This window comes from Henckelia pumila, chromosome 3, assembly GCF_033568475.1.
Source record: "Henckelia pumila isolate YLH828 chromosome 3, ASM3356847v2, whole genome shotgun sequence".
Classification (NCBI taxonomy): domain Eukaryota; kingdom Viridiplantae; phylum Streptophyta; class Magnoliopsida; order Lamiales; family Gesneriaceae; genus Henckelia; species Henckelia pumila.
The window spans coordinates 62,692,271-62,764,359 of record NC_133122.1 but is presented as its reverse complement, the minus strand read 5'-3'; the positions used below and the strand labels follow the sequence as shown (position 1 = coordinate 62,764,359).

The window sequence follows — 72,089 nt, the reverse complement described above, 5'->3', positions numbered from 1 at the left end:
AACACTGGAGCTCCCCATGGAGAAAAGCTAGGACGAACAAAGCCTTTCTCTAATAACTCCTGAATCTGTTCCTTCAACTCTTTCATCTCGATAGGAGCAAGTCGGTACGGTGCCTTTGAGATAGGCACGGTGTCTGGCGCTAAGTCGATACTGAAATCCATATCTCTCACTGGTGGAATTCCTGAAACATCCTCCGGAAAGACGTCCGAAAAGTCACAAACCACTTCTATCTCTGATAATGATATGCTAGATGGTTCTGAGGCCGTGACAATACTTGCTAGAAAACCTCAGCAACCCCATCTCAACAGCTTCCTCATCTGAATATAAGATATCACCTGAGGAATATCACTGATCTGAGATGCATGGAAAGTAAACGGGTCGCCTTCCGACGGTTTCACTGACACTGTTCTCCGACAAAAATCAATCGAAGCTCCATTGACTATCAACCAGTCCATACCCAATATCAAATCAAATCCGCTCAACGAAAAAACCACAACATCTGCACGAATGGAATGCCCCTGCAGCTCCAACTCCAGCTCTCGGATGACACTAGAGGTAGTAATAATCTGTCCTGACGGCATAGTGACATCATAACCATTGTCGGCAATATCAGGGGTAATGCCTATCCGTCTGATAAACTCCAGGGAGATAAACGAATGCGTAGCCCCTGAATCTAGCAACGCAAACGTGGAGTTGCCTCCAACTAGAATTCTCCCTGCACGCAGAAGAATCCCAACAATTTCATACCACTACTAAACTTTCCCCCAAAGATGAGTCACTAATAACCCTTAATTCTAATCACAAGTAAAACATGCTTCTTATTCTAACATGCAGATAGGTAACCCAAATATCAAATTATTCCACAACAAAAATCGAAAAAAATATTACCCAAAAGAAAAAATCATAAAATGCTAGGGGTAAGATATATCGGTGATCAAGGAGGTATCTGGGTCTGCCTCCTCAGCTTGCATCACGAACACTCTCCCTGTAGTGTTCTTCTTCCTCGGGCAATTGGCCATCTGGTGCCCTGGCTCTTTACAATGAAAATAGACGCCTGCTCCTAGAAGACATGGTCCCGGATGCATCTTTTGGCACTTCGGGCAAGTAGGATGTCCTCCAGTATTAGGGACCCCACCCTTAGGCTGCTGTCTCTGCTGCTGTGGCTTCTGCTGGTTCGGGCCCTTAGACGGCCCAGTAAACTGCTTCTTCGCAGGAGGCTGCGAAGATGGTCGCTGATACCCAGACTGAAACTGTCTCTTACTCTGCTGCTCCCTCTGGATCTCTCTCCTACCCTCCTCAGAATGCAAGGCTCTACTGACTGCAGCCTCATAAGTAGGGACGTCCTCCATGCGAACGTCATGCTTGATTTCTGCCCTGAGCCCCTCAATAAACTGTCTCATCTTCTCAGGTGCACTGTCAGCAATCAATGGCACCAGGTGACAGCCCCTCTCGAACTGTCGGATGTACTCCACAACGGTCTTGTCCCCATGTCGGAGACTCATGAACTCTCGGATCATGCGGCTGCACACGTCCTCAGTGAAATACTTGGAGTAAAACATCCTCCGAAAGTCTGCCCAAAGCATAGTAGTCAGATTCACTCCTCGTGATGCACTCTCCCACCATAAGTCTGCATCACCCTTCAGCATGTACACTGCGCACCTCACCTTGTCCGCATCAGTCAACCCCATATAAGCAAAGATGCTCTCCAAAGAACGGATCCACCCCTCTGCAACGAGTGGATCTGTGGCACCTGTGAACTCCTTCGGTCCCTTCTTCTGGAACCTCTCAGCCACGTCCTCATCATGGGAAAGTCTCGGACGCACCGCCTGCTGCTCCAACAGAGCAGTAATCCCAGCCATCATGTTTGCATTGGCTTGCTCCAATGCTGAAAGAGGGTTCTGCGGTGATGGGGATCCCTCACTCCTGTTAACTAGTCTCGAAGGCATTCTGCATCACCATATATTTCTTTACGTAAATCACCATGCATAACTAAGTACTTAAAAAAAAAAATTTCTGCTAACATAAATACTTAAGTCTTAAACATGCTACTACTAAATCATACTAAAAGCAATTAAAACTTACAGACCGGTAGCGTGGATTTCTGAGCTCGCATAGCAGTGATGACCCCACCAAGAACGCGTCTCTGATACCAATTGAAACGACCAAATTTTCTAAAATAACATATGCGGAAAATATATATATTTTTTTATATCCTAAGTGAAATAAATGTACATACATGCCCATACATATATGCACGACAATAAACAGATTTAAAAATAACTTAAATAAAATGCAACATTTTATACTTAAATATCTGAGTCAAACTTAAATAAAATACTGTCAAAACAATTAACTTAAAAGTTTGCATGCAATAAATTACTTAATAAAAATAGTATTAAAATTTGCCACTAAAAAGACTTAAAAGAAATAAATAAATAACAGAGTTTAAAATTCTTAAAAATATTCATAATGACTCAAACGACGGCTGCGGGGGATCACTGCCTGTCTGCTCATACGTCCTCGCCGCCGGTAGGTACTACATCTTCCTCTACGTACTCACCTGCACCATATAAGTGTAGTGAGCCTAGAGGCCCAACATGCTAACATAACAAGGATTTAAAATAATTTAAATCACTGAAGTACTAATACATAACATATACATAAATGAGCATGCTTAAAAAAAATTGTGAATCATAACTTAAAATCTTTCTTAAACTTGATCTTAAATATAATCATATAATACATACATAAACATTGTTGAGCATAACATTTTTCTAACATCGCATGGTCATATCCATAGTGTAACCTTAAACTTAAATGGTTCGACTGATCAGTCTATTAAAACCAACGTACGCGACGGTGACGAATCACCTCTTGCTGGTAGTAAACTACCCTTAAATTGACAGTAAACTGCCCTTAACATGTGGGGGCTTGCCCCCCCTTAAATTGTCACACTACTTCAAATTTCAACATAAAATTATTTTCTTGCTCAATCTTAAACATTAAATCATGCCATAAAATTATTTCATGAATGCATGTACTTAAATAAAAATGTGTGTCCTTCATATATATTTAATTTAATTTTTATACTAACATATAAATACTAAAATAACTTTCATGCATAAAATAATTAAATATATAATTAGGACACATGCAATTTCTCATGGTTTGTACTGAACTGCTGGCCCTAACACTCAAGCCCATTTTCTTAAATTCTGGCCCATTAACACTGAGACTGGCCCATTAACATACTTAAGCCCATTAACACATTTCTAAGCCCAATAAATCAATTAAAGCCCATTAGCACATACTTGGCCCAATAACAACTTAATCTGGCCCAATGGGCCCAATAACTCCCATGGGCTCCCAAGCCCATAAAATTATTGGCAAACTTAATTAAATTTAATTAAGCTAAAAAATGATTAAATTTAACCCAAAATAATTAAATGGAGCCCAATTAAATTTTGGGATTTAATTAGGCCCATTTAACATTTAATTAAACTTAAAACTTAAAAATAAAAATACCCGAGCCCGACTAACTTGATCCGGACCTGGATCCAACTAACATAACCCATGACCCACTGACTTGACCCGGACCACTAAACCCGACCCGGACCCATCACTGAAACCCTAACCCAAACCCTACTTCCCTTTTCATGCGGCCGCAAGCAGCAGCCCTTCTAGGGCTGCTGCCGCCCAGCTCCGGCCGCCCCTGGCCGGAGCTCTGCCGCCCAGATGTGGCCCACGTCTGGGCGGTCCTAACCTGACCAAGGCCCCGACCCCATGCAGCCCACGCACAGAGCACCGAACCCCCTTCCATCAAACCCTAAACCAGCGCCCCCAAGCCCGATCCTGCACCAGCACCTACCTGGGCTCGTTTGGCTTGAACCACTCGAGCCACTCGAGTCCAGACCACCCTCACACGACTTAGGGACCCCTGACCAGCAGCTATACTACCATGGAGGGAGAAAAACGTGAGCTTGAATGAAGAAAGCACATGAACGAGCATCAAGAACAAAACCGTCTAATTTTTCTGAAAATCTATGAACAAATCGATGCATACAAAACACACACATAATAATCACTGATATAGTGCGAAAAAGAGGAAGAAAACATGCCTTTCACCAATAAAAATAATAGAAGGGATAGACGGTGACGAATCCAGGACGATGACGACGACTAACTTTGAAGCTTCAAAACTTGGCTATGGATTCCTTGCTGCCGTGCGCCTATGGAGAGGTGAGGGAGAAGAGTGGAGGCGGCTAGGTTGAGAGAATTAGGGAGTGAGCGTGTGTTTGGGGGGTTTTGGGCGATGGATTGGGGAGTAGATTAGGTAGATAATGATCTCAATAATTAATTAGGAGATAAATACCAATATAAAAAGATTTCCTAACTTAATAAAATACTAGCTAATTAATAAAATAAATAAATCCCGAAATAATGGATTTAGGGAATTTTAAGGATAATAAAAAGTCATTAAAATGGCTTAATTTGGATAAAAACGGACTCCTTAAATTATTTAAAAATCAAATATTGATAATTTTGAGGAATAAAAACTCAAAATAATATTTTCGGGCTCCAAAAAGGCTCATAAAATAATTTGGGTAGAAATTGTCATCTCGTCCGTCCACGGTCCCGTCAACGCGATAAAATAATACAATTACCATAAATCATGAAAATCTCTAATTATGGGTTAAATGCTTGAAAATCATTTACATCATGCACAAATAATTCACATAAATATTTAAACCATAATCTAAAATTTTAAATAAATAAATTCCATAATTATGCATGCGAATTTACGTATTAAAAACACCGGGTGTTACAAAACGGATATACAGTGATGATGACGTCATGATGACATACAGACGATAAACTTAACCATAAACGCTTCAGAACACATTCAGTTTACCTTGCTAAACTGAACTCTTCAGTCCATCTTTACTCAACTGATCGTCTCAGAGATTCAAAGCAGTTTACCCTACTAAACTGAATTTATCAGTGCACCATTGCCCAACTGAGTGCGTCAATAAATTCACAAGTACTTTCGGATAAGATCGTCCATACTCTGACATATCTGCAGAACGTAGTGCCGCGATACTAAGGGAATGTCGGCGTCAGAAATCGTTGGTGATAGTGACAAATCCAACGGGAATAATTTGAATCTCATCTGAAGAATGCTTTTGAAATTCTGACCGTTGGAAAACCAAAGAGTATAAATAGGGATCTTGATCAAAGTTCACACACACGAAGTACTGATATCTCTGCTATTGCTCAAAAAATCATAAAGCATCCTACGCTCAAGATTTGATCAAGAAAACTCGAAAGCACAAAACATTCAAAGCATCATTCAGACCATTGAAGGGTCAATCTTTGTGTTAAAAGATTTCGAGTTGTATTGTATTCTACTGTAAGATCAGTCTAGAACTAAAATCAAAGTGTTATACTAGGAGTTCTTGTTTAGGCAGTGTTTAAGTCCTAAACTAGATTGGGTTTGTGCAAACTGTTTGTATAAATCAAAGTCTTCTAGTGAATCCTTCCAAGGCGGAAGAAGGGGTGACGTAGGAGTGTTTTGAAATCTCCGAATATCCATAAACAATCTCGTGTGTTATTTCAGTTTACCATTCAACGTCACACCTACCCCTAAACTGATTTACCCTAAGTGTTTTAAATCTGTAGCTTGGCATATTTCCGCACACATTTTGTTTGCCAAACTATATTGGACACTAAGATAAGCCTTGAACTCTTTATTAAATCGATCGAGTTCCATTTTTCTTAGCAAAACTGCTTGAAAGTATATTAAACCCCCCCCCCCCCTCTCGACTTTCAACCAATCCTAACATAATGCATTGTAAATGGAAAGAAATCGTGAAATAGATAAAAATTCAACATATAGAGGAAAAATATTTATTAATAATTTAAATTTAGGTTTAGAATGAATTTTATATGTTGTTGTTGTTGTTGTTGTTATTATTATTATTATTATTATTATTATTATTATTACATAAATCAATACTCGTAAAAATAATAATTAACACATAAATTATAACATTACAAAACAAATATTTTATTTAATTTGATTAACATAATTCACTTATTAGCAAATACATAATAAATCATATCGATTCAGAGCACACATACATAAAAAAAAAAAAAAAAACAAATGCATGATACCAAACATGTCATACTTGCTCAATATTAATCAACCAAATAATGAAAACTCGAGTTAATAATTGATTCTTTCACAGAGAAATAAAAAACGGATGGTAAATGAAAAAAAAAATTGAGAGAGAAAAATTCGAAATATAAAAGGAAAAAATAATTGCGCAGTAATTTAAATTAAGGTTTAGAATGCATTATCTATATTACATTTGTTTTCCATAAATCAATAATCACAAAATAAATAATCAAAACTAAAGATAAGAAATTACAAAATAAATATTTAATTTAATTAACTTATCTTACTTATTAACAAATACAGAGTAAATACTATTGTTTGAAAGCATACATACATGAGTTAGAAAATAAGACGAATTCAAGATACGAAACAAACCATAATTGCTTAAGAACTCAAGAAAACAATAGAAAACACTAACTGTAATAATTATATATGTTTCAATATTAACATTGTGACAAGGTAAAACTATATTAAATACTATATTTATAAAATTACATGAGTTATTGATAATGTATTATTCTAAACTGTTAATATAAATATAAAATAATGATGATCATAAATGATAAAAATATTGAAACTCGGGGGTTATATTATTCGAAAATATTGTAAATTTTTTTATTAGTTGCAATGTTAAATATTATATTGATTTCATAACTAAACATGTACTAATTTTTCTTTCAAATAGTATATATATTATCAATTATTACAAAATATACTTTATTTAAAGAATGACAACACTTCAATAAAAGGATGACAATGGACTGGTTCTAAACTTATCCTTGTATTAAATCTTTCTCGGAGAGACGAGTTTAGACTCGCCCAAACGTGTTCACAAACAGGTCCGGGTGGGTCTTCGCGTTTGTCCAGACCCACTATATAAATTGCTATTAATAAAGATGATAAGAATATTGACTTTTTGTAGAGAAAAAATAATGCATGATAAATAGAAAAAAAATCGTGAAAGAAATAAAAATTCAACATATAGAGTAAAAAAATATTTATTAATAATTTAAATTAAGGTTTAGAATACATTATATATATATGTTATTTTTATTTTTATTATTATTATTATTATTATTATTATTATTATTATTATTATTATTATTATTATTATTACATAAACCAATACTTGTAAAACAAGTAATTAACACATAAATTAGAACATTACAAAATGAATATTTTATTTAATTTGATTGATATATCTCACTTATTATAAAATACATAATAAATCATATCGATTCAGAGCATACATACATAAAAAAGAAAATAAAACAAATGCATGGTACCAAACATGTCATACTTGCTCAATATTAATCAACCAAATGATAGAAACTCGAGTTAATAATTGCATAAGAATCAATATCAATATTGTGAAAAAAAAAAACTACATTGAATATTATATCTATAGGCTAACATGAGTTATTGATAATATGTTATTTTAAACTGTTAATATATATATATAATTATAGAATAACGGTGACTGTAAGTGATTAACATTGAAACAGTAAGCTTTTGGTAAAGTGACAAGCGATCGGCCCTACAATTGGTATCAGAGCTAATGTCATGAGTTCGATCCTCATTGATTACAATGAGTGCAATGAAGATTTTTGAATGCAATAATTGTCCTTGCTGGGTAAAACAATTGAACCATGACGCTTGGCTGCTGCAAAGATCATATTACATTGAATTTAATATTTACTAAAATATCATGAACATTATTAACTAATTAACATGTTTATCTGTTCTCATCTCCACTCATTTATTTAACAACATTTATCGATGATAAAAAGTTGTTCCCACGTGCGTTTCCCACGTGCAACGCACGTGACTTTTACTAGTTTATCTAAAAGTATGAATAAAACTATAAAAGTGTAAAGTTTACAATTCTGAATTTACAACTTTGCCTTTTTATTCTACATTATTTTATGTCGAAGTAAATACATGTAAGGATATAAATATAAAAGTCAAATATTGGCTAAGATATCTATATCTATATCTATATTATATATAAAAGTGGAGTTTTTACTATATATAGTAAAATCCCGCCAAAAAACTTAAATTAAAAATTGTAATAATTTCTATTTACATAATTTGATTAAATGTATACTAAACATATGTAATTTTTAATTTACTATATATAGATAACACATTTAATTTGTACACTAAAAAAATTTCAAATTTTGAAACGTTATTGAATAAGATTTTCATAATTTGATTAAATGTATGCTAATAAAAATAGATAATAACTAATTTCACATATATATAAATAATATATCAATTTTTAGTTCACAAATTCGAATTTGATATCACAAATTCAAATTTGATATCACAAATTCGAATTTGATAATATATATTTATCTAGGGGAGTGTTATTTACACTCCACATTTTGTTAAATACATTTTATTTTAAATTTTATATTAAAAATTGACAATTGTAACCTTTGATTGATTTTATTTCTAGCAAACGCATTCATAGATTCAAACCTTCTATTCTTAAAATATGTTATCTATAAAATTAATTACTCAAAATAATATAGTTAAATTTTTTAATAAAAACACACAAAAATATCAAAAAATAATAATTATTAATTTTGCTTTCATCTAAATTTATATTTTCTTTTAATTTTTTGAAATGAATGATAGTTCATTTTTATGTTTTAGTTTTTTTTTATTGAGTATAACCTATCTCCTTAATTTTTTTACTATAACTTAAAATTTTAAAATTTTAAATTAATTATAATATCTTATAAAATATATATAACTTAATAATAAAATTTTATTTTAAAATAAAACATGTTTTTATAAATTTATAGTTAATTTAATTGTACATTAGCATAAACCGAAATAAACACAAATTAATTTTAATATTTAGTGTTTATTTACACTATAATAATTGAGTTTAAATAATATTTTATATTATAAAAATTATGTTTTTAATCACGAGAAAATATATTACAAATTAAAAAATATAAAATAACATAGAAATTTATATTTTAAAATATTTTTTATTTTATATTAAATTTTAATAAAATTTTAATAAATCATAATTTAATAAAATTTTTGTAAATAAAATTTTTTACATCAAATATTGTGTGTATATATATATATATATTTCGTTCTGAAAAAAATCCGATCACAATTCGTATGTCATTCTAAAATTTAAGATAAAATATAAATAATATTAAATTTTAATATCAAAATAAAATATTTTTATTATTTTATATTTTAATTATATCTGATAAAATTATGCCCCAAACTTTCTACAATATTAATATTTTAGTAGTTAAAACAAAAATGTTTATGATTTTTTAAGGTAAATCAAAATTCTATTAAGGAAATATATGATAAGGGTAATTTTGTCTAATATTAAATTAATTAGATAAGGTGGAGTGTTATTAAAAATTTTTGGAGTGTAAATAACATTCCTCATTTATCTAATTTAATTTTTATGACAATACATTTTATTTTATTTTATTAGGAAAATGCACGTAAAAGATTATAAATTTTAAAACTTTACAAGCATATAACATTTTCATGCACGATTAAAATTAAAAAATATTAATTAATAATTAATAACATTGAAAATACCATATAAATGTAAAAAAAACTCCACGTGATAATTTGCAAACCAATTTTGCAAGAAAATATTAATAAAAAATAATAACATTGAAAACACCATACAAATGTTAAAAAATTTATACGTGATAATATAATTTGGCAAGAAATTTTACATAACCTTTGTTTTCTAAACACATATCTCAAATCCAAACACATATTTTCAAAATCAATTACCACGTACTCACATAAAAGAAAATTTCAAGATCAACTTCAATGCTGCAACGGTGAAAGAGCAAGTATTCTAACATAGCAAATACTGCAGAATTTCGAATGCACCAAAAAACAATGAAGTGACTGACAAAATCTACAGTTATAACCCCAAAAGTCAAAAAAATACCATTCAGATAAAAGGTAATTCTTCTACTTATACTTTTGATTTAACTTTTGTGATTGAGTTGGTAACTATGCATACCTTATAATGTATCTTTGAAATACATGATTTGAAAACTGTCTTTACCATTTTTATTTACCTGTAATTCTGTAATTTAACACCTTTTGGTGGTATGCATCTGAAATTGATATAGATATATAAACGTTTGCGTAAGATGATATTTCGATGGTTATCAATAAATTTCAAATAAAAATGAATTATCTACTATAGACAACTTAACTCTGAGAAGATATTAGTAGTAATTCATACTATATTGATAATCTGCAAATAAACAAAACATTATTGAATAAATATTATAATTGTGCAGATTATGATATTAACTTATCCAAGTTAAAATTTCAACGTAGAAGGATATTTAAAACAACATATGATTTTAAGTACATGCATATATCGAATTCATCAATTATTTCATCCACACAATAATTATCCAAAATCATTTATAATTAATTGTTTATACATTATTTAAATATGGATTTAACTTACATATCAGGATTTAAATAAACATTAGAAATTATTAACAAGGAATTATTTGTTTTACGGAAAAAAATTTAAGAGTGAAACTTATTTTTGTTTCAGAATATTAAAAAATGATGGATAATCTTCCAATAACAAAATAATTTTTCCGTTTGGAAGATTGTACAAAGAACAACGTAAATATTGATCATACGAAATGATCTATGAAATATGTTCAGAGAATATGTATTCATAAGTGGAAACATGGAATTTGTTTCAAAATACCAAAAAATTATAATCCGATATAAAATAGATTTATATCACGGATCTTTAAGAATACTTAGTCATCAATAATTTAAATTTTTTTTAGATTTGTACCAGCGAATATACATAAATCATTCTCTCGGTTTAACTTGAAGGTCGGAACTCCGATTCTGTTGCTGCGGAACATAGATCATTCTCTTGGTTTATGCAATGACACTAGATTGATATTGACGAGACTCGAAAACCATGTTTTGGAAGGACAAATTCTGACTGAAAGTAACGCGGGTCACAAATTGTTTAGTACAAGAATGTATTTGACATCTTCTGATCCAAGATTTCCTTTTAAATTTCAAAGAAGACAGAATCCTTTGATTGTATCATATGCAATGGCAATCAACAAAAGTCAGAGTCAAGCATTGTTTAATGTAGGACTTTTTTTTTAGAAATCTCGTGTTTAGTCATGATCAGTTGTATGTCGCTGTACCTAGAGTTACCAATTCTAAGGGTCTCAAAATATTGATATGTGATGGAAAGACTAGGGGTGCAAACGAACCGAATCGAGCCGAATAATGGTAAAATTTTAAGGCTCGAATTCGGCTCGATAAGAGTCGAGTTCGAGCTCAATTCGAAGTTCGATAATTTCAAATATTTTGGCTCGAGTTCGGCTCGAAATGAAGTTCAAGTTCGAGTTCGGCTCGAAATATTCGAACCTATTCGTGAACTATTCGGATATTATGGTTCTAAAAGCTCGAAATGTTCGAAAAAAGTTCTAAATGTATATATATTTATTATATAACTATATTATATTAATTAAAAATTAAGGTTCACAAACTATTCGCGAACTATCGAACAGTATAATTTCGGCTCGAGCTCAGCTCAAAAAAAAGTTCGAACATGTTCGAATTTGGCTCGAGTTCGATAAGCTCGAATACGAATCAAATATTTATCGAGCGGGTTCGTAAAGCTCACGAACAGGTTCAGTTTGTTTGCACCCCTAGGCAAGACTAACCAGAAAAATTCAACAACAAATGTTGTTTTTAAGGAAGTTTACCAAAATTTATAAGATAATTTGTTTGTTTTCTAATTGTGTGATATATAATCCATTTAGCTAATTTGAATTTCAACTATTTGTTCAAATGTTCATTTTTACTATTTTTTATCATTACTTGTATAAAATAACATCACGTACAACACCACAACATTTGTTTTATTTAAAGATTGTCTTTTATAGTTTTAAAAAAAATTCACGTTATTCTTATTAGTCATTGAAAAAATAAAGTTTTTTATATTTTAATTTAAAACTCAAACTTTTTCACATCATCCACCAATTTAATTATACTACACGCGAGATATAATCCGTGCATCGCACGGATGAAATACTAGTAAAAGTAAATGTCTAAGTTTTTACATAAATAAATACAAAACGCATGGCTTAGGGCATCTCCAATGCAATTCTTCATTTTAGAGTACTCTATTCTTCAAAATAAACTATTGAATTCTCTATTTCAAAAATTTTCTCCAACCCATATTCTTTATTTTTAATAAAATTCTCTATTTTATTATTTTTAATTCAAAATTAATTAAAATAAGAAAAATAATAATTATATAAATAAATTAAATTAAATATGACTTGATTATTTTTTTAAAAATAATATAATTTAATTAGAATACATAAATAAGAATAAAACATTGAATACATTTAAAAAATACCCAAAAAAATAAAAATAAATAAAAGGATTGAAATGAATATATATATATATATATATATATATATATATATATATATATATATATATATATGATTGAACCAAAAAATAATTCATAAAATACAAAAATATTAAATTGCGATTTAGGATAATGACATTACGTAATTAAAATAACACTCCAAATCCTCACTCCATTTTTATAGTGATTCTTCAAATTTGGAGAATCATATACCCATCTTTATTTTGGTTCTCTAAAATGGAGATGGGTTGGAGGCAATATCATTCTCCATTTTGGAGAATAAGGGCGGGAGTGCTCTTACTAATTAAACCAAAATGAAGATGGGTTGGAGACAATATCATTCTTCATTTTGGAGAATAAGGGCGGGAGATGCTCTTACTAATCATTACACATTAACTAAATACTAACTAAATACATTCATTAGTTAGTATTAGTGGGTTGATTTAGAATAAATGAATCAAAAAATGTTGAGATATACTGAGTCTAAAATAAATTTCCATCATTTAAGGGTTTTGGGTGGGATTTGTTTTTATTTAAATAATTAATTAAATAAATAATAAAATAAAAAACAAATTTTGTAAAGAAATCCATTTCGGAAAGAGAAAAACAAAATGCTTGTAAAGAAATCCATTTCGAAAAGAGAAAATCAAAATGTTTGTAAAAAAATCCATTTCGAAAAGAAAAAAACAAAATGTTAAAACTACCCTAATTATAATTTTTTAAAAAGGTTATAATTAATTAAAAAAGGATATGCAAACATCTTAGCATTTTGTTTTTTTCTTGTTTCACCCTCCAATGATAGGTGTGTATGGATGAGCAGTTATAATTCGAGGTCTCCTGCATTCCTAGCAAGGGTGACCACTGAGATTATTGTAATACGTTTCGTTTGAACTTCATTTGGTATCCTTTATTCCATTGATATCTGTCACGCATTGCATTGCATTTCATTGAATTGCATCTTACTTCATGATTTATTTCATATCAGATATATTTGTCGTAATTTTTCTAGTTCGTCGTACTGGGGTCCGAATCCTATTTTTTTATGTTGTGGTTGTTTGTGATTCCATTGCAGATTGTCCACAGGGATTCGATGCATCTGGTGAAGCGTCTAGTGGTACCCAATGAGTCAATGTAGTGTGAGTTTTCAGCTATATGGATATATTAGATTGCTGAGTTTTATATATGTCGGGGAGATGCCCCGTGTATTTGTATTGATAGTTTGGAATTTGTTTTGAATTTTTGATAGTGTGATCGAGTCTTGTCGGCCCTGCATGTGTTTAGTCTTGGCCAGTGCAAACGTAGGTATGTAACTTGTTAGTATGACTCTATTTTTGAGTGTAGCTATGTTGTACAGGTTTTGGGATGTCCTGTATGAATAGGTCAAGCCGAAATTTCTGTAGGTCCAAAACGCAAATTTTTAAATCGTTTTCGTTGATTACATTAATTAATCCTGGTTGTTTGATCATAATTAAACATTAATCAGGACAAGGGCCCTTTCAAATAATTAGTCCAAAAGCAAAATTTTCAAATTGTGAAAGAAAGGGAAAAATTTTCAAACTGTGAAATAACTTTGCCATTTTTATCTACAATAATAATTGAATATATTTCACCCTATATATAATTTACAGTATTTTTTTCTCACATAATTATTCTTTCCTCGACATCCAATCCATTATCCATATTTATTTTTGGCTGTCATGGGCGTTTTTTTACTTGTAAGAATTGGCTTCTGATGATTTTTTGAAGAAGGTGGGTCAAAGCCATAAATTAGTGTGTTATAATTAGGCATCTAAGCTTAAAAAAAAGTTGTATTATTCATTTATGATGATAATCCGTCTTGAAATTTGACGTGTTTAGTTTTTTTAATTGGAAAAATTATTCAGAAAAAATTATGAAGAAATATGAGATACCCAATTAATAATAAATTTTAAAATTTTTTAGTAGCTTAAAAAAATGCACATGATTTTTGCATTTCAAAAAAGAATTACTTCAAAATTTTAATCCATATTTATTACTATAAAAGATGTGTTTAAAAAAAATATACGGATAGAAAATCATCGTTCCAGCTGATATTTTGACAAAGGTGGTGCCTGTGAGCAAACTTAATCATGCATTAAGGAAGCTCAAACTTGTGGAGTAAGTTTAAACTCCTGTCTACTGGGTTCCCGTGGGATTCACAAATAGCAAACAAATAAAGTCAAAGGTGGAGATTTGTGAAGACTTTTCTGTTGACTTGCATTAGTTGCTATAGACGGTCTGGATTAATTCTCAGTCTAAAGCTTGATCTGAAGGTTATGATTAAAGGGTTTGTTAGTTGTGGCCGTTAGTAAGCTGAGATTAATTTTAAGGGGGTTGATCTCGAGCTTAGAGGATAAGGCAGTTCAAAATCAAGATAAGGGTTTCTTTACTTCTCGTTCTCTCTGATCAGTAGAAAATCTCGAAGAACTCCAGGGCATACTTCTTGGTTGAAGATTCAACATTACAGAGCCTCATTTATTGAAGCTGGAATTTGAAGAAGATCACTGCTAGCTGTGTTAGCCGAGAGCTGTAGAATAACTTGTGGTTATTGTGTCTTGAGGATTGTATCGAACTTGCTTTGATCGTTTTAGTGAATTATTATGGGAGTATTCCCAGATCCTTGGATGTAGGATTGATCTCAATCCGAACCAAGTAATCTTTCGTGTTCTTATTTTATTTTCTCTACTGTGATTGTTGTTTTGGATATACACCGTGAGTTTGTAGTGCTATCTTTGTTCTTGTTTCTGGAGGTAACCATAAGATTACAACAGTGGTATCAGAGCCTCAAGATTAAGATCTTGGGGTGTCAAATTGATTGGGAGGTCTTGTTCTCCATCATACTACTGTTCCTATTAATCTCTGAAAACTTTATTTGTTTGGAATTCTTTTGTTAAATATGTCTACTGGCCAGGGACATTCGTTAGCAGTGCCAACATCAAGGTTTGAGGTTGAAAAATTTGATGGGAAGAATGACTTTAATCTATGGAGGGAGAAGATGTTGGCTCACCTTGGCAATCTAGGCTTAGATGAAGCTATACAGGGTGAAACCAAGATCCCGGATACCAAAGAAAACAAGGCAGAAATTCTGAAGAAAGCAAGGAACACAATCATTCTTAGTCTAAGTGATCAAATTCTAAAAAAGGTTGTAAGAGAGAAAAGTGCTGCTGATATGTGGTTGAAACTGGAAAAATTATACATGACTAAGACTCTGCCCAATCGGATATATTTAAAGCAAAAGTTCTACAGCTACAAGATGGATGAAAGTAAGACAATAGATGAAAACATTGATGACTTTACTAAGATTTTAGCAGATCTGGAAAACATGGAAGTACATATTGATGAAGAAGACCAAGCAATCTTTTTACTGAACTCCCTACCGAAAGCCTATGATCAATTAAAGGATACATTGAAGTATGGTAGGGAAACACTTACACTTGAGGAAGTGACAGGGGCTGCTTATTCTAAGGAATTAGATTTGAAAGCAAATGGAAGATTTCAAAAGTCTGCTGGTGAATGGCTAAATGTGAAAGGGAGATCAGTTGAAAGGAAAAGTTCAAACTATAAAGGGAGATCCAGGTCAAGATCTAAGTCAAGATCAAAGAGATCATGTTGGTCTTGCAAGAAGGAGGGACACATCAGGAGATTCTGTCCCAAAGAAAAATTAATCAAGGACAGGAATCTGACACGGTCACTGATACAACAAATGTGTTACAAGGGTATGAAGAGGCTGAGGTCCTAACCATCTCTATTGACGATCCTAAACAAGAGTGGATATTAGACACTGGATGCACTTATCATATGTCTCCTAGAAGGGACTGGTTCTCAGATTTTCAAGAGACACATACTGGTTATGTCCTACTTGGAAATAATCAATCATGTAGAATTTTGGGTATTGGATCAATCAAGTTAAAGATGTGGGATGAATCAGTGAAGGTGTTATCTGATGTAAGGTATATTCCTGACCTAAAGAGGAACTTAATATCTTTGGGCACTTTGGATCGAAAAGGGCTATGTTACAAAGCCCAAGAAGGCACACTCAAAGTAACAAAAGGTTCACTGGTGATAATGAAAGCCTTCCTGAAACAAAGGTTGTATATACTTCAAGGAACAACCTTATCATCTGAAATTAATGTAACCACTTCTGATAAAAACAGTACACTCCTTTGGCATCAAAGGCTCTGTCATATGAGCCTAATGGGTCTGCAAGAGCTATCAAAACAAGGCCTTTTGGAATCCAAGCAAATAAGCAAGCTGGATTTCTGTGAAAATTGTGTTCTTGGTAAAACTCATAGATTGAGATTTAACACAGCAACTCACATATCAAAATTCCCACTAGAGTACATACACGCAGATCTTTGGGGCTCCTCCAAGGTACCTCTATCACTCTCTAAATGTCAATATTTCTTATCTTTGATTGATGACTATTCCAGAAAAGTTTGGATCTATTTTCTAAAAACAAAAGATTAAGCTTTTAGTAAATTTATGGGATGAAAATATTAGTGGAAAATCAATTTGGAAATAGGATAAAAACTCTTAGGACAGACAATGGTTTGGAATTTTGTAACCATGAGTTTGATGAATTTTTCTCTAAGAATGGGATTGCTAGACATAGGACATGTACTTATACACCACAACAAAATGGTGTGGCAGAACGCATGAATAGAACTATCATGAACAAAGTAAGATGCATGCTAAGTGAGAGTGGACTGCCACCTAAATTCTGGGCATAGATAGCCTCCACTGCCTGTTATTTGATTATTCTATCACCGTCAACTGCCATTGAATTTAAAGTTCCAGAAGAAAAATGGTCCTGTTTAAAACCAAGTTATAAATATCTTAGAACATTTGGCTGTGATGTATACATTCATGCTAATCAAGGTAAAGAAGGGTATTTTTTAGGCTATCCTACTGGAGTAAAGGGCTATAAGGTGTGGCTTTTAGATGAGATTAAATGCATCATAAATAGAGATGTTATATTTAATGAATCTGAGTCTTATAAATCTAAAGAGCATATTTCAGAACCAGCCAGCTCCAAACAAGCTGAGCAAATTTTTCAAGATGAATATCAGTCCAAAATTCAAAGAAAGGAAAAGAATATGGAAGAAGGTGGAGCTGATCTTAATATACCAGAAGACCTTTATGATATAAGCCATGCAGAAAATCAGACTCCACACCAAGACACTGATACAGTGGACACAAACAAAGAAGAACATAGTGAGGATACAATCAAGATCAGAATCTAGATGATTATATGCTGACTAGAGACAAGATCAGAAGGGAAATAAAGTTGCCATCTAGATTTGCATCTACTGAGTATACTTCTTTTGCTTTGAATGTTGCAGACTTGGTAGATATGGAAGAACCAACATCATTTGAAGAGGCAATGAAGTGTAGAGATAGAGCTCAATGGCTAAAAGCCATGCAAGATGAATACAGATCATTGATAAAAAAATAATACATGGACATTGATTGATAAACCAAAAGACAAAAGGGTGATATGTTGTAAATGGATATTTAAAAGGAAACCAGGAGTCCCAGGTGTTGAAGGTCCAAGGTACAAAGTCCGGTTGGTTGCAAAAGCATTCTCACAGGTGGAAGGGGTATCATATCATGAAGTATTTTCTCCTGTGGTGAAACATTCCTCCATTAGGATCTTGTTAGCGATCACAGCAATACAAGACTTGGAACTTGAGCAATTGGATGTAAAAACAGCCTTCTTGCATGGAAATCTTGAAGAAAATATAATGATGACTCAACCAAAAGGTTTTGAAAGTAATTCTCGAGCAGGACAATTTTTTTTGCTGCAGAAGTCGCTTTATGGTCTAAAACAGTCCCCTAGACAATGGTATAAGCGCTTTGATGACTTCATGCTACACCAATGATACACGAGATCAAAGTATGACAGTTGTGTATACTTCAGGAAGTTACAAAATCAGTCCTACATTTACTTGTTGATTTATGTGGATGACATGCTTATTGCATGTAAAGATTTTAAGGAAATTCAAAAGCTAAAGGATCAGCTTAACTGTGAATTTGAAATGAAAGATCTTGGGGCAACAAAACAAATTCTAGGAATTGAGATAAGGAGGGATAGGAAACTGAGAATTCTATCTTTGTCTCAAGAAAAGTATATAAAGAAAGTACTTAAACTCTTCAATATGGCAGAAGCTAAGGAAGTTAGCACACCTATTGGTGCACACTTCAAATTGAAGTTAGTCCAAAGAGATCAAGAGGAATTAGAGGAAATTCATATAAATAAGGTTCCTTATTCTAATGCAGTGGAAAATATAATGTACATGATGATATCTACTCGACCAGACATCACTTATGGTTTAGGTCTTGTGAGTAGGTTCATGAGTAAACCTAGCAGAGATCAATGGAAGACAGTACAATGGCTTTTGAGGTACTTAAATGGAACTTCAAAGATGACACTACAGTATTCTAAGTCCACGTCAAACACATGTGAAGTAACTGGTTTTTGTGACTCTTATTACGCTGCTGATCTAGATAAGAGGATATCAATTTCAGGATATGTGTTTACTGTTGGAGGCAATGTGGTAAGCTGGAAATCAAACTTACAAAGTATGGTTGCTTTATCCACTACTGAAGCAGAGTACATTAGTATAACTGAAGCTGTAAAAGAAGGTCTTTGGATCACTGTTTTATTAATGAAATGGGTCTAGGACAGAAAGGTGTCATCATTTTTTGTGAGTCACAAAGTGCAATACATTTATCCAAGAATTCTGTTTTTCATGAAAGGACAAAACACATAGATGTTAGATTGCATTTTGTGAGGGATATCATAGCAAGAGGCTTGGTTGAAGTCCAAAAGATTGACACATTGATCAATCCAGCTGATATTTTGACAAAGGTGGTGCTTGTGAGCAAACTTAATCATGCATTAAGGAAGCTCAAACTTGTGGAGTAAGTTTAAACTCCTGTCTACTGGGTTCCCGTGGGATTCACAAATAGCAAACAAATAAAGTCAAAGGTGGAGATTTGTGAAGACTTTTCTGTTGATTTGCATTAGTTGCTATAGACGGTCTAGATTAATTCTCAGGCTAAAGCTTGATCTGACGGTTATGATTAAAGGGTTTGTTAGTTGTGGCCGTTAGTAAGCTGAGATTAGTTTTAAGGGGGTTGATCTCGAGCTTAGAGGATAAGGAAGTTCAAATTCAAGATAAGGGTTTCTTTACTTATCGTTCTCTCTAATCAATAGAAAATCTCGAAGAACTCCAGGGCATACTTCTTGGTTGAAGATTCAACATTACAGAGCCTCATTTATTGAAGCTGGAATTTGAAGAAGATCACTGCTAGGGTTCTTGATCTGTGTTAGCCGAGAGCTGTAGAATAACTTGTGGTTATTGTATCTTGAGGATTGTATCGAACTTGCTTTGATCGTTTTAGTGAATTCTTATGGGAGTATTCCCAGATCCTTGGATGTAGGATTTATATACTTAGTTAAAACATCAACATGAAACTTATTTATAATCATATATTTGTTTACCTTCGATAAAAAGTATAAATGTTGTTGATTATACTTTTAGTTCATTACTAAAATATTTTTGGTCCCTAAAATTTTCTAAAATATTACTTAGTTAGACATCACTGTTAGTTTTATAATTATTCTTCCTAAAAACAGGAATACAAGAAATTTTAGTTAAATTACCAAATTCCAAACAATAAACGAATTGATTGAATAAAATATGAGATACATTTCCTATATAAGTGAAATACAATATCGATTTATGATTATGATATGATTCTACATGTCTTGAATTAGATGATTAAAATTAATGATTCGATTTAATTTGTTATTTGTTTAAAAGTTTAATATTATGTTAAAAAATTTAGAATATTGAACACTGAAATCATAACGTTAAAGATAAATGTTGAAAGTAATTTCACAAAATTAATAAATTTTTTTGATGTAGAGAAAAAATTTTAATATAGCTTTCAATTAATAAAACTTTAATTTTAAAACATAGGTTAAATATTAGCAATTATTTTTACCTAGAATAAATAAATAGATAAAAATTAAATACTCACTGAATAAAACTATAAAATAACAAAACACCTCAAAAAACCTATAAAATTTCAAAAAAACCATGAAATGAAATAAATTGAGGATATAAATAAAAAAATAATTTTAGGATATGAATTAAATATTAGCAATTATTTTTACCTATAATAAATAAATAATCATAAATTATATATTAATTGAATAAAAATAAAAAATGACATAAAAAATTCAAAATTGAATTGACAAAAAATTAACCATTAAATGAAATAAATTGATAATAAAAATAAAACTTTAATTTTAGGGCATGAATTAGAATAAATAAATAGTGACAAATTAAATAGAATAATCTATTGAATGACCTAAAAAATCTTGAAAATGACAAAAAATTAACCATTAAATGAATTAAAATGAGGATAAAAATGTAAATTAACAACTAAACTTTAATTTTAGGACATTAAATAAATATTAACAATTAATTTTATCTAGAATAAATAAATAGTGACACATTAAATACGCAATGAATAAATCTATAGAATGACATAAAAAAAAAACCTCAAAAAGTCTTAAAAATGACAAAAAATTAAGCATTAAATGAATTATAATGAGTATAAAAATGTAAATTTACAACTAAAGTGTCACTTTATATATATATATATATATATATATATATATATATATATATATATATATATATATATATATATAATAGACTAGTAAAAAGTATGTCCCTTGCACGTGAGTAAACACAATCTATGTATAATTTGTGGGTCATATTATTTAGAGTTATAATCATTTTTTAAGCTACTAAAAATTTTTAAATTTTATTATTAATTGTGTATCTCATATTTTCTCATAATTTTGTCTAAATAATTTTCGCAATTAAAAAAACTAAACACGTCAAATTTCAAGACGGATTACCATCATAAATAAATAAATACAAATTTTTTTTAAGCTTAGAAGCCTGATTATAACACACTAATTTATGGCTTTGACCCACCTTCTTCAAGAAACCATCAGAAACCAATTCAAAGTAAAAAAAATGCCCATGACAGCCACAAATAAATATGGATTGGATGTCGAGGAAAGAATAATTATGTGAGAAGAAAATACTGTAAATTATATATAGGGGTGAAATATATTCAATTATTGTTGTAGATAAAAATGGCAAAGTTATTTCACAGTTTGAAAATTTTTCCCTTTCTTTCACACTTTGAAATTTTTGCCTTTGGACTAATTATTTCAAAGGGCCCGTGTCCTGATTAATGTTTCTTAATTATGATCAAACAACCAGGATTAATTAATGTAAACAGCGAAAACGATTTAAAAATTTACGTTTTGGACCTACAAAAATTTTGGCTCACTACAACAAATTTGATGTACAACAATGTATAAACGACAACGGTTTTGTGAAAAAACCGTTGTCTCGTGAGCTTTCACAACGGATTTTAATAAATCTGTTGTCGTTTGCCTTACTTTTTTTAAAGAACGACAACAAATTATGACCTACGACAATGGATTTTAAAATCTGTTGTCTATTAGCGCTTTTTTTTATGGTCTACGACAACGAATATTAAAATTCGTTGTCGATGGGCGTTTTTTTTTTTATGATCATACGACAGTGGATTATGGCCTACGACAAAAATCCGTTGTCTTTGAGCGTGTTTTTTATGGCCTACGACAACGAATTCTACAAAACCGTTGTTGTATTATTATTTTATATATTAATAAAATTAATTTTTTTAAAATATGTTATAATGAGAAACACCCTTTCGTTCTCTTTTCATCTCTCGTTTCTCTCCTCGTCGCTTTGACCATCCATTATCAAACCCTAGCTGCCATAGCACTCTAGCCGACTTCAGATCGAGAGCGGTTGCAGAAGAAGGATCGATGATGGAAGACTTTCGGTCACTCTCTCACTCCCAAGCATTTTCCAGGCGGCGGCTCCGGATACGACTTTACCAGGCGGCAGAGGTGGATCTAGCAATGGAGCTAAGTACAGGCTCATGTCTCCAGCCAAGCTTTCGATCTCTAGGTCTACTTGTATTCCTCTCTGTTTTTTCAAGAAAAATTTTGACGAAAGGCGATTGGGGATTTTTTAGGCGTGATTAGGTGAGAAAATGCCTAAATACAAAGATGAGGTTCCTGCAGTTCGAGTGTATACAGTTTGTGATGAATCCAAGTTTGTGACTAAATTTTTATTCCCCACAAATACATTCTGTTTTAGTTTTGAATTTACTCAAGGAATAATTGGGTATCAAAATACTTTTACTGCAGATATTTGATTGTGAGGAACGTTTCGGTGCTTGGCTGCGGTGATGAGTTATTAAATTTATTCTCTACCTATGGCAAAGTTGAAGAGTGAGTGCTTGTTAATCATCCGATATTCGACATTGATTCATGTTTCACTATTAATAACTGGAAATTGGGCAGTTTCTGAATCATGTTTTCTTTTTATTCTTTATTTCCCCATAGAATTCATCTTGTTGTGCTTGGGGATTTATTGGTGTCAGTTATCACCTAAAAAATATAGGTTTATTCTGTGGAAGCAGAATTTTAGTATAAGTAATTGATTAATATTTTGATTGTTGTGGTGTGTTTTGTTCAGATGTAAGCCAATGGATGATGAAGAGTGCGAGTCATTTACTGATGTTTACTGGATTAAGTTTCATCAGGTCAACAATGCCAGGTGATTTTAGTTACTAAATACTTCTATTCCATTCTCGAATACTAGTTTATATTCCTGTCAATCCTTAGGAGAAAATATAGCATATGACATTATTATCCGAGTTTTTGTTGTGAGGCTTAAAGATGGAGACGACTTCGACTCGAGCCTGGATAGAGGAGTACCCTTCACATTCAAATTAGGCCAATGTATGTTTGCACAACTACACTCAAAAATAGAGTCATGCTATCAAGTTACAAACCTATGTTTGCACTGGCCAGGACTAAACACATACAGAGTCGAAAAGGCTCGATCACACTATCAAAAATTCAAAACAAATTCCAAACTATCAATACAGATACACGGAGCATCTCCCCGACATATATAAAACTCAGCAATCTAATATATCCATATAATTGAGAACTCACACTACATTTACTCACTGGGTACCACTAGACGCTCCATCAGACGCGTCGAATCCCTCTGGACAATCTGTATGGTATCACAAACAACCACACCATAAAAAGAAAACAGGGTTCGGACCCCAGTACGACGAACTAAAAAAATTACGACAAATATATCTGAAATGAAATAAATCATGAAGTAAGATGCAATGAAATGCGTGACAGATATCAATGGAATAAAGGATACCAAATGGAGTTCAAACGAAACGTATCACAATAATCTCAGTGGCCAGTCTTGCTAGGAATGCAGGAGATCTCGAATTATCATTGCTCAACCACACACGTAGCATCGGAGGGCGAAACAAGAAAAAAACAAAATTTTAAAATGTTTATATATCTTTTTTTAATTAATTATAACCTTTTTAAAAAATTATAATTAGGGAAGTTTTAACATTTTTTTTTTCTTTTCGAAATGGATTTTTTTACAAACATTTTGATTTTCTCTTTTCGAAATGGATTTCTTTACAAGCATTTTGTTTTTCTCTTTCCGAAATGGATTTCTTTACAAAATTTGTTTTTTATTTTATTATTTATTTAATTAATTAGTTAAATGAAAACAAATCCCACGCAAAAACCTTAATGATGGAAATTTATTTTAGATTTATTATATTGCAACATTTTTTGATTCATTTATTCTAATCAACCCACTAATACTAACTAATGAATATATTTAGTTAATGTGTAATAATTACAGTGTTTTCGGTGGACAGGATTTGGAAGGAATTTGATGGGATTTGGATTTGTAAATACTGTTTTGGTGTTTGGCAAAATGAAATTTTTAAACGGGATTGATATTTGATGGGATTTCATTTAACTAACTGAAATCCTTACAAAATTGGTCGGTTTTCATGGGATTTGGTTCTATAAAAATAATAAAATTAATTCTAATAATAAATTTATAAATTTTAGTTATAAATTTAAGTTTTCCAAACATTTTTTTTTAAAAAATATCACTTTCCTAAAATTTCTTCTAGCAAATTCCAATATGTATTTTAACTTTTTTCCAAAAATCAAAATAGAATTTGAATTTCTTGAATTCCAATTCCAATTTCAAATCCAATTCGAAATCAACTGCAAGAGCATTGAGAATGTAAACTGCAGATGAAGTGGCCATCGAAAGTTTTTCCTATGAATCAAAAGAGTAATCGGAAGAGAAGTTAGTCTGAAGCTTAGGGTTCAACTTAATTGAAAATAAGATAAAACAAAGACTTGGTCAATACGACACAAGAGTGACGTGGCTTTTAAGAGGAATTTAAAATTTGAATTAAATAGTACATAAAGGCGGGAGATAGTACACGTATTTCCCTCTACACACGCTACAGATAAACCTATAAAAGGTGGAGCTGTCATATGAAAGTTAAACAAAAAAAATGAGTGATAATATTCCTTTGTTTGGGTTCGGTCAAAATCCGTTTGTGGCATGTGAAGCATGTCGTGATAACTATTTTGAGGCTGAGAAGAGGAAGATTGAAGAACGTGTTTTTGAGAAGGTAATGAAAGTCTGGCTAAAGATTGAAGTACGACCATGCTCATTTTCCTCCGAGAAAATATGAGGATGCTAAGGAGATAGCTCAACGAGCAATGTACTATATGATAGCACTGGATACTTTTGCACCCAGAGACATTTTTAAGGATAAAAATTTTCTCTATATGATGCTTAGTAAAGAGTGTTGGAGAACGCGGCGATCAGATCAATTAGGATTGATACCCGGTGCAGCGGAAGTTTAAAAGTTTTTGTATGGAACGATTCCATAATAGGTATCAACCTTACGATTAAATTGTGTGTGTAAAAATTAAATAACAATTATAAAATTTTTACCTTTAATCTTGAATCGAGATTTTGGACACCAACAGATTTCTCTGCTCTCGTTGTATATCCCTGGAACTGATGGACGAACTGTTCTTCAATCAGGTCCACGAACGGATATTTAATCCCTCTGATAGATTGCACTAGAAAATCTATCAGAAGTTTCTACGAAGAGATTAACGAATTTGATCCATTAAACCAGACTGTAATTCAAAATCACAGGCTGGATTTCTTTTCGAGCAAAGGGAGAGAGGGCGGCCACCTTTTAAAAAATTAACTAGGGTTTTCAAAAATTCTTGTGACCTGTTGTGTGTAATTTCTGTACTGCAATAACTTATTTATAATGTAGGCCACTAACAGCTTAGGGCCCATTAGTCATAAGTTCAAGCCCGACAAGCAAAGCCCGCATGTTCAGAAATTAATATAAAATTCATCGTGACTCCGATTGATAAACCGATTTCACCAATGTGCACAGAAACCATTTCTGCACCTTTTAAAGTCAAGATAAATTTTTCTGAATCCGAATTCAGTGGTTTCCAAAAATGCCCATCCCTATATCATTTTAGGAAATCTTACTCCTCTACTCATAATTAAGAAGTCCAACTTCTTTGTTCATTAAATTTAACTCTTTAAATTTAACTATCTCAACGGGGATTAAAAATCCATTACACTGTGTGACCCTCAATGGTTCAGGGATACAGCTAGCCGTGGGCTCACAACTCCTTGTGACTCGGAACAACAATTTCCGACTTGCCCATCGAATCATGGTAAGAGCGTCTAGCAACATCGCCCCATGATTCCCTAGGTATCACTGATAGTGCCTACAAGAACCAATAGATTTTGGTTAGCGTACAGTACGGTCCCTTCATCCATATATCCCGATCGAATCAACAACCATTGGTATATCGAGAGTCGCTCGAGATTCGATAACTATGCAATACATCTTGAAGATCAAATAGTGACATCGCATGTGCTACTAAGAAACCATTTCTTAAATCACATCATGTACTCTGGCCAGAGATTCGTCACACTAATATCTCCTCAGATCGCATAGGATATCCACACTCGCAAGTATGTGGTGAATCCTTGACAACAAAGCATCGACTCCTATATGTGTTGTAACTGTACCCAATCCCGACACCTGATGACCCCAATAGAGTCGGTAAACGAGTCAAAGCACAGTACTAGCATATAGAGTCTCAATGATGTTTCAAGTAGTAAGGACTAATGGTGTACAACCAAAACTGCGGACTTTATCCACTCGATAAGTGATAACCACTTGGAAAGTCCGGATAGGGTAGTTCGATCATTCATCATATGAATATCCATTTGCATGCTTCGAACATCTCTATGTTCCTTACCAATGAAACGTGGTACTTTGCATCGCAAATGCTAGTCTCAAACTCGAGCGATCCTTATCCTTATTATCGGACGGCTCAATCGACTAGGAACAGTTTAGAATATATAGTGGCTATAAGATATGTTTCATGATAGACATCTCCATGTTCTACCACATCTTACATACACTATAGTATATTCAAGGTTTTTATCAAAACAACAATAGTATATCACAATATAACAATATGAAGAAAGATAAAGTCATTGCCATTAATAAAAGTGTAAATAATATTAAACAAAAGATTGTTTATACAAAGAGTCATCAAAGCCCTTAGCCACAAGTTGGCTCACCGGGCACCCACTCTTTCAATCTCCCACTTGCCCTAAAGCCAACTAGTCATACTACGTAGACCCATTGCTTCGCGATGTTTGTCAAATAATGGTCCTGGCAAGGGCTTAGTAAGTGGATCAGCGATATTGTCTGCAGAGGCCACTCTTTCGGCAGTGATGTCTCCTCTTTCCACAATCTCACGGATGATGTGGTATTTCCTCAGTACGTGTTTGGATCTTTGATGAGACCTTGGTTCCTTTGCCTGAGAAACGGCACCCGTGTTGTCACAGTACACCGGGACTGGACCAACAACTTCAGGAATGACGCCCAACTCTTGGACGAAATTCCTCATCCAAACGGTCTCTTTAGCAGCAGCTGATGCTGCAATGTATTCTGCTTCAGTGGTGGAATCCGCTGTGGTGTCCTGCTTGGAACTCTTCCAAGAGACAGCACCGCCATTGAGCATGAACACAAATCCAGAGGTTGACTTCGAGTCATCCACGTCACTTTGGAAGCTAGAGTCGGTATAGCCTTCCAATTTTAGTTCTCTTCCTCCATATACCATGAACATATTCTTAGTCCTTCGTAAGTACTTAAGAATGTCCTTCACGGCTTTCCAATGCATTTGACGGGATTAGCTTGATATCTGCTCGTGACACTCAGAGCAAATGCTACATCCGGTCTGGTAGATATCATCCCATACATGATACTACCTATGGCTGACGCATATGGTACATGTGTCATTTTCTCTATCTCTTCATCAGTCTTGGGACACATAGACTTGGATAGAGAAACTCCATGACACATGGGTAGATGTCCTCTCTTGGACCCATCCATTGAAAATCGTTTCAATATGGTGTCGATGTAGGTTGATTAAGTGAGTCCTATCATTCTCTTAGATCTATCTCTATAGATCTGTATCCCAAGAATATAGGATGCCTCACCCAAATCCTTCATCGAGAATCTACCTGATAACCATATCTTTGTTGACTGCAACATCCCTACATCATTCCCAATGAGTAGGATGTCATCAACATAAAGTACTAAGAATGTCACAGCATCCTTAACTACTTTCTTGTACACGCATGGTTCCTCCGGATTCTTGATGAAACCAAAATCTTTTATTGTTTCATCAAATTTTTTTGGTTCCAACTTCTTGATGCTTGTTTTAGACCATAAATTGATCTCTGAAGCTTGCATACCTTATGCTCGCTTCCCATGGATGTGTACCCCTCAGGCTGCTTCATATAGATTTCTTCCTTAATGTCTCCATTAAGAAACGCAGTCTTCACATCCATTTGCCATATCTCATAGTCATACCATGCAGCTATGGCAATAAGAATTCTTATGGACTTGAACATTGCAACTGGTGAAAAGGTTTCATCATAGTCAACTCCTTGTCTTTGAGTATAACCTTTTGCCACCAATCGCGCCTTGTAGGTCAATACCTTACCATCAGGCCCAAGCTTTCTCTTGTAGATCCATTTACACCCTATTGGAACAATTCCATCGGGAGGATCTACTAAAGACCAAACTTGGTTTGTATGCATCGAATCTATTTCCGACTGCATAGCTTCAAGCCATAAATTTGAATCCGCATCAGAAATTTCTTCCTTGAAGTTTCTTGGATCATATCCAACATCGGGTTCATCTTGATCCCCTTCAAGAAGAAGACCATATCGAATAGGAGGTCTAGAAGTCCTCTCGGATCTTCTAGGTATAGGCGTGTCCAGCAATGGTTCCTGAGGTGTAGGATCGTTATTTTGTATTTCGGGTTCTTCTCGAATTTCTTCGAGTTCCATCATCTCGCCTTTCTTATCCAATAAGAACTCCTTTTCCAAGAAGGTGGCATTCCTTGAAACAAACACCTTTGTTTCAGCAGGATAATAGAAATAATATCTGATTGAATTCTTCGGATACCCTACAAAATAACATAAGCTGGATCGACTATCCAACTTATCTCCCACTGTCCGCTTCACGTAAGCAGGACATCCCAAATCCTCAAGTACGAATACTTAGGAGCTTTGCCATTCCATAACTCGTATGGTGTTTTGTCCACTGCTTTAGTGTGGACGTTGTTCAACAACAATACCGCCGTTTCAAGCGCATAGCCCCAAAACGAAGGTGGAAGCTCAGTGAAGCTCATCATGGACCGAACCATGTCCAACAAAGTTCGATTACGACGCTCCGATACACCATTAAGCTGTGGTGTCATAGGAGGTGTCCACTGAGAGAGAATCCCATTCTCTTTTAGATAGTCCAAAAACTCGGTACTCAAGTATTCTCCACCTCGATCCGATCGAAGTGCTTTAATACTTTTACCTAGCTTGTTTTCTACTTCAGCCTTGAATTCTTTGAACTTTTCAAATGCTTCAGACTTATATTTCATTAAATATAAATACCCATATCTTGAATAATCATCAGTAAAGGTAATGAAGTAGGTGTGGCCATATTGAGTCCCAACTCTAAATGGACCACAAACATCTGTATGGATCAAATCCAACAGATTTTGACTACGCTCAGGTTTCTCCTTAAAAGGAGATTTAGTCATTTTTCCTTTTAGGCAGGATTCACAAGTAGGTAGAGAGTTAATATCAGACATATCAAACATGCCCTCTCCCACTAGCTTATTCATCCTCCTTGAGGAAATATGACCTAGCCTAGCGTGCCAAAGGTTTGCCGGGTTTTGGTTATCGATTTTCCTTTTGTTTGTTGTTGCCGGTTTATCAACATAATTTATTGGAACGTCTTTTAGTTTTAAGTTGTATAGATCGTTTTCAAGTTGTCCATTTCCAATCAAACATTCATTCTTGTAAATATTGCAAATCCCATTCACAAAATTTCAAGAATAACCATCTCTATCAAGCATAGGAACAGAAATAATGTTTTTAATCAAATCCGGAACAAATAAAACATCTCTTAAAAGTAACTTAAAACCGTTCTGCAAAATTAAATAAACATCTCCCACGGATTTTGCTTCAACTCTGGAACCATTTCCGAGCCTCAGTTGGGTCTCACCCATTCTAAGCCTGCGACTTCTTGTCATCACCTGCAAATCATTGCAAATGTGAGATCCACATCCGGTATCCAATACCCAAGAAGTAGTATTAAGTGAAACATTTATTTCAATATAGAACATACCCTTTGCAGTTCGCAACTGCTCTAGATATTCCTTGCAGTTACGCTTCCAATGACCGGGCTTCTTGCAGTAATGGCAAACATCATTGGATTTTTCCATGTTTGAAGCCTTTGTCTTGTACTTCTTCTCGGGTTCGATTTTCTTGGGTGGGGCAGAACGTTTCTTACCCTTTGTACTTGGCCCCTTCTTAGCAGAAGAAGAGGAGCCCACCAAGAAAGCCGGTTTATTCTTCTTTAATGTGGATTCATATGTCACAAGCATATTGACCATCTCTTCAAGGGAGGCCTCTATCTTGTTCATATTGAAATTTACCACAAATCCGTCAAACGAAGGAAGAGACAGAAGTAGTAAGTCCACGTTGAGTTCATGCTCCAACACCAAATCAAGGGTTACCAACTTCTGTATGAGCCAAATCACTCGTACCCCATGATCACGGACCGAAGTCCCTTCACGCATGCGACACGTCATTAGCTCCTTTACAGTAGCGAACCTTTCAGCCCTCGATTGAGCCCCAAAAAGTTCCTTGAGTTGAACGTGAATGTCAGCAGCATTCACGGTGTCCTCAAATCGCCTCTGGAGTTCATCAGACATCGAGGCTTGCATATAGCATTTGGTCTTGATATCATGGTCCCACCATGTATCAAGCTTGGCTAACTCCTCCGGACTTACGTCAGCTGGTGCTTCCTTCGGAGGAGATTTTTCTAACACGTAGAGCATCTTCTCCGAAGTCAAGACAATCTTCAACTTACGGAACCATTCCGTATAGTTTGCGCCAGTCAACTTATTTTGTTCGATGATCGAGAATAGTGGATTACGCGAATTCATCTTATGAAATACTGAAAAGAAACAGACAAATATCAGTGATTGTTTAAGCAATTTACTAAGACATAAAATAGGCGAAATTTATTTTATGAATCTCACTCCCACTATTTTAACGATTTCACTACCCTCTAGTGAAAACGGGAAACTGTTTTCCTTAGTGAGAACATGGAGTCCAATTGACAAACTTATGGTCCCGAATAATATCAGCCAACCATAATTTTCAAAAGGTAGAGCCCAATTGCTTCCAAAGTAACCTCCACGTTTTTACCTCATGTCCAATAAGGGCCCAATAATATGACGCCGATTATTGTGACATGTCAAGATGAACCATCAATATTAAGTTGTGATGGACGGTCGCCATGTGGATCCCCCAATAATATGAGCCGATCCCATGGGAGTTCCACCCAACTTACAACATGTGTCGATCCAATGTACAACTTTCCGACGAACGGGCCCCCCCAATAATATGAGCCGGACCGTATCCGCGGGTAGCATCTCATACATTGATCGTTGATGGAAGGTAGGAACATTTAAACAAATTTAAATTTCCTTTATTTATCTTGATATCAATTTTAAATCATATTTAAAATGAGGGATTTTTAATTATGAAAATTTGTCTCATCATTTTTAAAATTTTTGTATGCTTGCCGGATTCACACAATTATGTCTAAAACATGCATACAATTATAATATCACATATTATATAGGATGATCGATTCCATTTCTAATCGACCCGTGGTTGCCAATCACGAGTCTTAGTCCAATCCTAGGTAATATGCAGTATGCAATGCAATCCTATTACATTTGCTTCCAATTTACATTTCTTTTGTCTTTATTGTCTGCTGGGCCCATCTCCATCTTCAAATCTTGATCTCCCACTAAATCTAATGTATTTACAATAAATAACAATGACAAGTAGGGGTACATTTTTAAGGGGTGGGAACGGGCCATAAACCAAGCCCACTTTTATTACATATGACATTCATATTGGGCCATAAACCAGGCCTATTAATAAAACCAACAACAATAAAACAAATGTAAATTCCTAACATACACCTACAAAATTGGTCATGGCAATCGATCATCCTTATCCAATAACATTTAATTCAAAATTAATTTATTGGATAACATGCAATGGCAATTTAAATTTAAAAGGATAAAATCATATTTCATACATAAAATCTTATTTTACATACAAAATCATATTTTATCTTTTTATCAAATAAAATCATATTTTATCTATAAAATCCAATTTTATACATAAAATCATATTTTACTCAATATATCCATAAGATCATATCTTATCATCAATTGTACTAAAATAATTAATTTCAAAATTCAATTTAAGGATAAAATATTAAAATTTTCCAAAAATTCAAATTTATCCAAAAATCAATTTTAAAATTTCCGGACTCGAACAATTCGATCCGACGCCTCGTGAACCAATCAAAACAATTTTCGATCGGACCAAAAATAGAATTTTAACATATTAAAATTTAATTTAAAAATTAAAAATAATTTTTCCCGCGGGCCGCCCGGGACATTCCCGGGCTGCCCGCGCCCTAATGTGGTCGGGCCGGGCAGCCCGGCTGCCCCTAGGGCAGCGACGATCGCTGCCCCTGCCCCGGGCAGCGATCCAATCGCTGCCTGGGTTTGTGCCCGGAAAAATATTTTATTTTTAAAATATTTATTTTGTTTCAAAAACCGAGGCCTAAAAATTTTTGTACAATCGATTAATTTAATCGCTTGATCTGAGCAACCTGGCTCTGATACCACTGTTGGAGAACGCGGCGATCAGATCAATTAGGATTGATACCCGGTGCAGCGGAAGTTTAAAAATTTTTGTATGGAACGATTCCATAATAGGTATCAACCTTACGATTAAATTGTGTGTGTAAAAATTAAATAACAATTATAAAATTTTTACCTTTAATCTCGAATCGAGATTTTGGACACCAACAGATTTCTCTGCTCTCGTTGTATATCCCTAGAACTGATGGACGAACTGTTCTTCAATCAGGTCCACGAACGGATATTTAATCCCTCTGATAGATTGCACTAGAAAATCTATCAGAAGTTTCTACGAAGAGATTAACGAATTTGATCCGTTAAACCAGACTGTAATTCAAAATCACAGGCTGGATTTCTTTTCGAGCAAAGGGAGAGGGGGCGGCCACCTTTTAGAAAATTAACTAGGGTTTTCGAAAATTCTTGTGACCTGTTGTGTGTAATTTCTGTACTGCAATAACTTATTTATAATGTAGGCCATTAACAGCTTAGGGCCCATTAGTCATAAGTTCAAGCCCGACAAGCAAAGCCCGCATGTTCAAAAATTAATATAAAATTCATCGTGACTCCGATTGATAAACCGATTTCACCAATGTGCACAGAAACCATTTCTGCACCTTTTAAAGTCAAGATAAATTTTTCTGAATCCGAATTCAGTGGTTTCCAAAAATGCCCATCCCTATGTCATTTTAGGAAATCTTACTCCTCTACTCATAATTAAGAAGTCCAACTTCTTTGTTCATTAAATTTAACTCTTTAAATTTAACTATCTCAACGGGGATTAAAAATCCATTACACTGTGTGACCCTCAATGGTTCAGGGATACAGCTAGCTGTGGGCTCACAACTCCTTGTGACTCGGAACAACAATTTCCGACTTGCCCATCGAATCATGGTAAGAGCGTCTAGCAACATCGCCCCATGATTCCCTAGGTATCACTGATAGTGCCTACAAGAACCAATAGATTTTGGTTAGCGTACAGTACGGTCCCTTCATCCATATATCCCGATCGAATCAACAACCATTGGTATATCGAGAGTCGCTCGAGATTCGATAACTATGCAATACATCTTGAAGATCAAATAGTGACATCGCATGTGCTACTAAGAAACCATTTCTTAAATCACATCATGTACTCTGGCCAGAGATTCGTCACACTAATATCTCCTCAGATCGCATAGGATATCCACACTCGCAAGTATGTGGTGAATCCTTGACAACAAAGCATCGACTCCTATATGTGTTGTAACTGTACCCAATCCCGACACCTGATGACCCCAATAGAGTCGGTAAACGAGTCAAAGCACAGTACTAGCATATAGAGTCTCAATGATGTTTCAAGTAGTAAGGACTAATGGTGTACAACCAAAACCGCGGACTTTATCCACTCGATAAGTGATAACCACTTGGAAAGTCCGGATAGGGTAGTTCGATCATTCATCATATGAATATCCATTTGCATGCTTCGAACATCTCTATGTTCCTTACCAATGAAACGTGGTACTCTGCATCGCAAATGCTAGTCTCAAACTCGAGCGATCCTTATCCTTATTATCGGACGGCTCAATCGACTAGGAACAGTTTAGAATATACAGTGACTATAAGATATGTTTCATGATAGACATCTCCATGTTCTACCACATCTTACATACACTATAGTATATTCAAGGTCTTTATCAAAACAACAATAGTATATCACAATATAACAATATGAAGAAAGATAAAGTCATTGCCATTAATAAAAGTGTAAATAATATTAAACAAAAGATTGTTTATACAAAGAGTCATCAAAGCCCTTAGCCACAAGTTGGCTCACCGGGCACCCACTCTTTCAAAGAGTACATCACATTGGTTCGCATTGCAACTGATGAGCTAAGTGATCCTACTGTTGCGCCTCTACGAGCATCGGTGACAAGATGGAGTTTTGAAGTTTTCCTAAAGATGAGGGAAATAAAAAGTGTGTGATTTGTAACCTTTTTGTATCCTAAGGATTAATGAAAGAGTTAAATTGACTAGACTTAATTTGTTCGACAACTGAGTTTTCCCTAAACTGTTTTGTTCATAAACTGATTTTACCTAGACTGTTTTTACTTAAACTGTTTTTGCCTAAACTGACTTTACCTAGACTGATATAACAAGTAAAGGTAGACTGATTTACTAAAAGGCACGAGAAACTATGTTATCAGGTAATGATTACAGGCAATCAAGTTTCAGAGATTTTCTTTGTCATAAACAGTGCCTTATTTCGTGAAAATTTATACGTAAAAGACTTTTTATATTCTGAATATTTAAAGAATAATAAATGCGATAGACTCTTTGATATCCGAACTATCAGTCTATATAAAGAGATAAACATAAGAGTAAAAGCATAGAGAAATGGAAAATTGGAGAGCAGCTCAAGATGATTTCATTGAAGGAAAAGTTGCTCGTCTGCGAGCAAAACTGATAAGGATGCAGTTTAGGAGTCCAAAAGCTTTTAATTCTGAAGAGGTTCGTCGCTTGGAGAAGTACAAGCAAGAGCTTGGAGTAAACAACCATGCGTATGTCCTTGGTCGGGAAGGCATACGACTCCTGCTCTTGAAGAAGGAGTTAAGAGTGGTGACCCTTCTTCATGGCCTTGAAGAGGTGGAAGATGGCCCGTTGAAGGAGCATCTTCGCCTTTTTAAGATGGCTGTGGAGTTTGAAATAGATATTGTAAACCATGTTTATTAAATAAAATAAGTTTTTATTTAAAATGTGTTGCTCATAATTTATTTTGTTTAATGCGCATCTTAAATAACCTGCAAAAGAAATTCCCCCTTAAAATATGCGTAAGTATTTTAAGACAGAAAGGAATTTATCAATAATCAAAATAACGATATAAGTTAGTTTAACAGCCTTGCGAAGAGTTCAGTTTAGATTAAACTTAAACTGTGTAGACAAGCTATAATGGATAGGCTGATTTTAATCTAAGTTAATAAGTCCTAAAATATTTCGAAAGTAAGAAAACTTAGTCTCTGGCAGAGGTTTTGTGAAGATGTCTGCTGTCTGTTGCTCTGCGGAGATGTATTCCAGTCGAATTGTAACGCCCAGAATTATTTAATTTTAATCCGAGAATAATTAATTTGGGAATATTTGGAGTTTTGATTTAAATTCTAATATTCTTAAATTGATTAGGATTGAAATTGAATAACATGAGAATGTGAGGACTGAATTGCAATTATTGAGGTCTTGAGGGGCTAAAGTGCAATTATCTTTGAGTTATCAGAATTTTATGTATTATTCAGCATGTACACGTGTGAATAGCACATAATTCATCAGATTTCAGACAAGGAAAAAGGAAGAACCGAGAGCAGAATTTTTCAAGCTTTTCTTCATCTTTCAAATTGTGATATCTTGAGCTACGGTTATCCGATTTCGATTCCGAAAGATGTTTTGGAATCCTCTCGACGAAACCTTCGATTTGATGTAAGTTTCCTCTTTGTTCTTCAGGGTTTGAGATTTCGAAATGGACAGATATCAGATGTTGTTATGAAATTGTGTTGTTGAGATTTTATCTTGTATAATCTTGAAGTTGGGTTGAAGATTGATTTGTATATCATGTTCTTATGAATTCCCAACTATGATTTGATCCTTATACCTGCTGATATGTTGGTTGTGAAGCTTCAACAGCTGATATACATGTTAGAAATGTTGTAGATATGTTCGGAATCGCCGAGTTATACCGATATGCCGTCGAACTCTTGATTTGAAGCAATTTTGCTATTGTTCTTGAACTTAGATGTTGCTGGATTATTAGCTGATGCTTCCTTGGGTTGTATGCTATGTTTTCAGCGCATAAACAGGGCATGTAAACTCGAGAACGTCGACTCCGAAACCCATTGCAGATAGAACAAGGTTGGTAGAGTTTACCTTGAAGTCTTGTTGAAGTTTGGATTGAATTTGAGCAGATTTTGAGATGAGTTTTTGGTGATTGATCTTGTACAGACTTTGACAAGTTCGAAGACATCCTAAACACCATATTTGAAAGGTAAAAGTGGACTATTAATTGATTGGGATTACAACTCGAGATGGTTTGTATCGAGTTTCTCCTAAATCACATACTTGTTTGCTTAATTGCTCTTATGTGTTTTCATTTGAGTTGTTGAATAAGTTTTTGATGTTATGAATGCCTTGATGATGATATATGTTGCATTCATCTTGAAGACTTATTCCTTGATTTTGAAATGAACGGAAACGTTCGAATAGACGATTTGTGGAGTCGTATATGTATGGCCTGGGTGGTTGTTTTAGCCTAGCGTCTGATTTGCATATATGATTGCTTCAAAGTCTAGAGAAGCAAGATAAGTAACCCCACCTCGATCGGGAGAGTCGGTGGATTAGTTATGATATCTACTTCTCGGGATCCCAATCGACGAATGACGAAATGAACCTTGTTTTGAAAACATGCATTGTACTTACTTTTATATCATGATCTTGATATATGTTGTTATGCATGTTTAGTTGCTTTTACTGGGAAATCTATTTCTCACCGGAGTTATCCGGCTATTGTTTTGTTGTATGTGTCATTGCAATAGGAGGGAGTAGAACCGGGCAAAGGCGTGCTTAACAAACAAGGGATGAGTTGAACATAGCGTGATGATCCGAGTTAGAAGTTGAATGAGCTGTCATGATGTATATTTGAGCCTTGAACATAATCATGTTATAGTTATAGTATCAAGACTTGTAGATGATGATATTATGATCTTGTTATTGTATTTAGAACATGTGAGATGTTGTAAATCCTTAAAACACCATGAAGTATCTTGATCTTGTTATATAGCAATGTGTTTTGCATATTTTGGGAAAGTCTTGATTATTATGATTGTAAGGCTTGTTATGATCTAATGGTACCCATTGTATAGCATGTTAGAATGCATGTTAGATGTTGCTATGGATTAGATCATGAATAAATCCTTGTTTGAGTTGATCTTGGATGGAAATACTTGAAGAACTATTTTTGACAGCAGCTGAGCATTTTTCTGGTGCAGCGGCCGGCGCACGGGCGAGCAAGTACTCGCGCGCGCGCGAGCCAGCTCTTGAGATCTCGGTCTCATTGGCCGGCGCGCGCGCGAGGGGTGATGTCCGCGCGTGCGCAAAGCAATCTCTTTTTAAAAAAAAAAATTTATTCTTTTGTTTAGACATTGATTGTTGTCTATTATTGTTGATTAATGTTTATTGAGAGATTAGAACTCGGGTCGTCACACGAATGTTCTTCTTTAGTGCATGATCTCGGATAAAATGATGCCTAACTTTGATATGCTTCGTTCTCGAGTGAAGAATGGGGTTGTAAGTAATTGCAATTGTGTTGGTGTTATCACAGAAGATTGGAGAATCCTGTTCTTCGATCCCATAATCTCTCAACTGTTGTTGAATCCAGAGCAGTTGAGCACAGCAACTTCCTGCGGCTAAATATTCAGCTTCTGTTGTAGATGTAGCAATGGATGTTTGTTTCTTGCTAAACCACGAAATCAGTCTATCCCCAAGGAATTGACATGATCCACTAGTACTTTTTCGATCCAGTTTACATCCAGCATAATCAGCATCTAAATATCCAACTAAGTTGAAGGAGTTGTGCTTAGCATACCAAAGGCCAACATTTTGAGTTCCTTTTAGATACCTCAGTATCCTTTTTCCAGCTATGAAGTGGGTTTGCTTAGGATTTGGTTGAAATCTTGCACATAAACATACTGCAAAGGCAATGTCAGGTCTACTGGCTGTTAAATAAAGTAATGACCCTATTAGACCTCGATACATTGTGGCATCAACTGATATTCCCCCTTCGTCTTTATAAAGTTTAGTTGATGCACCCATGGGGGTTGTCACAATTGTGCAATTTTCCATACCAAACTTTTTGATTAATTCTTTGGTGTACTTGGTTTGACTTATGAAAGTTTCATTCTCCATTTGACGAACTTGCAATCCAAAAAAGAAATTCAGTTCACCCATCATGCTCATCTCGAATTTTTCCTGCATTAGCTTTGAGAATCTTGTGCATAGTTTGGGGTTAGCTGACCCAAAGATAATATCATCAACATATATTTGAACTAATAGAGTGTGATCGCCTTTCGTAAATTTGAACAATGTTTTGTCAACTGTGCCTATAGTAAATTCGTGTTCAAGAAGAAATTTGGTTAGAGTGTCATACCAAGCTCTAGGAGCCTGTTTCAGTCCATAAAGAGCTTTATTCAAATGATACACATGATCTGGGAATTGATGGTTTTTGAATCCTGGTGGTTGCTCAACAAATACTTCTTCTTGAAGTTTTCCATTCAAGAAGGCACTTTTAACATTCATCTGAAAAACTTTGAAATTTTTGAATGACGCATATGCAAGGAATATTCTTATTGCTTCCAGTCTAGCTATTGGTGCATAAGTTTCATCATAGTCAATTCCTTCTTCTTGTCTATATCCTTGAGCAACTAATCTTGCCTTATTTCTAACCACTGTTCCTTCTTCATTGAGCTTGTTTTTAAAGACCCATCGAGTACCAATGACTGATTGATGCGTTGGTCTTGGAACAAGATCCCAAACTGCATTTCTAGTAAACTGATTTAGCTCTTCTTGCATTGCATCTATCCAACAACTGTCAGCCAATGCTTCTTCGATTTTCTTTGGTTCTTCTTGAGATATAAAGGCTGTGTGAAGAAGTTCTTTAATCATTTGTCCTCGAGTCCTTAGTGGTGCTATTGGATTACCAATAACAAAACTGATTGGATGCTTTTTGGACCATTTCAGTTTAGTATTAGACTGATTTCCACTGATCACTTGTGCCTCTAGATCTCGGTTAGACAAGTTGTTGTGGTCAGGCTCTGTGGTCTCATGGTGATGTTCTTCAATGTCCTCAACTGTATGAGTTTGGTGATTATCAATTGTTTGATCAATGTTAAGATCCTCAACTATTGGGTCCACTAGTTCCGGTTCAGGAGATTGAAGAGTTCTTGTAGGTGGTGATGCTTCGTCTTCACTTTCTTCCTGATCACCGTTTTCTAATTGTATTTCCTGAAATAGATCTGAGAGTTGATGAGTATTTGTTGCAATATCAGTAGTAAGATCTTCATCAAAAATAACATGGATTGATTCTTCAACATTTAGAGTTCTTTTGTTGAAGACTCTGTAAGCTTTACTGATTGAAGAATATCCCAGAAAAATGCCCTCATCTGACTTCACATCAAATGCAGTCAGATGATTTTTACCATTTTTGTGGATGAAGCATTTACTCCCGAAGATCATAAAGTTTGATACATTAGGTTGTCTGCCATTCTAGATCTCATATGAGGTTTTAAAAAATTTCTTGCATATCATCGATCTGTTCTGAGTGTAGCAAGCAGTGTTCACAGCTTCTGCCCAAAATTTTTGAGAAATCTTGGAGTCAACTAACATGGTTCTCGCAGCTTCTTTAAGAGTACGATTTCTCCTTTCTGCAACACCATTTTGTTGTGGTGTCCTAGCTGCTGAGAATTCATGTTTGATTCCATAATGCTCTAAAAATGAAGATAAAGTTTGATTGACAAATTCAGTTCCTCTGTCACTCCTGATTCTGTCAATCTTACTTGATTTTTCGTTAAGTAGTATTTTAAAGATTTTGATGAGTTGAGAAGCAGTTTGGTCTTTAGATTTTAAGAAAATTACCCATGTAAAACGTGAGTAATCATCAATGATGACAAGTGTATACCTCATTCCCCCTAAGCTTGTTACTGGGATTTGACCAAATAAGTACATATGTAACAGTTCCAAGCATCGGGAAGATGAGTTATACCCCTTGTTTTTAAAAGATGACCTAACTTGTTTCCCAAATTGACAAGCTAAGCAAACTTTGTCTTTTGAAAAATCAATTTTAGGCAGTCCTGTTACTAGCTCGATCTTACTCAGACTGACAATTGATTTGAAATTAAGGTGATTCAGTCGCTTGTGCCAAATCCAGTTGCGCTTAGAATTGGAAGCTACGAGGCAGACTGGTTTGCTAGACTGAATGTTCCAGCATACTTTATAGGTGTTTCCAAATCGGTTTCCTGTCAAGATAATATTACCAGAGGCGTCTTTAATAATGCAGTTTAACTTTTGAAAATCAACAGAGTGCCCGTAGTCACACATTTGGCTGATGCTGAGTAAATTATATTTGAGATTTTCAACCAATAAAACATCTTGAATGATAATGTTGTCGTGGATAATCTTACCCTTACCCACGGTCTTACCCTTCGAATTGTCACCAAAGGTGATAATGGGACCATCGAACTCAACAGGTTCGGATAGTAGTTTGTTATTTTCGATCATATGCCTTGAGCATCCACTATCTAGATACTATGATTCCTCTTTTTTTTTCTTGGTACCTGCTTCCTGCATTCACAAAGTTGAATAAATTTTGGTACCCATATCTATTTGGGTCCACGAGGGATTAATCCTTTAGGAACCCAAACCTGAAATACTTTAACTAGTTTACCAGTTTCTGTGTTCCTATAGGTACGTACTAAGTTAGATGCTCTAGATGGTGGAGTGAAATGTTCTTGTGAGACTGTATGTTTTCTGTCTTTTCCAATATCCTTGAAATTTCTATATCGCTTTTGAACTGGATGTTGATTATGGTATTGATTTTTATTTCCTTTCATGAGATTAGGTTGATATGCATTAGTCTGTTTAGGACTTTTAGCATTCTCTGCCTTAGTTTCATGAGGATTGAAGCCAATACCAAATCGCTTCCTGTTCTTCTGCTCTATTTGTTGCCAAGTCATCAGAATAGGTTTTTCATCTTCATGTTCCCTAACTGCTCGTACAAAGTTTATGTATTTACCTTTGCATATATTCAGTTTGGGTAAAGTGCTTGACTCACCAGTTTCTACTGTCTTAACAAATCCAAGACCAGTTTTGTCGTGGGGTGGTCTTTGTGAATCATTCATTTCTGTCAACAGGCTCGAAGATTTATTCCATGATTTTATTATTTCATCCATGCTATGTTTTTCAATTGTAAGATTCCTCATATCAATCTTGAGCTGTTCATTCTCCATTCGGAGCACAGCAATCTCGGTTTCAAGACAGCTTATCTCAACTGATTGTTCAAAGGAGATTTCAGTTGAGTTGTCTTGCAGATCCTTTTGCTTCGCTCTAACTTCATCGAATGCTAAGGACAGTTGATGATATTCATTTGCCATATCGTGAAGAGCTTTGATTAGTTCTTCTCTGGTAAATTCCTCAGAACTAAAATCAAATACCTGTTCACTGGTGGATGGAAGTTCATGATCGTTTGCCATAAGACATTTGACTTCTTCTTCATCATCACTTGAGCTAGAAGAGCCATTTGATCCTTCTGAGTCACTGTCTGTTTCAGCCCACTTGGCTTTGTTGTCCTTTGCAACCAATGCTTCATGCTTCTGTCTTGAGATGTGTCTTTCATTCCTTGAGCTTTTTCTTTTGTCAAGATTCTTTGGTTTGGGACAATCGGCAATGAAGTGTCCTATTTTTTCACAGTTGAAACAGCTTCTAGGTTCTTCAACTGAATCTTTCTTTTGGAAGTTTCTTCTGTGTGATCCTTCTTGGTTTCTTCTGATGAACTTGTCGAATTTCTTTACAAACAATGACATGGCATAACTGCTGATTTGTTCTGCTGACTTTTCCGGTTTGGCTGGTGACTCAATTTTCACTGCAGTCAAGGCCTTTGTCAGTTGTGAGGTAGACTGACTTCCTCTCGAGTCTGTAATTCGAACTCATATGCTTTTAGATCTGCAAACAGGTCATGCAGTTCTAATTTGTTCAAATCTTTTGATTCTCTCATGGCCATTGTTTTTACATCCCACTCTTTGGGAAGGCCTCGAATTACTTTGAGGATAACTTCCCTGTTGGGATATGTTTTCCCCAATCCGTTGAGCTCAATAACAATGCTGCTAACTCTTTCGTCAAACTCTGACATTGATTCTCCTGATCTCATTTTGATGTTGTCAAATTTTTGAGTAGCTACAGATAGCTTGTTTTCCTTGGTTTGTTCATTTCCCTCGCAAAGTTGAATAAACTTTTCCCAAATCTCTTTTCCAATTTTGCACGTCTTGATTTTGCTAAAGGTATTCTTGTCAAGAGTTTTATACAAGATATCCTTAGCCACATTGTACAAGTTTGCCTTCTTTTTGTCTTCGGCAGTCCATTCAATTCTAAGTTTCTCAATGTATTGAGGACCACCTCCGGAGAGGGCTATGGCAGTATTAACCTTTGTAATATCAAGAGGTCCGTCAGTGATGACAAACCACATGTCATCATCTAGTGCTGATAAATGTGCTTGCATGCGAATTTTCCAGTCATCAAAATCTTTCTTTGAGAACATAGGAATCTTACTGAATGGAGTCATTTTTGTTTGAGTGCTTTAAGAATAAGATAATAACCTCTCTGATACCACTTGTTAGGATCGGTTGAAATTCTAGAGGAGGGGGGGTGAATATACTTTCAAGCAGTTTTGCTAAAAAAAATGGAACTCGATCGATTTAATAAAGAGTTCAAGGCTTATCTTAGTGTCCAATATAGTTTGGCAAACAAAATGTGTGCGAAAATATGCCAAGCTACAGATTTAAAACACTTAGGGTAAATCAGTTTAGGGGTAGGTCTGACGTTGAATGGTAAACTGAAATAACACACGAGATTGTTTATGGATGTTCGGAGATTTCAAAACACTCCTACGTCACCCCTTCTTCTGCCTTGGAAGGATTCACTAGAAGACTTTGATTTATACAAACAGTTTGCACAAACCCAATCTAGTTTAGGACTTAAACAGTGCCTAAACAAGAACTCCTAGTATAACACTTTGATTTTAGTTCTAGACTGATCTTATAGTAGAATACAATACAACTCGAAATCTTTTAACACAAAGATTGACCCTTCAATGGTATGAATGATGCTATGAATGTTTTGTGCTTTCGAGTTTTCTTGATCAAATCTTGAGCGTAGGATGCTTTATGATTTTTTGAGCAATAGCAGAGATATCAGTACTTCGTGTGTGTGAACTTTGATCAAGATCCCTATTTATACTCTTTGGTTTTCCAACGGTCAGAATTTCAAAAGCATTCTTCAGATGAGATTCAAATTATTCCCGTTGGATTAGTCACTGTCACCAACGATTTCTGACGCCGACATTCCCTTAGTATCGCGGCACTACGTTCTGCAGATATGTCAGAGTAAGGACGATCTTATCCGGAAGTACTTGTGAATTTATTGACGCACTCAGTTGGGCAATGGTGCACTGATAAATTCAGTTTAGTAGGGTAAACTGCTTTGTATCTCTGAGACGATCAGTTGAGTAAAGATGGACTGAAGAGTTCAGTTTAGCAAGGTAAACTGAATGTGTTCTGAAGCGTTTATGGTTTAGTTTATCGTCTGTATGTCATCATGACGTCATCATCACTGTATATCAGTTTAGCTTTTCGTAGACGCTTAAATAGTTTGGCTTTGTTTTGTCAATACCAAAACTAAATTTCCCAACACATTATTTTTTCTCTATGAAAAAGTCAATATTCTTATCATCTTTATTATAAATAGCAATTTCTATGGTGGGTCTGGACAAACGCGAAGACTCACGCGGACCTGTTTGTGAACACGTTTGGGCGAGTCTAAACTCGTCTCTCTGGGGCAGGTTTAATACAAGGCTAAATTTAGAACTGGTCCATTAGCATCCCTTTATTGAAGTGTCGTCGTTCTTTAAATAAAGTATATTTTTATAATAATTGGTAATATATATCCTATTTGAAATAAAAACTATTACATGTTTAGTTATGAAATCAATATAATCTTTAATATTGCAACTAATAAAAAAATTATAATATTTTCGAAAAATGTAACCCCCGAGTTTCAATAATTTTTTTATTTATGGCCATCATTATTTTATATCTACATTAACAGTTTAGAATAAAACATTATCAATAACTCATGTAAGATTATAAATATAGTATTTAATGTAGTTTTAATTTGTCACAATATTGATATTGAAACCTATGCAATTATTACAGCTAGTGTTTTTTTATTGTTTTTTGATTATTCTTGTAAAATTATGATCTGTTTTTTATCATGAATTTGTCTTATTTTCTAACTCATGTATGTATGTTTTCAAACAATATTATTTATTATGTATTTGTTAATAAGTGAGATAAGTTAATTAAATTAAATATTTATTTTGTAATTTCTTATCTTATGTGTTGATTATTTATTTTGTGACTATTGATTTATGAAAAACAAATGTAATATAGATAATGAATTCTAAACCTTAATTTAAATTATTGCGCAATTATTTTTTTCCTTTTATATTTTGAATTTTTCTCTCTCGCTTTTTTTTTTCCATTTACCATCTGTTTTTTATTTTTCTATGAAAGAATCAATATACACATCATCTTAATAGAATTTTTGTGATGATTTCTTTTTCTATCAATCATTTACATTTTGCTATCGTTATTATTTTATTTTTTCGTTCATACTTTTTTTATTACTAAAAATTTTTAGTTACAAAAATAACAATAATTTCATCGTTCCCAACTACATTCTGGTATGTATCGTTTTCTAATACTTGTATGTCAATATCGTTAATAATTGATGTAATTGTTTAACATCATCTTTTCTTTTTAATTTATTATTTTTCAAAATCTAATTATCTTCTTTTTCTTATAATGTTTTCATTGCCGAAATTTTTGATTGAATTTTCAATGTCATTAGTTAAAAACGTTTACTAATTTTTTCCTATTTTGAGAGTAAATGCATATTTTTATTTATTTTGGTGTATTTAATATTCCTTCATTAATTGTAAAACTATCTCATAATTTTTTTAATGGTTTTAGCTTTATGAGTAGGAAAATTAGTTAATTTTTTTTTAATTTCAACTTTTATATATATATATATATATATATAGATTAATAACTTTAAAAATCTAATAATATTCTATATTTAAATATGAACTCATGATATAATTATTTATCTCAAAATATCCTTACACAAATTAAAATATATAAGATTTTTTTAAAAAAATATACGTTTATCCAGTCTACAAACAAATAAAAATCAAATATCTGGTGTTTCAATCTCTTAAGCTGCGTTTACTTGGCTTGATAAAGGTATGATAAGTTGATTAATCCAATATCATCATATATTTACTTGAAAAAAAATCTTCCCAAATCTCAAAGCCCGTCATTTCACTTTTTTTTTTATCTTTATTTAACTTGATATCTCATCCTTCATATTTCTATGTATAACTCATCCTTATCATTACTTTTGAAAAAAAAAATACATAGATAAACTAATATACCCTCTCCCAATTTAAAATATTCAAAAATAATCTAATCCAAATTTTATGAATACATAAGTAAACATAAGATTATTTATAATAGATGGAGGGTAAAATTGTAATTTGTCCATCAATCATTACTTCAATGTCAAAATTAATAACTCGAAATAAATATGTTACATTTTATCCATTATTATTATTATATATCCATTAAACTCATTTTAATAGTTCTAGTATGATTTATCCACATATAATCATATCTCATTAAGTAAATGTAGACTTAGTATTTAATTAAGATTTTTGTTGAATTTTTTTTAAAAATATTTGTGGAAAAATGTATTTACTTTATCTACAAGAAAATAGAAAATAAAGTATTTTGGTATTTCAATTTTTTTGGAAACTGAATTATTATTATCTAATATGCACACACTTTGTCAATTTTGATCTTATCATATTATCTACAAGAAAATATAAAATAAAGTATTTTGGTATTTCAATTTTTTTGGAAACTGAATCCTTATCTAATATGCATGTCAATTTTAACCTTATCATAATAATCAATTTTACATATAAATATTGATTTACGTTCATGCCCTAACTAAAATATTGTTTTTACTTTTATAACTCTATATATTTTTATATGGTTTTGCTTATATTGTAAATAAAAGAATAAATTTGTTATTTCATAATTGTAAAATTTTGACCTTTTATTATTCACACTTTTAAATAGGTATATATATATATATATATATATATATATATATATAATAAAAGATAATAGATATATTTTTAGGGAGAGAATCTCTATTAATTATTGTTGTAACATTTAACTTACACCATCACTTATAATATTATTTGACTTGGTCGTATGGTCGCATAATATTTATTTAGCGCCACTGCGTCATTTATCGAACTAGACAAACCCTTAGAAAGAAGTTAAAACATGTTATATCAGACAATTCCATTACCTAGACAACTATTGTCAAATTAATTTATTCGATCTATATTGAATCAAAATAAAACAAATTATAAAGTTACGCGATCATTATCCAGCCTTCACATGATATGTGTCTAAATCTCAAAATATCTTATGTCGGGAGAGTTTCATTTGAGCTAATAACATTTGAAAATGATAAAATGAATTGAAAGCACGTAACATAACTCATTCATATATACATAGAGCGGGATTGATTATAATTATACACAATTTCAATTATGTTAACAAAATTTGATAGAAATGAGATCAAAATAAATTCTGGTACAACATCGTGTTTGATTCAACAAAAATCATCTTTATCACTTTCATACTGTTGGCATAGCAAATGCCATCCAGTACTGATTGCTGCAACTTCTTTCTTCATAGCCACTGCAACTTCTTTCTTCATAGCCTTGGTGGAAAGTGCAGCTATCTTCTTCACAATAGAAACTCTAATGTCACTCCTCTTACCTGTCAAACAAGGAAGTTCGTTAACAAACATCAACCCAAGAATCATCAATCCAGACAACATAAAAACACTACGAGGCAATTGACAATTAGCAGTCGTACCAATTAATAGATAAACATATTCAAATTTGTAATCACTGTTTTGCAAACAAATGAAACTCAAAAAGTAAAATGCAAAGCCAATAGAACTAAAACTGCCTGAATGCACTGAAAAATCGAAAAATCAAATCATTGATGGCAGAGAACGTAATTGTACACACCTTTGTTATTTGAGTTCTCAAAAGCACTAGTTGTTGCCAAAGAATCGGTTGAATTGGAAGGTTGTTCTTGGGATTGCTTTCTCCTCTGCATCAACAAGATAACAAGGTCGTCGTCACAATTTCAACAAAAACAGGCTTCTGCCAATTAAGGTCTCAGCATAAATACATGGTGTGCTAATATATACTGATTTGAAAAAGTCCTTAGCTGGAAACAAATTATGACTGTTTGACACACTGCAATTCTATCACAAGACTCTTCTCATAAGAATTTTCAGAGATAGTAGAAAAGACCACAGGTTAAGGATCCCAGTTACTCCAAAAACCTCTTTCTTACCAGAGGACTAAACATAAATACAACGGCAAGTTGAAATATTTAAACATAAAGTGAAACATGTCTCAAGGGGACAATCCCAGCAAGCCATAATGATAACCATGCAAAACATAGATTTGCTTACTGGAAAACTAAAGAAAAACATAGGGAAAAAAAAAAAAGAAAATACAAATTTACACAGTGAACAGTATAGTTTCTACTGCGACCACGAGAATTGCATAACTCAACCAAATACCCAAAACGAAACTTTTACCTTTAAGAAACCTGAGGAGGTTTCACCATTACCAGGCGGAAGAAAATCCTCATTATCATCGATATCTCCCTCGTCAATTCTTCGTATGGCACAAGCCTCTCTTTGTCCCTATTTCAATGATGGAATGTGATTGAATTAGAAAACTCCAAAACAACGCACGTAGGGAAGATGAGGATCAAAAACAAAAGAAAACAACCAATAGTTATTTAAATCACAAGGCAGTGTGTATGCCTGTCGGGATGTTTTAAAGTATACATATATAAAATGAGTATGCAAAAATATTCAAGCAGCAAAATATTAAAAATGAGTTCTTAAAAGTTGAGGTGATCTTGGAATTAAACATGTCGCTGGATTTAATTTACGGTAAAAAGAAGAGAGAGAATGGCTGCTGTCATGTATTTATCCTAATAGTCATAGTGAAAATTAGAAAAAAGAGACGATGCCGCGGTTGAAAAACTGTGACAAAGATTAAGTCTTAGATTATTGGGCTCAATTGACTTCTCACCTTAAATACTGATTTTACAACAGCTTCATCTTCCTCTTCCAAGATACGTTCCTATAAAACAAACAATATAATATGCAGTCAGAATAAAATGTGTTAGAGAATCCAAACAAGATCTGAATCAAGACGATAGGTAGTGATAACGACCTTTTTCTCGTTGGAATGTTGAAGAGCTTCAAGCATCGCATCTACACTAACACTTGCATGTCTTGACTGCAAAAGGCACAAGAAAACGAAAGAGTAAAAAATTAGATTTGTGTACATGCGATTCATATTAATAAAACAATGCATATTATTAAGGCCCCACAGTTTTCAGAACCACAAAAGCAAGGGATGACCGATGAATCATCAAAGCAAGTAGCAGCAGAACATCAAATTCTAAAACCTCAAACATAAATCTCAGCAAATATTGGACAACAAAGTAAACATTATATATTCACAAACATAGAAGCAAATATGATGATTGATGATAAAACCAATTAGAAAAGTTGTCACGCTTAAAACAAATATATACCTTCATAGATTTAATCTCTTCCAAAGCAGCAAGAATATCCATGTCCCTTTTGGAGTCCAAAGTTTTATTCTCCAAGGCTTTCATGGCATCTCCCATCCCTTCAAAATTTCTTTTTCTACTTGCTTCGTCAGTCGCCTGCATATAAAGAGAATGTATTTGAATTTTGAAATCATAATTCTAACATGAAGACAGTCTCATTCTCAAAACCTAAAAAAATTACAGAGTATGAAATGCGTAAAAAGAATAGTTTACCTCATCTTCAGCTCGCCAAGGTTCAAAATTTCTTGTTGCACCCGATTCAACAAGATAATCAGAATTCCGTGGATCGGTCTTGTAAGTTATTTCAGCTGAACAATTTGTGCATTTAAAATAGAACCTCAAAATTTGGATTCCCAAATATGTCTGCATATGAGCAAATACAACCAAGTCAGAGAGAATGTTGTCAACACATTACTGATAAATCTTAATTAAGGACAAACTGGTAAGTCAGAACATCGAGTACCTCTCCAATGACATCTTCCTTGCGGGAATTGAATTTGGTTCCTTTGTATATGTAGTTCCCACAGGCGCCGCAGCGAATGCTCATAGGCAGCATCATGCGGACCTTCATCTGTTGATTCTTTAGTTGTCACCGCCGCGGAATCTTCGCCGGATCGAAGTCTGGGGGATAATACTTGTTGACAACTTTTCTCTCGCTCATTGCTTCACGCTGTTCAGCCGCAAATCTGAAATTGCATAGTTAACAATTAAAATTATGACTAAGATACCTATTCATTGCAGTATCAAAAAGAAGTGCAAACGCATCTCCAATAAAAACTATCGTGCAATATAAAAATTGAAGTCACTATCACAAAGTAATATAAGCAAGCAGGAATTAAATGCAACAACCATTCTTTGAGTCATCGTGGTTTCATGGAAGTCACGTTTGGGACAACTCACCGTTAGGAAATTAGGGGAAAAAACAACCAGGAAAATGATTTGCAAGACTTTTTAAGATTGCAATACTCAGTACTTGACCACACGTATGTATATATGCTAGACTTTTACATACATGATTATATACATCAAGAAGAATACAAACTCATAAAAATAAATTAAGGGTTTCTCAATTCATCAAGAAGCATATGATATATCTAAATTCAAAAAACAAATGAACTTCAATTTAAAGTACGTGAATTTATTGCATGGATGTGGATTTATAGCACTTCGATTTTTTTTCCACAATTAAATTTAATTTGTTCATCAATTAAATATTAAACAAAAAGATTGTGAATAAACATCCAATAAGACAATTGCCGAGATCAAAGAAGCTGTTCTAGATTGTTCTAAACCAGTCTGAAATTCTCGATTGGGGATGCAAACTTGAAGATTCAGCCAAATTTCATGGAATATCATAATGTAAATAATATTATGACTTGATAAAGAAAACCCTTTTGAAAAAGGCTCAAAAAAGTCACTTTTTCACAAACCAAAAATACGTGAATTCTAAAGATTTATACATACCAGGAAAAAAAAGGTAGGCGCAGAAAAGCTGAAACGCAGCACGGCGATGGCACGTTGGTAGCACGGCGGAGAAGCTCAAAACGCAGCTGAAACGAGCTGAAGCGCAGAACTGTTTCAGAGGGGGATTTGGGCAGAAAGAACCATTAAAACCAGCGATCTATGGCTCAAATTGAATCTACCGATGTAAGAAAGAAAACCCCTCAAACGGATCGAAGATTGAATCTACCGATGTAAGGAAGAAAACCCCTCGAACGGATCGAAGTTTCTTCGTTAGCGGAAGGAAATATGAGCCAAATCTCGTTTTGGGGATAGGGTTTTCCTTTTTTTTGTTTTTTTGATTTCCTTCTTCTATGCGTAATGTGACAATGTGCGTATATAATATCTTTTAATATTTAATTAAAGATCTTTTGCTATTTAATTAAAGATGAGCGCCCTATAAAAACTTATCAGTTATTTACCCACGTTCTCTTCCAAAACTTACTTTTTCCCCAAAAACCAACTCAAATCCCACCCCTCCCAATAAAAAATAGTTATGGAGGGAGAGAAAGCCTAACATTTCATTCTTTCGGGCTTTTGGATCTAAGTGCTTCATTCACAACAATGGTAAGGACAACTTTGGCAAATTTGATGTCAAATCCGATAAAGGTATTTTTCTTGGGTATTCTACTACAAGTAAGGCTTATAGAGTATTCAATAAGCGCACCTTACTTGTTGAAGAATCAATGCATGTTATATTTGATGAATCTTTGTTAAATATTTCTCGCACTAACAATGATGATATAGAAATACTTGAAGAAGAGATGGTTTTCTCAAGCTTAAATGATATAGATGCTACAGTTGAGGAAACACCACTTCCTAAGGAATGGACACATCACAAAGATCATCCTAAAGATCTGATAATTGGAAGTCCATCAAAGGGAGTATCTACTCGCTCTTCTCTCAATAATATTTGTAATCATCTTGCTTGAGCCAAAATGTGTTGATGATGCTTTACTTGATGATTCCTGGATTATTGCTATGCAAGATGAGTTAAATGAATTTAAACGCAATAATGTTTGGGATCTTGTTTCTAGGCCGCATGATAGACCTGTGATAGGTACTAAATGGGTGTTTAGAAATAAACTTGATGAGCATGGCACCATCACTAGAAACAAGGCTAGGCTCGTAGCTAAAGGATATAGTCAAGAAGAAGGCATTGATTATGATGAGAGTTATGCTCCTGTTGCCCGTCTTGAATCCATTCGTATGTTACTTGCTTTTGCATGCTCTAGAAATTTTAAATTATTTCAGATGGATGTTAAAAGTGCTTTCTTGAATGGTGATTTGAAAGAAGAGGTTTATATTGAGCAACCTGATGGCTTTGTTGATCTTTCTTTGCCTGATCATGTGTTTAGACTAAACAAAGCATTGTATGGTTTGAAACAAGCTCCTCGAGCTTGGTATGATAAACTGTCTACTTTCTTGCTTTCAAATGGTTTTTCAAGAGGAAAGATCGACATTACCTTATTTACCAAGAATGTCAAAAATGATCTTTTGATTGTGCAAATTTATGTTGATGATATAATTTTTGGTTCTACTGACGAAACTCTTTGTCAAGATTTCTCTAAGTTGATGCAGGAACACTTCGAGATGAGTATGGATCCTATTTATTTCTGCTTCAGAATCATCCAAGATGCCGAATTTCATTCAAGAATCCAGAGCCCAATCGATTTTGGTGAGTGTTATAGTGCTATGAAATTCCCGTTCACGCTTTCTATTTTTGTTTGAGGAAATTTTGAAAAAAAAAATCAAACAAATACGAGTGTTATCAACATATTTTTGGCATACTCAGTTGGCAATCTGGAATAAAATCAAGCAAATACGATCTACCTTCACCACCAGTATCAGAAATAGTTTTATGTTTCACCAATTTTCGAAAATCGCTATATTTATTTGCTGTATATTTCTGTTCGATTTGTTTTTATCTTTGGGTTGAGGTTGCCTTTATCTGTGTGCTTATTTTAGAGATTTTCGAAAATTGGTGAATCATAAAACTATATATATTGAAAATTGGATAGTCGGTGGTGATAGATTTGAGATTTTAATGATTATCGTTACGGTTTGTTTGTTTGTTTTCTTAATTTTATTTTGTGTTTATATTGGTGCGTTTTTGGGTGTTCTATCGTGGCTTCTATAAAACTTATTTACAAAAAAAAATTAATTTTTTTGTTTATTAATATGCTTTTACTCATCACCAAATATGTTCAACCTCGGGTTTCTTGCAAAAACCAACTAAACCAGTTAAACTTGACATTCAATCCTTGATAAAATTTTCGGTGGATTGATTGATTCAGGGCTTTGAAGAAGAGTTATTGGGACATGGAAGTCCATCCAAGGTAATTTTTTTTTTTGCAAAATCCGGACCTAACCCCCACCCTTGAGCTTAGACCCACCAATATTATTTGATCTAATTTTGTTCAATTTATGTTGCTTCACACATTGATGATTATCAAATTATGTTCTCTCTTATATCATTGTTATAATCTATCGGGTAAAGAGGCTACTATTATTTTTCTCATTTTTTAAGTTTGTATTTTGTATGACTAAGTAGAATTTTCCTTACATTAACTATTTTTTTCATCTTTACTGTTTTATTAAGAATGAACAAGGTAAAAAAACTGATTGGTACTATTAGTACGTCCAATTTTAAATCACAAAGTACTAGGAAAAACAGAAAACAAACCACAAAAAATATTTCTTTTCCCTCTTCGATTCTCCGATTTTGTTAAAAAAAATCACTTTTCCCTCTCCTGAGATCGTGGGTCACACAAAGATGGGGTCATAACCACTGACATGTTTTACATTCTCAATATGAATCTTGATTCTTAACTTTTGCTAAATTTATATTTACTGATTACTCAATCCAAGATGTTAGTTTTTTTACTGCAAGCGTGTGTTCAACTTCAACTCATGGTGATATGTTACATTCTTCTTTCCAATTATTCTTGAAATAGATTTCTCTTTTTAGTGTTCTAATGACCTCAACCTTTACCATTAGGAGATTTATTATTTTCTTTTGAGAACTCCATAAAAAAAATTCTAATAGGCCGTATTATAGAAAAATTTCTTACTAAATGATAAAATATAATGCCTACATGGTCGATGATTAAAGGACGACACATCTGAGTTTCGTATAACATTTCAATTTTTATGATTTATATAAAACTTGATGTCATGCTACTTTATTTTATTCAGGATTGGAAAAAAACATTATTTTATTTTGTCATGCTACTGCTTCAAACCAATACATGGTCCTCAGCTTTCTCATTCAAATTTGAAAATTACGTGGCTCTGTTTCTCGAAAATCTCAGCATCAATAGCAACTCCGTGTAGTTACGGACGTCGGCTTTGCATTTCTAGCACATTTTTTGGTGAGACCTCTTATCTAGATTGTCATTCTTACACTCTTTAATATGTTTATTTCATTGGATTTCTATGTACTTCTCTCGGTTCTGTTATTATGTTACGCAAACAACATGTTTGACAAAATAAAAAGCTCAATGTTCCAAAGCCAATACCACCCCTCTTATGGCAGTTTCTGAAGCTAAGTTACATAGATGTTATTCATGCTAGATTCACCATCAACTTGCTGATATTTAAAAAGATCTGAATAAATACACATGCTGTTATGCGCCCGGGTCTTATTGTGTGTTCTTATACAATAAAAACAATTTACAACTTATCGTTCTTAGTTTGAGTGAATTTCCCGGTTGAAAAAAAAACTTATAAAATTTTTATTCTGCCAATCCTAAAATTTCTTCCTGTTTAAATTGTTATCAAATTGATTAAGGCCTTGGGTGAACTCTAAAAGCATTCCGATGGGATAGATGTTATGGTGATTCACATTTATTTTTGATTTGCACTTATTTCATATATTTTTTTGTTTCTTCGGTTGGCCTTTGGGTATGCAAGTTAATATAAAATGTAAGCAATTTGTCTTTGCTCTATGTGGTACTTGGGCAGGTTGTTATCTTGGCTTCATATGTAAGAAATCCCCATAGTGGTTTGTTTGCTCTTTCCAGGGCTCTATCTCAAAGTGGGATTGCCAAGAATATACAGGTATCATTTGTAGTCTTAATTTTGTCTTCGATGGGTTTTCCACTGTATATTAAAAACTTTCAATGTCTTCTTATTGCAAAGGCTCGAGAACCAATTATCAATCAGAGGACACGTAAATTTGACTTTGAATGGTGATGCGGGCGAAATAATTATGTCCCTATTCAGCAAATAAAATAGGAAATCGTACGTCCTCCTGGTCTCCTGCTTCTTCGGTCACCTACAGATGGGAATGATCTCCTGATCTCCTACTCCTTCGGTCACCTGAAGAAGTCGCACATCTTCCTTTTGGGCTGTCACCTGATTCACGAACACACGTTAGAGGCATCGGGTGGTCACCCGACCAAAACCCTCTGACGCTCAAGTCAGCGATCACTTCCATACAAAACAGGAGAGCAGAGAGCTTTTTTAAGCTAAAGAGTCACTTACCTTGAAATGAAGAGATTCACTCCTATTTATAGGCAAAATTGAGCTAAATTGCACACTAACCCTCTTAGGCTCAAAAAATGCAATTTAATCACCCAGGACTACAAAATTAAGAATTAGTCCTTTAAAAATATTATTCTCGCAAATCGACCCACTCTATTAATTTATATATAAAAAGTATATTAAAAAATATACTTATACCCATCATAGGCCCCCTACTCTTGAGTAGCTACAATTTTACTGAAGATGATCATGAGTACTCATTATTAATTACCTCACAATCATATATATTTATTTTTGTAACAATACCCAACATGTGTACTCCTCACACGTGTCCTTCAATTTGAGAATTTTTTGATAAATTGCTTGGGCAAAAAATTCGGTGCTAGGTTTTTTGTTTTATTATAAATAGAGTCTTTTCTTTGCTACGCTTTTTGTGCCCTTCTACCACAGTAATCAGAAATGGCAGGTAGCTTTCACGCTCTCTCCTTCCTTCCATGCATTCTTTTTATGCTTTTAATTATATTTATATTATTTCTTTGTTCTATTTATGTTCCTCTTATTCCGTTTGTTTCTCTTTCTGCATTTACTTTTTACTTTTTTTAAATCTTGTCCCGATCTCTTCTTCTCCTTGCTACGCTTTTTTCTCCCCTGCTTTCTCTCTTTTTCTTCTTCTTTTTTTTTTTGAGGTTTCGGACGGGGTAAATTCGATAGCCATGGTGAAAAAGCATCGACAAATGGGGATAAGAAGGCCGCTGATTTATTTTCGAAGAAGGGTGCGTGCGTGTTTCCTTGGTTTTGAGAGGCGAGTTGCCTTTCGACTGCCGATCTTTCGATGGCTCGAGCCCTGCGCAATGGCTAGGGTGGTAGGGTGGGGAAGGCTCGTGTTGTTGAGCCTATGGTGGGGGTGGTCTCGCATCTTGCTGGTCGTATTATGGAGGAGAAGCTGCTCGGCGATGGTAATGTTGCAGGGGCGAAGGGCGATGGCGGCGCGCGAGGTTGAGCCCGTGGCGGGGCTGGCTTCGTGCGATGGCTGGGGTGTAGCCGTGGTGGGGATTCCTCTGTTTTGCTGGGCGGAGGGGCGGAGGGGTGACGTAGTTTGTGAGGCCGAGCCGCATATGCGTCCGTGCGATGGTGTCGTGATTGTAGATTAGCCGTGTAGGGGTGGTGATGTGGTGGATAATTGCAGCAGCGTGGCTGTGATGGTGTTGGAAGTGCGATGAGGCATGTTGCGGGATAAATTGGGGTCACGTATCCGAGCCGTGGAGGTAGTGCGGAGATGGTGTTGTTGGCGCTTGGATGTGATCATAGTAGCGGCGTGCTTACCGGGCATTTTTGGAGGTGTTTGAGTAGTGACGGGTTATGAGCGGGTGTCGCTCCCGGTGGTACTTTGGCGGAGGTGTGGCAGTGGAGTGCTGATTATGAGCGGGTGTCGCTCTCGGTGGTATGTTGGCATGTTTGCAGAGACGGAACGGGCGTCGTTCCTGGTGTTAGGAGGAGATGTTGAGCGGGTGTCGCTTATTTTGGTGCGTCGGACTTTGTGAAGGGGAGCGGGTGTCGCTCACGGTGTTTGACGGGAAGTGTTTGAGCGGGTGTCGCTCATTTTGGTGCGTCGGATTTTGCAAAGGGGAGCGGGAGTCGCTCATGACGGAGTTTTGACTGGAAATCGGGTGTCGCTTATTTACTGTTTTGACGGAGATGGGAGAAAAACGAGCGGGCGTTGCTCTCTTGGTTGTTGTTACTGTACTTATGTGTTATGCAATTAATTTTAAGTTTATTGACTGTATACTTGTTTATGTATATATGTTTCATGTTTATGCATTAATTATTTTTGAGGAATGTCTTCAAAGAAGAATCTCAAATATACAAAATTTAATTCGTGAGATCCTCGCAAAATTACGTAGGATGCGGCAGAGGGAAAGAATATTCCTTATTAATGTCTCTGCGTGAATCCCAGACTGAGTCCAATCATAGCCCTGATTCTGAGCGGTATGCTGAAACTGATTCGCCGGCAAATAGTCCCAGCTTAGGTGTAGATGTCGTCGGTTTGAGTAATTTTGTCTCTCTTGATGTTGCGCCGACATCATTACAGAGCCTAAAGCCTGTCGATTTGAACCTTGAGCCCGACTCAGGTTCTTCTAGCGACTCAGACAGTGGTGGGATTCCTGGTGACCCGGTGTTCCACCCTTTGTCTCGTGAAAGTGTTTCTTACGTGTGCCGCTGCAAAGGAATACCTGAATCCTGCGACATTATAGTTCTGTGCCCTGGTGATTCTCGTCACTTTCCGCCTACTGGTTTTTTCACAGTTTATGTGGAACACCTAAACAACGGGCTTTCAATTCCTCCATGCCCTGTCCTGATAGGGTTAATAAACATGTCCTGACCTGATAGGGTTAATAAAAAGTTTAGGAGTCAGTCTCAGTCAGTTGACTCCTAATGCCCTTCTATATTTTTTTGGATTTCGACATCAAGTGAGTGCTTTTGACTTGGATCCAAGCTTGGATTTATTTCATGCACTCTTTTCAGCTCGTCCAACGAAACCGGACTCTGATATAAATTTCCAGCCCCGTCCGAAGTGTAAGTTCCTACGTAAACTTCGATCTCACCGAGGTGCTTGGAAATCGGACATTTTTTATGCGAAATATTGCGGGTGGGGGGGGTGCCTGTGGATTGGAGCTCTGGGCTTACTATAATAAAGAATAAAGGATCTATCTTTGAGCTTCAATCACAGTGTCGGTCTCTGGGGCTTTTTAACGAAAGTTTCGACCCTCGGTGTTTAGTTAGTGCTGGTACTATTTAGGTCTTTTGCGCGTGCAATCATTTACATGTTGTATCTACTGCTTATATTTGTTTAGCTCTGACCATTTTTTATATGTATGCAATCTCCCTTACAGGTAACCAGATTGACCTGAGTAAGCTCTGTCATCGGGAGAATACTTCCGGCCGCCCTCTTCCTTGGAGTGGGCCGAAGCACAAAGGGAATGGAAGAGATGGATCTGATCGTGCCGGTGCATTAGTTCCTCGTGTTGGAGAGAGCCGAGGAGTGGTACCGCGGGGACGCCAGGGCCATAGTATCCCCTCCTTGCCTGATGAGAGAGCTTAGGGTGCTGGTGTTGTTGAGCACCGGAGAGGGGCGGGAAAGAGGCCGATGGAGGAGGGTAAAAAAGGGGGTGAAGTCCTTCCTGCTGATCCTGCGAAGAAACTTCGGGAGACTTCATCCTCTTCGGCGAGGAAGGCGAGATCCCACCCCTTGCTTCTTGACGGGGTGAACAGGGATGGTGCAGAGTCCTTCTGGGACTCTAGTGATTTTGAGATTGGCCTTAGGCGGGGGGCCAAGGTAGTGGGTGATCATGATTTGAACCATTTGATCCCTCGATCCTCCTCGATCCTACACCACTCTATTGCCCTTGGATCTTGTCAGGTATTCTTGAAGAGTTTATTTCCCTTATCTTGATATTATCAATAATGTTCTTATTTATTTTTCTCTATTGGCTTCAGATTTTGTCCGCTGTACGAGCTCTGGAGGCTCGAGAAGACAAGGCTCGGGCTGACGAGGCCAAGATTCTGAAGGAGTTGGCCAAGCTGAAGGAAGATGTTGTTCGCCTTGAAGCTTCGGAGGTTAGGGCGAAGGAGGAGATTCTCCGTTTGGGAGGGGAGAATGCTAGCATTAAGGAAGAACTCCGTCAGTGGCCGGAGAAGCTTGGTGTGAAGGAAAAGGAGGGGGAGACTCTTCGTTCTGAGCTTAGTGCTATTTATGAGATGCACTATACTGAGGTGCAGACTGGAGCTGGGTTTTTGTCTTCCCCTCTGCGGTTGCAGTTGCAGAGGAGTTTGGAGGAGAAGGCTGTTGAATCGTTTTGCTCCTCCGCTACTTTTGAGGAGGAAGTTTTTCGGCGTGCCTATGCGATTCACGATGAGTTGATACTGGAGAGCCGTCGGATTCTTTGCGATTAGCATGTTCCGGAGAATGTGGTCAAAATGATTGGCCTTGGTTTTCCAGATCCGAACATGGGACCGACTGATATGCCGAGGGTAGCTGCGCCCCTTGATGATTTTGGTGACTTCAAGATTATAGAGGCTTTGAACTCCCTCCAGGGAGATGATGCTCCTGGTGTTCCATGATATTTATTTCATGTGTAGAGAGTTTTCCTTTAGACGATTTTGCGTTTTTTGGAATTTCTATCATAGTCTCTTTCCAGCTCCTGCGAGAGCGATATTCCGATGTTTTTATACTTTGTGTCTGTTTTTTGGAGCTGGTTTTTGTTATATTTTGCTATATATCTTGGTTTATTCTATGCTTGCTTCGAAATATTTCCTTATTGTTATACTCTCGCTAGTACTTGGGAATTGATCAGGTTCCCAAGGTATGTCGTGTCTCTTGAAAAAGCGTACACCTACCTCATGGGTGGTGGGGGCTTCCTATTCGTCTTGACCTCTTACAGTGTCAAAGTACCTTAGCTGGGCTGGCCAGGCCTCTTATGCTTTAGGTGACTTGTTTTTTGACGACCAGGGTTTAGTGACGATTAAAAATGCTTTAAGTACATGAATAAACATATGTGATTTGATCATGTAGTTTTGTGAAGGGAGAAAGCATGATGCGATGCTTTTACAAAAACTTTTATTAATATGAAAACGTATTACAACTACGGAACTATTACTCTTGTTGCTTAGCTAAAAAGGAAAAGTAGCTATGGGTTACTGAAAATATTTCTTTAAGTTTGCCACATTCCATGTTCTAGACAACACCTTCCCGTTCGAATGCTGAAGGCGATAAGCTCCTTCTCGGGCGATTTTGATTACTTTATATGGTCCTTCCCACTTTGGATCCAGCATTCCTACGGGGTGTAGGACATCGGCTCTTCTCATTACCAGGTCTCCCACCTGGAAAGTTCGTTGTTTTACTCGGTGGTCATACGCCCTTGACATCCGTGCTCTGTGCCTTGTGGTTCGTACTGATGCCCCTTCTCTAAGCTCCTCAATGAGGTCTAGGGATGCCCGTAAATCCTGCTGGTTTCCCTCTGCATTGTAATGCTTTATCCTTAGTGATTCTTCTCCGATTTCTGCAGGGGCAATGGCTTCAGCCCCATAGGCCAGGCTGAACGAAGATTCTCCTGTCGAGCTTCGCGGAGTGGTCCTGTATGCCCACAGGACACTGGGTAGTTTGTCAACCCATTTTCTCTTGGCCTCCCCAATTCGAGTCTTGATATGTTGCAGGATAGTTTGATTGGTTACTTCGGTCTGTCCGTTGGCTTGCGGATGCCCGACGGAAGTGAAGAATTGTTGGATGGAGAGCCCTAGGCACCATTCCCTCAACTTGGCACCGGAAAGCTGAGTGCCGTTGTCAGACACTAGTGCTCTCGGAATTCCGAATCGGCAAACTATATTTTTCCATAGAAAATTAATCACCTCTTTCTCAGAAATTTTCGCAAGTGGCTCTGCTTCGACCCATTTAGTAAAGTAGTCGACAACTACGATGAGAAACTTTCTTTGCCCTGAAGCGAGAGGAAAAGGCCCTACTAGGTCCACTCCCCATTGAGCAAAAGGCAATGGGCTTTCGAGTGGTTGAAGCGATGTTGCTGGTAGATGCTGAAGATTAGCATGTTCTTGACACGGCCTACATCGTTTTACTAGCTCGAGCGCATCTTGCCTCATCGTAGGCCAAAAGTATCCTTGTCGGAGTGCTTTTCCTGCCAACGCTTTACCTCCCAAATGGTTTTCACAAATTCCTTCGTGGATTTTCATGAGTACGTAGTCTACCTGAGCAGGTGCAAGACATTTCAAGTATGGCTGAGAGTACCCCCTCTTGTACAGTTCTCCGTCTATTAGAGTGAATCGAGCGGCTCTTACCCTAAGCTTTCTTGCTTTGTCCTGCTCTGGGGGAAGTTCTCCTTTTGACAGGTACTTGATGATTTCATCCTTTCAACTTGGCTCACTCTGATTTGCACACAGGATGTTAAGACTTCCAGTTCCTATTTCCTTTTTATCACACGTGATGAACGTAATTGTCCTGCTATTAATTCCTGTCGCGGAGCTGCCGAATTCGGCCAATTGATCTGCTATTTCATTTTCAGCTCGAGGAATTTGTTTGATTTCAAAATTCTCTAAACGAACAAGAAGGTCCTTCACTTTTGATAAGTACTCCTTCATACTATCTTCTTTGGCTTCATAGTTCCCTTGAACTTGATTGACTATGAGTTGTGAATCGCTATAGGCGATCAGCTTTCCAGCCCCTGTCGCTAAAGCCAGTTCTATTCCCATGATAAGTGATTCGTATTCTGCTTCATTGTTTGATGTTGGAAACTGAAATTTGATGGCGTACTAGAACTGATCTCCCTGTGGACTCTCTACTAACACTCCAGCTCCACTCCCTCCGGACGTGGAGGATCCATCTACGTGGATCGTCCAAGTGGGAGCTGAAACTCCTGCGCCATTGGTTTCCATTTCTACTATGAAGTCTGCTAGAACTTGTGCTTTAATGGCGGGGCGTGGCTGATATTCAATCTCATACTCACTTAGCTCGATGGCCCATTTGGTCATCCTTCCAGACGCCTCTGGGCTGGACAATATTCTCTTCAAAGGGTGATTTGTTAGGGCGACCACCTGGTGGGATAAAAAGTAGGGACGCAGCTTTCTTCCTGCCACTACTAATGCTAAGGCCAACTTCTCGATGTTAGTGTATCGGAGCTCGGCGCCTTGCATTACTTTGCTTATGTAGTACATGGGTTTATGTTCTCGTTCCCTGTCCACCGTCAGAACTGCGCTGATTGATTTAGTCGATATTGCCAAGTAGAGTAAAAGGGTATCTCCGTCTCTTAGTTTCACGAGCAATGGTGATGCCACTAAGTACTTTTTTAAGTCTTCGAAAGCATGCTGACATTCTTCGGTCCAACGAAAACCTTTTCCCTGCCTTAGGACTTTGAAGAATGGCAATCCTCTGTCAGCCGATCTAGAAATAAAACGGTTCAAGGCGGCCATCCTTCCTGCTAACTCCTGCATCCCTTTTATGCTCTTGAGGGGCGCCATGCTTAGGATTGCTTTAATTTTCTCAGGGTTCGCCTCTATTCCTCGCTGGAAAACCATGTATCCTAAGAATTTTCCTCCTCGAACCCCAAAAGCACATTTTTCGGGGTTTAACTTCATTTTGTATTTCCTCAAAACATTCTTTGAGATCTTCCATATGCTTGAGAGCTATAACGTTTTTTATCAACATATCATCGATATAGACCTCCATACTCCGCCCGATCAATTTCTCGAACATTTTGTTTACCAATCTTTGATACGTGGCTCCAGCATTTTTCAACCCAAAAGGCATTACTTCATAGCAATAGATACCTTGATCAGTAATGAAGCTTGCTTTTTCTTGATCTTCAGGAGCTAAACCTATCTGATTGTACCCTTGGTAAGCATCTAAAAAACTGAGCAACTCACATCTGGCGGTGGAATCAACCAACAAGTCGATTCGTGGCATGGGAAAGAGATCTTTGGGGCAAGACTTGTTTAAATCAGTGAAGTCTATGCATAGACGTCACTTACCTCCGGGTTTGGGAACAAGCACCACATTTGCTAGCCATTCGGGATAGGAGACTGGCCTGAAATACTTGGTCTTCACCAGTTTTTCTACTTCAGCCGTAATATGTTTGTTATTTTCTGCTCCAAAAGATCGTTTCTTTTGCTTTACTGACTTCATCCTGGTGTCCACATTAAGTTGATGGAGGGCATACTCATGAGGTATTCCTGGTAAGGGTTCACCTTCCCAGGCGAATACATCTGCATTTTCCCTGAGGAACGTTGTTATCATCTGTTCTACTTCAGCAGGCATCTCCGTTCCAATCTTAAGAGTTCTACCGGGACTTCCTGGAGTTACCTCTATTCTTTTGAGCGCTTTGGTTGCCTCTAATTGTTTTACTTTCTCGACTTCACTATCGATAGTATGTATTCTATCATTTTTGGGCTCATCTGTCTGTGGATGCCTTCTCTTCTGAGTTGATATCTCGTCCACCCTTGACCTTTTCTTGCAATTGGCTGGGTCTCGCAGGATGTTAGCATGACACTCCCTAGACAACCTGCTATCACCAACAGCCTCTCCAACTCCTTCTGACGTTGGAAACTTCAACTTCATATGATAGGTTGATCCTATGGCTTGGAACATATTTAGACTCGGGTGCCCCAGTATCACGTTATATGCAGAGGATGCATTTACTACCAAGAACTTTACCATTTTTGTAACTCTTCTCGGATACGATCCTAGCGAGAGAGGAAGTGTGATCTCTCCTAGTGCTTCCACTACTTCTCCAAAAAATCCAACTAAAGGGGTGCTGATGGGCGTTAGTTGTGCATTGTCTATCCCCATTTTAACAAATGCATTAAGAAAAATGATATCTGCTGAACTGCCTGAGTCAACCAGCATCTTTTTCACCCAGAAGTTGGATATTGTAGCGGAGACAACCAATGCGTCATTGTGCTCAACTAAAGGGTATTCACTATCTGACTCAGTGAATGTCATTTCTTTTGATAGTTTTGATATTTCACACATGACTTGGGCTTGGTTAGGGTGAGGATATTGATTCCCCCTAGAAGCATTACGCAAAAGAGTCTTCCTTGCTCTATTTGAATCTCCGCAAGCTGGTCCCCCTGTTATAACAGCGATAACCCCTCCAGTCGGCATGTTCTCATGGAAATCTCCATTATGCTTTCCTTTCTTCTCATGATTCTTTGGGGGTTCTCTGTTTCGGCGGTCTTCATAAGTCTTGTTGTCTCGTTGTTGGTGGTGAGACTTACTCACGAAGTCTTTTAAATAGCCACGTTTGATCAGCTTCTCTATTTCTGTTCTCAAACTATAACAGTCTTCGGTAGAATGTCCTTTGTCTTTGTGAAAGTGGCAATACTTGTCAGATTTCAGTCGCTTTGGGTTGTCTTTCATTGGCCTCGGAGGTTGCAGCAAACCTTGCTTTTCCGCAACCACCAATATATCAGCCAAGCGCGCATTTAGGGGTACCTACTGAAGACGAGGGCCTTGGAATCCTCGTTTCTCTTCTTTTCGGCCTTCTCTTGGTTTTTCTTCTTCTCTTTTTCTTTTCCCTAAATAGCGTGGTTCAATAGTCTCCTCAATGCGTATATACTTCTCGGCTCTTTCCAGTAATTCTTCCAAGGTGCTTGGGGGTTTTCCCGCTATGGATTCCTTAAACTTCCAATGACGGAGGTTTTATTGCATAATTCCTGCCAAGAGATCATGATTGACATGCGGGACTTCGTGAACAGCCTGAGTGAAACTTTGCACATACTCTCTCAAGCTCTCTCCTTCTTTTTGCACAACCGAGAACAGGTATGATGCAGTCTTAGGGTATTTTTGATTAATGGAGAACTGATGAAGAAAATGCTGAGTAAGTTGTTCCAGGCTTGCAATGCTTCCTGCTGGGAGTTTATTGAACCATGCCAGTGCGCGATTAGTCAGCGTAGTCCAGAAGATTTTGCATGTAGTAGCCCGTGCCCTAATTGAGTAATTAAAGGATTAATGCTAATTAATTGAATTAGGCATCGGACGGATCGGAAGCTCCGAAGGCACGATCGGAAGCTCCGAACAGGATCGGAAGCTCCGATGAGCGATCGGAGGCACCGATGTTATTACTTCAGGCATGACGTGTGATTGGATCGGAAGCTCCGATCAGGACCGGAAGCTCCGATCACCCCTATCCGGAGTCAACAAGTGATATTTTGACACGTGGCAGATCAGGATCTTCGGAAGCTCCGATGGCAGGATCGGACGTTCCGATCGAGGTTCGGACGTTCCGATCAAGGATCGGAAGTTCCGATCGTTGTCTATAAATAGAAGGCCGAGACTTCACTTTCATTTGCCAATTCCGAGTTCTCCTTTCCTTTCTAGTCCTTTTGGAGCTGTTCTAGGCTTCTTAGGCTTGGTCCGGAGGTCGGCGAGGCGTTCGGTAGTCGTAGCGGAGTTGTGTCCAAGTTCTGGAGGCATCGACATCAAAGGGCTAACGACGGACGAAGGTATAGCTTTTGCTCCCTATAAATATTTAGGAGTATGCAATAGCTTAGTTAAGGCTTTTAGAGCACTTTGATGATAGTAGTATCATTTGGCAGTGTAGAGCAGACTATAGGCGTGGACCTAGAGTTGGTAGAGCTTGCACTGTATTGAGGTACGAAAGTACTGTTCGAGATATCCTGACTGAGTATGCATGTATTATATGACTGCATGATTTATATGCCATGATATTATGCTGCATTCATTTGCATCTTGCTGTATCTCCTTCGAGATGTCTGTTAGTAGGGTCGTACCCTATCCTGTTAGTGGATGGACTTCCATCGATTTGGGTCCGGCGTTTTCACGGTTATCTCGATATGGGAGCCACCTCCTGAAGCGACGGCACAGCGTGCTACATACCAGGGCCCGGTCTGTTTCTGTTATCTGATCCTTGACCTTGAGTCTATAGGGAGTTCACTTTGCATGCATGTATACTCATACTCTCGCACTGAGCGTTTGATGCTCACGTCTCGTACTCTGTATTTTCTGGACACCCTATTCCATGGGGCAGGTTTGCGATTGGACGAGGAGGGTGGATCCAGGAGGGGCTAGTCAGTGGTTGGCCAGCTGGAGCTTCGTCTAGGTTTTATTACTGTTGTTTGGGTTTATACAGCTATTCGATTTGGTTGTATATTATTGGATAATTACAGATTCCTTTACTTGGGATTGTATAATGTTATTGGATTCCGCAGTTTTATTCTGATATCTATTTTATTAAGTTAATTGCATGCATAAGTTCTGTTTAGTAGGTGATCCGGGTAAGGGTCACTACATTTATGGTATCAAAGCATGCAAAAGATTTCTTGGGATTTAGTCTCATCTTGAGGTATTTTTGTAGATGTCAAATCGTGACGACCAGAGTTCTCATGGCAGTGTTGGTGGGCGTTGGGGTGATGCCGACCGGGAGCCTCGTCGAGAACGGCGTCATCGTCACCATGACGACGAGCGTTTCACTGTGCGTCGATTCTTAGCTATGTGTCCTAAGCCCTTAGTTGGAGGTGAGTCTCCGGAGGATGCGGAGAACTGGTTAGACCGCATGGAGACGACTTTTCAGACTTTCCAATGCACCGATGAGCAGAAGGTGGAGACCCTTGGCTATCTTCTGGATGGGCGTGCACGCAGGTGGTGGAGGTTTACTTCTACACCTTTTGTTGCGGCGAGAGGAGTGGCCACCTGGGCCGAGTTTCGCACAGCTTTCCAAAAGCGGTATTTTCCTCCTGCACTCCGACAGTCGAAGGCAGGCGAGCTACTGAGTCTGCGACAGGGAGCCATGTCTATCGATGAGTATCAGCAGAGGTTCTTTGATCTGCTATCCTATTGCCCCGAGATTGCTGATAGCTCAGAGATGAAGTATAATCTGTTTCTTCAGGGCCTTAACCCTGAGATCCATGACCGTGTGGCGGTTGGTGACGACATGTCCTACGAGGGTTTGGTGAGCCGTTGTCATCAGGCGGAGGACAGCATTCGGCGGAACAGGTCTTTCCCTCAGTCGAGGCCTGCTAGTTCTTTGGGTCCCCGTGCCCAAACTTTCAAGAAGTCTGGATCTTCTTCTTCCTCTGGTTCTGGAGGTATTGTCCGTTTCGGTAAGAAGGACAAGTTTGATCACTGTGGGAAGAACCATCCATCCGACAAGTGCCGTAGAGCTTCTGGAGCTTGTTTCCGTTGTGGAGAGACTGGTCATATCCGGAGGGATTGTCCACAGTCTGGGGGAGGCGGTTCTGGTTCTGGTACAGGATCGGGTTCTCAGGCTACCGTATAGCAGAGGTCGCAGGGACAGTCTGCTGGGAGTTCTCATTTGAGGTCACGAGCTTCTGGCCAGGTGTTTGCCATGAGACATGATCAGGCTGTGGAGGAGAATGAGAAAGTCATCGCAGGTACATTTATGCTTTATGGTATACCTTCTCTTGTACTTATTGACACTGGTGCATCACATTCCTTCATTTCTGCACGTTTTGTTAAGAGGCATAAGTTACCATGCATTGCACTAGATGTAGTGATGTCTGTTTCTACTCCGACGGGCCAATCTGCTTTGGCTAAGCGTCTAGTGATGGGTTGCCCTTTAGAGTTCGAAGGGAACGTTCTGTTGGCGAATCTCATGGTCCTGGCGATGGACGACTTTGATTGCATTCTGGGAATAGATGTGCTGACTACCTATCGAGCTTCAGTGGACTGCTATCAGAGATTAGTATGCTTTCATCCGGAAGGGAGTGAGAGTTGGTTTTTCTATGGTGAGGGAGCGCGACCCCCGATGCCTTTGGTATCCGCTTTGAGAGCCTGTCGAGCTCTAGAGTCTGGCGGGGAAGGCTACCTTATCTATGCAGTTGATTTGTCCGCTGAGAGTATTGGGATAGAGAGCATTCCTGTTGTGGATGAATTTCCAGATGTGTTTCCTGATGAGATTCCGGTTTTCCTCCTGCTAGGGAAGTCGAGTTTGGCATAGAGTTGATGCCGGGTACTTCGCCTATTTCTAGAGCACCGTATCGTCTGGCTCCGTCAGAGATGCGTGAGTTGAAGAATCAGCTACAGGATCTTTTGGACAAGGGGTATATTCGTCCTAGTGTATCTCCTTGGGGAGCTCCTGTTCTCTTCGTGAAGAAGAAGGATGGGTCGATGCGGCTGTGCATTGACTATCGGCAGCTGAATCGAGTCACTGTGAAGAACAAGTATCCGTTGCCTCGTGTTGATGACTTGTTTGACCAGCTGCAGGGCACATCAATTTACTCCAAGATTGACTTGAGGTCTGGGTATCATCAGTTGAGAGTCCGTGATCAGGACGTAGCCAAGACTGCATTCCGTACTCGCTATGGGCATTACGAGTTCCTAGTGATGCCATTTGGTTTGACTAATGCGCCGACTATATTCATGGATCTGATGAACCGTGTCTTCAGGGAGTATTTGGACAAGTTTGTCGTGGTCTTCATTGACGACATCTTGGTGTATTCACGTAATACGGAAGAGCATATTTCTCACTTGCGGTTGGTTCTACAGACTCTTCGAGATGAGCAGTTATACGCCAAGCTGAGCAAGTGTGAGTTCTGGATGGATAGAGTGGTCTTTCTTGGCCATATCATATCCAGGGAAGGGATTTCTGTTGATCCAAGCAAGATTGAAGCGGTACTTAATTGGTCGCGTCCGACGACGGTTGCTGAGATCCGTAGTTTTCTGGGTCTAGCAGGGTATTATCGTCGCTTCATTCTGAACTTCTCTCAGTTAGCTCGACCGTTGACGCAGCTTACCCGCAAGGGTGTGGATTTTGAGTGGTCCTCCGAGTGTGAGGAGAATTTCCGTGAGCTTCGACGGCGGTTGACTTCTGCGCCGGTGTTAGCATTACCGTCAGGATCTGGAGGGTATGTAGTTTACACGGATGCTTCTCTTCAGGGGTTAGGTTGTGTCCTGACTCAGAATGGGCATGTGATCGCATACGCTTCTAGACAGCTAAAGCTTCACGAGGACAACTACCCAGTACATGATTTGGAGTTAGCAGCCATTGTGTTCGCTTTGAAGATCTGGCGTCATTATCTGTATGGCGAGAAATTTGAGATCTTCACCGACCATAAGAGTCTCAAGTATTTGTTCACTCAGGCAGAATTGAACATGAGACAGAGACGTTGGATGGACTTGCTTAAGGACTATGATTGCGAGATTAAGTACCATCCGGGAGCTGCTAATCTCACCGCTGATGCTTTGAGTCGCAAGGTGCGACTATCCGCACTTCAGACTTGTTCGATGTCTAGTGCGATCAGTGACTGTTGTACTTCAGGTTTTACCTTCAAGCATAAGAAAGGTATGCAGAGTATCCAGATGTTTGCGATATTATCTGAGCCAGCCTTGTATTCGCGGATCCGAGATGCTCAGATGTCTGATTCAAAGACCCAGCGTTTAGCTCGTCTAGCTAACGAGGGTAGCTCGTCTGGATTTCATTATCAGTCAGACGGCTTTCTGTGTTTGTCTGGTAGGCTTGTGATTCCACAGGATGAAGAGTTGCGAGAGGAGATTTTATCTCAGGCACATCGCACTAAGTTGAGTATTCATCCTGGGAGCAATAAGATGTACAAGGATCTACGTACTCGTTTCTGGTGGAAGGGAATGAAACGCAGTGTTTATCAGTTTGTTTCGAGATGTTTGGTGTGTCAACAGATCAAGGCAGAGCACCGACGACCCGGAGGATTGCTTCACAGTCTGCCTATTCCTGAATGGAAATGGGCGTTTATCACTATGGACTTTGTGACCCATTTACCGGTATCCCCGAGGAACTGTGATGCTATCTGGGTGGTGGTGGACCGACTCACCAAGTCAGCGCATTTCATTGCCTATATCCGAGAGTACTCTGTGGATCGCATGGCTCGGTTGTACATTCAGGAGATCGTTCGACTTCATGGAGTGCCTGTGAGCATTGTCAGCGATCGGGACCCCAGGTTTACTTCTAGGTTCTGGGGGAGTGTTCAGCGTGCGATGGGTACTACTCTCAGTTTGAGTACAGCCTATCATCCGGAGACTGATGGTCAGTCAGAGCGCACTATCCGTACGTTAGAGGATATGCTTAGAGCGAGCGTCATGAATTTTGGTTCAGCCTGGCAGGATCATTTGCCGTTGATCGAGTTCGCTTACAACAACAGCTATCACACTAGTATTGGGATGGCACCTTTTGAGGCGTTGTATGGGCGACGTTGTCGTACTCCACTCTTCTGGGAAGAAGTGGGGGAGAGACAGGCTGAAGGACCGGAGTTTATCCAGCAGGCGATAGACATTGTTGATCAGATCAAGAAACGGATTAAGACTGCACAGGATCGTCAGGCCAGTTATGCTAATATCAAGCGTAGGCCTTTGCAGTTCGAGGTCGGGGAGAAAGTGTTTCTGAGAGTGTCACCTTTCCGCAAGATTCTCAGATTTGGCCTTAAGGGCAAGTTGTCTCCCAGATTTATCGGTCCGTTTGAGATCTTGGAGAGTATTGGCGATTTGGCTTATCGACTAGCATTGCCACCGCATCTATCCAGCATTCACGACGTGTTCCACGTATCTCTGTTGCGACGGTATGTGGCGGATGAATCTCATATTCTGCAGCGGTCTGAGGTTCAGGTAGACAAGGATTTGACTTATGTTGAGAAACCTCTTCGTATCCTGGATTATAAGGATAAGGTTTTACGGAACAAAGTCATTCCTTTGGTTTTAATTCAGTGGCAGCGCCGAGGTACTGAGGAAGCCACTTGGGAGCTTGAGGACAGGATGCGTAAAGACCATCCTGAGTTGTTTTGATTTCATTCTTTAAGTTGTATGCAGTTGCAAACTCTGTAAACGTTTGATTTGAATAAAGAATGTTTCTGATTTCTGTATTTGCATTCGGTACTTAAGATCTGATTTCGAGGACGAAATATCTTAAGTGGGGGAGAATGTAGTAGCCCGTGCCCTAATTGAGTAATTAAAGGATTAATGCTAATTAATTGAATTAGGCATCGGACGGATCGGAAGCTCCGAAGGCACGATCGGAAGCTCCGAACAGGATCGGAAGCTCCGATGAGCGATCGGAGGCACCGATGTTATTACGTCAGGCATGACGTGTGATTGGATCGGAAGCTCCGATCAGGACCGGAAGCTCCGATCACCCCTATCCGGAGTCAACAAGTGATATTTTAACACGTGGCAGATCAGGATCTTCGGAAGCTCCGATGGCAGGATCGGACGTTCCGATCGAGGTTCGGACGTTCCGATCAAGGATCGGAAGTTCCGATCGTTGTCTATAAATAGAAGGCCGAGACTTCACTTTCATTTGCCAATTCCGAGTTCTCCTTTCCTTTCTAGTCCTTTTGGAGCTGTTCTAGGCTTCTTAGGCTTGGTCCGGAGGTCGGCGAGGCGTTCGGTAGTCGTAGCGGAGTTGTGCCCAAGTTCTGGAGGCATTGACATCAAAGGGCTAACGACGGACGAAGGTATAGCTTTTGCTCCCTATAAATATTTAGGAGTATGCAATAGCTTAGTTAAGGCTTTTAGAGCACTTTGATGATAGTAGTATCATTTGGCAGTGTAGAGCAGACTATAGGCGTGGACCTAGAGTTGGTAGAGCTTGCACTGTATTGAGGTACGAAAGTACTGTTCGAGATATCCTGACTGAGTATGCATGTATTATATGACTGCATGATTTATATGCCATGATATTATGCTGCATTCATTTGCATCTTGCTGTATCTCCTTCGAGATGTCTGTTAGTAGGGTCGTACCCTATCCTGTTAGTGGATGGACTTCCATCGATTTGGGTCCGGCGTTTCCACGGTTATCTCGGTATGGGAGCCACCTCCTGTAGCGACGGCACAGCGTGCTACATACCAGGGCCCGGTCTGTCTCTGTTATCTGATCCTTGACCTCGAGTCTATAGGGAGTTCACTTTGCATGCATGTATACTCATACTCTCGCACTGAGCGTTTGATGCTCACGTCTCGTACTCTATATTTTCT

The 72,089-nt window shown here is 36.6% G+C and overlaps 4 protein-coding genes and 1 long non-coding RNA gene across 5 annotated transcripts; 1 reads left to right on the top strand and 4 right to left on the bottom strand.

The window, feature by feature from the left end:
* The first annotated feature begins 22,752 nt into the window (after window positions 1-22,752).
* On the top strand, window positions 22,753-23,358 carry LOC140886724 (uncharacterized). Its single transcript, XR_012151637.1, has 3 exons — window positions 22,753-22,849; window positions 22,945-23,028; window positions 23,276-23,358. It is a non-coding gene; the product is annotated as an uncharacterized lncRNA (long non-coding RNA).
* Window positions 23,359-35,792: 12,434 nt separating this feature from the next.
* On the bottom strand, window positions 35,793-41,313 carry LOC140888869 (uncharacterized). The gene is made up of 4 exons (XM_073296573.1): window positions 40,672-41,313; window positions 39,292-40,203; window positions 38,293-39,009; window positions 35,793-35,801 (listed from the first exon to the last, which is right to left on the bottom strand). The coding sequence occupies exons 1-4, from the start codon at window positions 41,311-41,313 to the stop codon at window positions 35,793-35,795; spliced, it is 2,280 nt and encodes a 759-aa protein (XP_073152674.1).
* Window positions 41,314-42,691: 1,378 nt separating this feature from the next.
* On the bottom strand, window positions 42,692-43,369 carry LOC140888868 (uncharacterized). Its single transcript, XM_073296572.1, has one exon. The coding sequence runs from the start codon at window positions 43,367-43,369 to the stop codon at window positions 42,692-42,694; it is 678 nt and encodes a 225-aa protein (XP_073152673.1).
* Window positions 43,370-47,421: 4,052 nt separating this feature from the next.
* LOC140891034 (uncharacterized) lies at window positions 47,422-51,437 on the bottom strand. The gene is made up of 9 exons (XM_073299257.1): window positions 51,087-51,437; window positions 50,086-50,308; window positions 49,836-49,985; window positions 49,584-49,718; window positions 49,217-49,282; window positions 49,073-49,123; window positions 48,568-48,675; window positions 47,984-48,068; window positions 47,422-47,726 (listed from the first exon to the last, which is right to left on the bottom strand). The coding sequence occupies exons 2-9, from the start codon at window positions 50,191-50,193 to the stop codon at window positions 47,557-47,559; spliced, it is 873 nt and encodes a 290-aa protein (XP_073155358.1). The 5' UTR covers window positions 50,194-50,308; window positions 51,087-51,437; the 3' UTR covers window positions 47,422-47,556.
* Window positions 51,438-61,925: 10,488 nt separating this feature from the next.
* LOC140888866 (uncharacterized) lies at window positions 61,926-64,527 on the bottom strand. The gene is made up of 3 exons (XM_073296571.1): window positions 63,141-64,527; window positions 62,875-63,014; window positions 61,926-62,795 (listed from the first exon to the last, which is right to left on the bottom strand). Exons 1-3 carry the CDS (start codon window positions 64,525-64,527, stop codon window positions 61,926-61,928), a joined length of 2,397 nt encoding a protein of 798 aa, XP_073152672.1.
* Between the last annotated feature and the right edge of the window lie 7,562 nt (window positions 64,528-72,089).

Coding starts and splice junctions, on each gene's coding strand:
- LOC140888866 (XM_073296571.1), bottom strand. CDS start 64,527: ATGAAAGACAACCCAAAGCGACTGAAATCTGACAAGTATTGCCACTTT. Junction 63,015..63,140: donor GCTTGTTCCCAAACCCGGAG/GTAAGTGACGTC, acceptor TCAGTTTTTTAG/ATGCTTACCAAGGGTACAAT. Junction 62,796..62,874: donor GAGCCACGTATCAAAGATTG/GTAAACAAAATG, acceptor AAAACGTTATAG/CTCTCAAGCATATGGAAGAT.
- LOC140888868 (XM_073296572.1), bottom strand. CDS start 43,369: ATGACTCCATTCAGTAAGATTCCTATGTTCTCAAAGAAAGATTTTGAT.
- LOC140888869 (XM_073296573.1), bottom strand. CDS start 41,313: ATGATCGAAAATAACAAACTACTATCCGAACCTGTTGAGTTCGATGGT. Junction 40,204..40,671: donor ATTACTCACGTTTTACATGG/GTAATTTTCTTA, acceptor TTTGATGTGAAG/TCAGATGAGGGCATTTTTCT. Junction 39,010..39,291: donor ATGGAAAACTTCAAGAAGAA/GTATTTGTTGAG, acceptor AAGCTAATGCAG/GAAAAATTCGAGATGAGCAT.
- LOC140891034 (XM_073299257.1), bottom strand. CDS start 50,193: ATGAAGGTCCGCATGATGCTGCCTATGAGCATTCGCTGCGGCGCCTGT. Junction 49,986..50,085: donor AGGAAGATGTCATTGGAGAG/GTACTCGATGTT, acceptor GCTCATATGCAG/ACATATTTGGGAATCCAAAT. Junction 49,283..49,583: donor AAGAGATTAAATCTATGAAG/GTATATATTTGT, acceptor TGCCTTTTGCAG/TCAAGACATGCAAGTGTTAG.